Here is a 72,089-nt window from a genome sequence, read left to right as displayed (position 1 = left end):
GTACTAGCCATTCATCCTCAGGGATAAAGCCATGCAACATCACCGGCATTACCCTCTCAATCCATATGTGCCAATCATGACTCTTGAGCCAAAATATTTTCAATTTCTCAAGACTCGCTCCCCTCTTTAGATTCGCAGCATACCCATCGGGGAACATCAACCGCATTTTCACCCACAATAGCATTTCCCTCATAGCTGGCCTTTCAAGATTGAACCATGCCTTTGGCTTCGCTATGCTTCGCTTTCCTTTCCGTTGTCGCAAGTTTTGCAACGGTCTATCACATAGAGCCTCCAGGTCGATTCTAGCTTTAGGATTATCTTTTGACTTCCCCTCTATGCCGAAAAATGTACCAAAAATGGCCTCCGCAATATTCTTTTCAGTGTGCATCACGTCAATGTTGTGTGGGCAAAGGAGGTCTTTGAAGTAAGGCAGATCCCATAAGCATGACTTGTGAGTCCAGGCGTGTTCCATATTATACCCTTTGAAGTATCCTGGACGCAAAGGATCACGCTCGAGAGCGTTTAACTGATCAAGGGTCTGTTGGCCTGTCAACGCAGCTGGTGCAGTGTTTTTGACAACTCTACCTTTGATGAAATTCTTCTTGTCTTTTCTAAACTTATGGTCAGGATCCAGGAATTTTCTATGCATGTCGAAGCAAGAATACTTGCGACGAGCCTGCAGCCAACGGAACTGAAGAGCTGCCTTGCATGTGGTGCACGGGAACCTTCCATGCACACACCAGCCAACGAATAGCGCAAACGCCGGATAATCATGCGTCGAGTACATGTACCACACATGCATTTTGAAATTTGTTTTGGTAGCCGCGTCGTAGGTCTTGATCCCATTATCCCAGGCTTCTTGCAACTCATCCTTAAGTGACTGCATGTACACATTCATATTCTTCCCCGGATAGTTGGGCCCTGGAATTATCAACGTTAGGAAAATGTTCTTTCTTTTCATAATCTCTCCGGGTGGCAAATTTAGTGGAATGACAAATACAGGCCAACAATTGTATTGTGTTGTCATCATACCATACACATTGAACCCATCCGTGATGATGGCAACTCTAGGTTGCCTTGGATCTTCCGATTTAGCCTTATGTAATGCATCGAAGTGCCTCCACGCAAAACCATCTGAAGTGTGTACCAGCATCTTGTTCCCATCCGCATCTAGTTCGGTTCTTTTGCCCAATTTGTGCCATGTTGTCACATCCCTAAACCTTAAGCTAGATAGCATTGTGCTCATGTCTTCTTTGCATTTGCATCTAAGAAGTCTCAACAAAAACACCAAAGTGGCAAAGGAAAAACTCTAAACCCTAGCCACCATTTCAATTAAAGGAAAATTCAACTAGTTCAAAAATCAATGAACCCAAAATGGCCTCAAGAAATGTTGAAACTTTCTGATAAATCATGAAAGTAAATGAGCATTGGAGAAAACTATTTTCTTGACACTTTAAGCATCTTAAATAAATGCAAAAGCCACTGGTTTCAAATTTAAAAATTTGAAATCAGAAACTATAATTTTCCAAAAATGTTGAAAGTCTTGGAAATGAGTGGGGATATTATAACAAATATTTCAGGAGGTCAAAATTAGTTTTTACTTTTTGTTTTGGAGCTGAAATAATTAGCAAAGCAATAAATAGCAAAACAGAAAAACAAAAGCAGAAGAAAAGGAAAAGACTTACCTGACGCCCACGCCAGGCCCAGCCCATCTCGCCGCTCGTCCCCTTCCCCGCGCCAGTAGGCAGCAGGAGGTGGCCGCCGCCTCCTCCGGCGCGGCCACGCACCTGCGTGCCTGCCTGGCCGCCGGTTCGCGCTGGCGACGGCGGGGATAAGCTCCCCAGAGCCTCCCCTATCCATTCCCCGCATCGGTTCTTCCCCTCCGACCGGATCCCCTCCTTCTCCCTGCTGCCGCCATTAGAGCCAAGATCGAGCTCGAGCTGGCCGTGCCCCTGGCCATAGGAACCCCTCCCCGAGCACGCCATTAGATCCGCCTCGTCGCCCTGGTCGTCTCTGCAGAAGCCGAAGTCCCCTCGAGCCCTGCAACGCCCGCAACACCGTCGTCTTCCTCCTCCGGCCGCCGGACCTCTCCCGTCGATTCGTCGCCCCCAGGCCTCCCCCGAGCCGCCTGAGTCCTGCGCTACTCCCCCTGTGAGCATGCGGTGGTTTTCCCTAAGTTTTCCCCGTCGATCCCCTCCTCTAGCCCTAGTTCCACCGGAGCCCGACGAGCACCGCCGCTGCCGCTCGTCGCCGGTAGCCCTCCGATGTCCAGCTCGTCCTCCCGTGAGCACCAGAAGCTCCAGGACGACGCGTAGATGCCGTAGCAGCTAAGATCTAAGCGTGGATCCCTCTGATTCAAGCCCCCCGACGACGCCCGAGCTTCGGCCACCGCTCCGGCTCGTCGCCGACGTCTCTTCCGGCGACCCTAGCCTCCCCAGTTGGTCCTGCCAGATCGGCCGCTTCACGAGCTTGCTGTAGCTGCCATCCGCGTGCGATTTGGTGCTGTGCAGCGCCGTCTAAGTCGCCTCCGGCGAGCCCTCCGCCGCGGGTTTGGTCGCCGGCGACCACCCTCCGGTGGCCGTCGACGTGGCCGGCCATTAGGGCCTAATCGCCCTCCTCTGAGTCGCTGACAGAGGGCCCCACGCCTGGTCAAACCCCAATTAGGGGCTGGTCAGCGCGGGATTAGTCCCATAGAGGCTGACCTGTGGGGCCCCCCTGTCAGGTTTGACCTGAACAGGTCGGCTGACCTGCTGACGTCAGCCTGATGCAATAAATGGAATTTCCAGTATAAAAATAATTCAGGAAATTGCAAAAATCATAGAAATTAATCTGTAACTCCAATGAAAATAATTTATATATGAAAAAGTATCAGAAAAATTCAAGGATTCTGATTATGCTATTTTCAGCTATGTTTGAAAAGGTTACAGAACCCTAAATTGTGAAATAAGGAATAATTCAATTCTTTTAATCACTTTATAAATGGAATTTGCAAAAATATCCAAATTTCATTATAAATGCAATTATCACACACTGCCCTAGATGTAAATCAGTACCATAACATGACATTTCATGCATGTTAACATTAGGTTGATGTGAGCATCAGGTCGAATCAATTAAACCGGTATCCGGGAATACCCGTTTGAATTGCTATTCGAATGTGATTCAAATCAACTCTAAACCTAAAACATCTTGATTATAATAACTTATCGCTTTGCATTCTCATGCCATGCTCATGCATCATTTTGATTGCATATGATTGTTATTGAATGTTGCCATTCATCTCGGTAGGCTCCGCACCCCCGGATTCCACCGAATATCCGCCGGACGGATATCGTTCCTCCTCTGAGCAACAAGGCAAGCACCCCTTTTGATCATCCCGATAACACCTATGTTCTTGCTCCTGCACCTATTTAATGCATTAGGATCAAATGCTTCAACTGCTTTTGCCACGATAGTTGGACCCACTTCCTTTGCATGACTTAACCTTGTCACAGTAAATAGCCGAACCTTGCAACCTAGCATACCTGGTAGTTGCTTGAGCTATGATGTGCCTTATCCTGCTATGCATGCTATGCTTAGAGTTGTGTATGGTCTGTCATCTGGGAGATGAACAGAAATGTGGAATGTGCTCGGTGAGCAAAGGTCGTGTGTTGAACTTGATTTGGTAAAGGTACCGGTGAAAGGCTATGTAGGAGTACATGGCGGGTTGTTTCATTGGAACCGTCCTTAGGAACTGAGTTCCGTGTATGTAATCCAAGACTAGATACTACCACATGCTGGGCCCTGAAATATGACCCCGCTCGGCCTATTAATCGCGTAGTACTCGGTCCAGGAGTTGCAAGTAGTTTCTGGTGTTTATAGTAATGCTGGAGGTCGTGCATGGTGCTGACCTGAGAGGTGGACCGTGATGCGGTAGGCAGTGGCACGGTGTACCAAGTGGCACCCGGATGGTGGGCTTGGGAACCCTGCGCACATCGTTTGAGGCCGTGGCGGAAACCTCGGCCGGACTTCCGTACGGGTTACTCTCAGATAGGCGATAAACCTGGACTAGGTACTAGTGTGGTTAACGGTCGTGGCCGACTCCCTCGCTGGGCTTCCGCTTGAAGGTTGGCGAGGTGCATGACGTGCACATGGCGATAAGTGGCGGGAGCGTGTCTGTCCCCTTTGGCGAGGTGCATGAAACCCCACAATACCTTCTTGATACCTTGCATGAGTAGTTAGTCATCCTAAAGTCTTGCTGAGTACCTTCGTACTCATGTTTGCTTAATCATGTTGCAGAGGTTGCTAATGACCCTAATGGAGGGTTCTTCGTAGACATCGACGACGACGAGTAGCTGGTGTCCCAGCTACGATCTGGCCCTACGTCGGCTCTGTAGTATAGTCAGGCCATGTGCCTTCTAGTTGCTCTGTCTGTACCCAGACAGCTTAAACTCTTCCGCTGGCTTGTATTGTGTGACTGATATTATGGGTCGTGAGACCCTTAATGTGTAATAATATGTGTGTGGCTCTTCCGAGCCTCTTAAATAAAGCTTGTATGTTTATGGTTATGTTGTGGTGCCATCGATGTATCTATACATATCGGTATGCCATGCGTACGTGTGTCTTACTTGATATGTATGGGGTTCGAATACCTAGTCGTGAACTTTAGTAGCACTCCTTACAAGGAAATGCCCCTTTGTGATCCAACGAGCCTTGGTAGTTCACTACTGCTCCGGACGCATTGGTTGACCGGCATGTGTCCTTCTTAGCTGCTGTGTCTGTCCCCTTTGGGGAAATGTCACGCGACGTAATGGAGTCCTTGTAGCTTGCTACGACTCGTCTACGTTCGTTGATGACCGACACATGCTTTGTTGGGTCATGTATGCCTGTCCTTGTGCGGAACTGCCACTTTGGTTTATGACTAGACATGTCGATCCGGGTTCTTTGACATTGGAATGCTAGCGACACGATCGCATACGTGAGTCAAAAGACGCAAACGGTCCCGGCTAAGGTAAGGCTGCAGCCGTGGAGTTAACCATGCGTGAGACCACAAAGAGATGCGATGTGTTACAGGCTGGATTCCTATGGCTTAGGATCGGGGTCCCGACACATATCATCTGTGTGGCCGTCTCTTCGACCATGAAAAGACGTTGAAGTCTTGGTACGATTGGCAGATACCGAAGAACACTAATGGGGATTTTGGTGTGATTCTTCTCACCCATGCCGTTGTCTACCACAATATACCTGGAAGAATTGCAAATGGGGCAATAGTTCAAGGCCGCATACTCAAGCCTAAATAAGGCACATCCATTCTCACAGGTATGTATCTTCTCATAGGGCATCTTAAGTACACGGAGGATTTTCTCTGACTGGTACAGGTTTGCAGGCAGTACATGGCCTTTGAGTAGAAAGCGTCCAAATATCGTCATCATCGCGTCGTAGCATTCTCTGCCTAGGTTGAATTGAGCCTTCAGAGCCATTACTTGCGCGATGGCATCCAACTGACAAAGCTCAGTCTGCTCGTGGAGAGGACGTTTTGAAGACTCCAACATTTCATAGAAGGCCTTTGCAGATTCCTCCATCTCATCGTCCGAATCCCGAGCATCATCAAAGTCTTGCACCATGTCTTCAATCCCGGTACCATGCTCGTCGGTGCGATCAAGAATCACCTCAGCTCTGGCACGTTGGTCAGACTCAACATGAAAAGTCCACACCGTATAATTAGGCGTAAAACCCCACTTCTTCAGGTGTTTACCCATTTCAAACTCTGTCTGCTTTTTCCAGTTGTCGCAGTTGGGATAGGGGCACCATGTTTTTTGCTGGCCATTTGCAAATGCGGCTCTCACAAACCCCCTGGTTTTTGTTAACCATTCATGGGTCATGTCTTCCTGACTAGGGTGACCAGTGTACATCCAAGCATGATCACTCATATTGCCTAGCTACCTATGGGGGCACAAGAAATAAATATATAATTCATCATCTATATTCATACGCTAATCAAGTTTGTCAGTTTTATTACGTCCATGCAACCTACACGCTAATAGGTAAAGATAGGTCCTAATCCCACCCGAGTATGTGTAGATTGGGTTCGTTTTCCCATGCTCTACTCCAGATGCGATGCAGAATTTCGGCAGCACCTCCCCGCTGTTCTCCTGATACACGTCTCGATAATAAGCAGAGAGGATGTGTACCCGAAGAACAATAGGGGAGGCACTGACGAAATTCCGCATCGGATCCGGAGCACAGCATACGGGAAAACAAACCCAATCTACACATACTCGGGCTGTCCATGGATAATGTTGGACAATTCGAAAGGATGGCGGTTATAAATATGCAAAGAAATGCATATTTATAGATGTCGCCCTTTCGAACGGGAGACGCATATTGGTCACGCATACTCATGATTGAAGAAACCTATAGCTAGCAAGTTTCATCGGCACGAAGACTGGGACAGAGCAAATTAAGGGGGTAGGAGGAGAAGTCATTTGTGCTCACCAACAAACGCAAGGGCGGAGCTCGTCCAACGCACATGGAGGTCGTCGAACAACTGCACATTGAAATTCACACGATCAACACAAATACGATGTTTTTATAATTAACATAATCGGAAAATATGTGACCTAACTCATAATTTACATAACTATGACCTCGTGGGCCTCTGGAAGGCCGAAAAGCACCTTCTCGTTCAACAGAAGGCAGAAGAGGTGTCGGGGGTCGGGGCTTAGTGGCGTCGGGAGTCAGTGCCGTCGAGGGGCGGTCGTGTCGGGTGTCGGTGGCATCGGGGGTCGGGGGGCTAGTGGCGTCGGTTGTGGGGGGTCAGTGGCGTCGGGGGTCGAGGGTCAGTGACGTCGTGGGTCGAGGGTCAGTGATGTCGGGTGTCAGTGGCGTCGGGGGTCGGGGGTTGGTGGCATCGAGCGTCGGGGGTCGGGAGTCGTGGGCCGAGGGTCTGGGTCGGGGGTCAGTGGCGTCGGGGGTCGAGGGTTAGTGGCGTCGGGGGTCAGTGGCGTCGGGGGTCGGGGGTCGGGGGTCAGTGGGGTCGGGGGTCGATGGTCGGGGGTCAATGGCATCGGGCGTCAGGGGTCGGGGGTCAAGGGTCAGTTTCGGGGTGCTGGGGTTCCCTCTTCCTCTTCTTTCTTCTTCTCATCTCTCCTCTTTTTCTTCTTCTTCTTCTTCTTTTCTTCTTCTTCTTCTTCTTCTTCTTCTTCTTCTTCTTCTTCTTTCTCCTCCTCCTCCCCTCCTCTTTTTCTCCTCCTATTCTTCTTATTCTTATTCTTCTTGCTCTTCTTCTTCTTCTTCTTTCTCCTCCTCCTCCTCCTCCTCCTATTCTTCTTCTTCTTCTTCTTCTTCTTCTTCTTCTTCTTTTTTCTCCTTCTCCTCCTCCTCCTCCTCCTCTTCTTCTTCTTCTTCTCCTTCTTCTTTTCGTTCTTCTTCTAATTATTTTCTTCTTCTCGTTTTTTTTTCATTTTTTTTCTTCTGCTTTTCCTCTTTTTTCTTCTAACCTAACTAACTAACCTAATTAGCCTAATAATCTAACCAAATAAACTAACTAAATTACGCTATATATAATAAAAAAACTAACCTAATAAACTAACTAAAGTAATTGACTTTTTTTTAAATAAAAAGAAGAAGAACTCATCGGCGGGGTGGTGCGGGCGGGGTCGGATGACGGCAGGGGGCGGCGGCGGCGGCGGTGGACGACGGCAGGGGGGCAGGGGCGCGCGGCAGGGGGCTCGCCGCGGGGAGGGGCTCGCCGCGGGGGGGGGGGGGCTCGCCGCGGGGAGGGGCTCTCGCGGGGAGGGGTCACCGTGGGGTGAGGGGAGAGAGAGTGGCCGGGGGAGAGAGAAAAAGTGAGCGAGGAGGGGGTTAACGGCCGTTATAGGGCGGCCCCTTTGTCGTCCGCCCCCCAACGACAAAGGTCCCCATGGCAGACGGCAAAGGCCCCCGGATGTCGGACACTACAGGCATGGGACCCACCCGTCCTCTTTGGCGTCTGCCCTGGGTCTCTTTGTCGTCCGCTGGCAGACGGCAAAGGGCCGACACATGGCAAATAGTATTTTTGCCATGTGTCAGCCCTTTGTCGTCTGCCTTGTGTCAACTGATGGCAAAGAGGTTATTTGCCATCAGCCAGCAGACGGCAAAGAACTGGCTGACGGCAAAGAACTGGATTCCAGTAGTGATGGGACCAAGACCCCTGAGCTCTTAGGAATAGAACGGTGTGTTGCCCTCTCTCTTGAAGCTAAGTAGGACTACAACATGTCGATATGCCAAGGCCGGGCATAACTATAGGATCAAAAGTATGTCTAGCGGGGGGTGATTAGGCTACTTGACAAGATAATTTTTTTGCCTTTTCCCAATTTTAGTTGGGAGGCAGCTTTGGCAGTTATAGCAAGTCAAGTACACTGTACACATGCAGTTCTAAGAGTATAGCAGCGGAATGTAAAACATGCAAGTGTAAAGTAAAGGAGTAAGGTAGGAGATCAAACACATGAGGTTGACACGGCGATTTTTGGCATGGTTTCGATAGGTGGTGCTATCGTACGTCCATGTTAGTGGAGACTTCAACCCACGAAGGGTAACGGTTGTGAGAGTCCACGAAGGGCTCCACCCACAAGGGGTCCACGAAGAAGCGGCCTTGTATATTCCACCACGGCTTCCCCCATGAAGGACTAGCCTTACTCATGGTAGATCTTCACGAAGTAGGTGATCTCCTTGCCCTTACAAACATCTTGGTTCAACTCCAGAACACGAAGTAGCAGGCTCCCAAGTGACACCGAAGCAATCTAGGAGGCACCAACCTCCAAAAGGTAATAGATGTGGTAGATCAATGAACTCCTTGCTCTTGTGTTTCTAAAGATACTCTCCTCAACACAAAATCACTCTCTCATAGAATATGCATGGGTAGGAGAGATTGATTTGGTGGAAAGCACTTTGGGGAGGCTAGAGATCAAGTTTCAAATGATTGGATTGGTATATCTTGGTCTCAACACATGAGTAGGTGGCTCTCTCTCAGAAAATGAATCTCGCAATGAAGTGTGTGTTTTGGCTGCTTCTCCCACGAGTGAGAGGTGGGTGAAGGGGTATATATAGGCAACACACAAAATACAACCGTTACACCTAAAGTGGCAAACTCGGTGACAGCAAAGTTACAAACTCGGTGGTACCAATTAGCACAAAAAAGCAGAACTTTTGAATCTCGGTGGGACCGATATACACAACTCGGTGGCACCGAAAAGGTGGCTAACGGTCAGATGCCCAAACTCGGTGGCACCGATACTCAAACTCAGAAATTCTGATTTTGTGTATCTTGGCAATAGAATGTTGGTCACAGTAAACTCGGTAGCATCGACAATGATTCGGTTGCACCGATTTGGTGGGAATAGCTAGGGTTTCTGTCTCAGGTCAAACTCGGTGTGTCCGAAATGTGGAAGTTGGTGACACCGAATTTGAGTATGTGGAATCGGACAGAATGGATATGTGGGAAAATGACTGAGTATTTTGGTGGCGAACTTTGAGCACTTTGAGCAATCTGTTCATTTCACAACCTCACCCCCTTTTAATAGTATTGGATTTCCTATGGACTCAAAAGTGATTTCTCATAAATATAAAATGAAGAGTCTTCTAGCTTGAAGCTTGAGTCGATATTATTTCTTTCTTGCATCAAGGGGCATCTCCACATAAGCCTATAGCCATAGCATCTTTTGAACTTTTCTCATATATATTTGGAAAACATATTAGTCCAATGATGCATATGTTGTGATCAATTATCAAAACCACCCTAGGGAGAAATTGCGCTTTCAATCTCCCCCTTTTTGGTAGTTGATGATAACATATAGATCAAAGCTTCGACAAAAGATAAAATCAATGATTAACATTGATGCTTTGAGAAGTATGTGAAAACCAGGAGCTCCCCCTAAATTTGTGCATTATTTAAGATTTGCGTTTGAATGCAAATGCACAATCGATTAGGATCATGGGTCACTCTTCCATGTCACATACATATTGGTGGTGCACATACAAGATAAGAATGAATAGCAGTGCACATGACACAAATAAGATAAGTGTATCATCATCACATAGATAGCTAAAAGGATAATATCGTAGCATCATCCAAGTGAAATGTATGATCAAACACAGATAACGGGAAGAATTAGTCATCCAAAATACAAAAGTTTTTGAAACCAAATGAGAGCAAATAAAGTCAAAAGCTCTCTCTCTCTCTCTCTCTCGAAGTCTATGATCTATACAATTCTCCCCCTTTGGCAACAAGTTACCAAAAGTTCAAAAAGTATCGAACTACTCGTCTCTGTGGGCAGTTGATGATGGAGTCGACAGAAGAGCGTCCACGAAGGCATCTACTGAGTGTCCTGGAATCATCCTATCATCACCTGATTTAGTCATGAAGGTGTGTCTTCGAATGGTGTTATGGTGGGTATCCCTGCTTGCAAGAAGTATAATGAGCCCATCTTGTGACTAGCTAAATACTTGTGAGGAATTGGCTTGTACATATTTTTCATGGTGTCTGGCTCATCTTCGCTTCAGAATACACAACCACATCACTCTCTTTCTGCTTGCGGGCACCAATGATAGTGGCCCACTCATCAATCCTAGACTCATATTTGTGACGATCAGTTATCCAGATCAAAGATCGTCTCGCCATTCCATGGGGTCATCTCTTTTCCAACAAAGTCTTCAGTGTCCACTAGCGTGAAATTTTCATGGACATGGGGAAAGAAATTCTCATTCTCCTTAATATATTCCCAATCAACATAACTCATATCACTGACAGCAGGACTCTTATCAAATAGGACAGTCTCATAAAAATCTTGTTGTTCCTTGGTGTGAAACCTTGGATCAACAGCAGTTCTTCTTCTGACAGCATATGGGTCAACATCTCTCCACTTCCTCAAACCCGCATCCTTCCTCTTCCTCATATCCTCTGCTAATGGGTGAGCAGCAGTGTGTACTGGCAGGGTTGGTCGGAGCTTCATGAGAACAGGTGTATTCTCATCTTCTACCTCCTCTGCAACAGGGGCGTTGGAAGCAGGGCCTTTCACCTTGGCAGCTGCAGGAATGTCCTTTGTAGTCTTTCTCCTAGCTACAGCCTTCTTTGCCTTGGATGGAGGCATAGGAGAAGATTTCATGGCATCTGCCATGAGCTTCTTCTTCTACACCAGTAGCTTCTTTAGGTTCCTCATACATGGAAGTGGATCTCCCAACACATGTACTACCCTCTTCCTTGCTCTCTTTGCACCAGCCTTCTTGGGAGGATTATCAAGGGAGAGTGTTATCCCTTGCCTTTCATAATCAGGAGCTCTAAGATCTACACGATTTGCATACTTCTTCCTCACAACCTGCTTGGCAGGAGCCTTTGGAGGAGCTGAAGTTTCCTCCGGCACAAAGTCTCAGTCTTCTTCGTCGAAATTCAGTTTCTTCCTCTTCCTAGTGGCTGCCTTGGGAAAGTCATGGGAGTTGTAAGATCCAGGGTCAGAGTCATACTTCTCTGGACTAGTGCGTGAGTCCATCTCAACATTTGGTTCTGTGAAGTCATTCTGACTATCATCTGATCCATACATTTTGGCAGACAAGCAAAAACTCAGCAGCAAACAGTAAAACTTGTGAAGTAGATATAGGAAGGACAGAAGGGTTGAGCATCACGGAATTTAGATTTTTCAAAAATTTGAACAAAGAAATCCTTAGTTTTAGCTTTCTGCAGATCACATTCCGGTAGCATCGAGTTTGAATTTTCGGAATCACCGAGACAAATGAACTCCTTAACAAAAACTTGGTCATCACTTTCGGTGGCATCGAGAGTGAAAACTCGGTCTCACCGAGTCCATTCTGAGTAACCCTGGATTCAAATCGGTGGGACCGAGTTTCGCAACTCGGAGGCACCGAGATGGGTTCTGCGGACGGCTAACCCTAAAAACTTTTTGTTTGCTAATATACAGGAGCATTTGGTGGATGGAGAGGTTTGCACACTATGGCTTATGGATAAAAATTCTAATTCGCATGAGATAGATCAGGGGAGGCGTAAAAGAAAGGGGCGGATACGTTCCCTAGCCCAGCGATGCTCTGGCTACGGCAGCGATGGTGGTGAAGAATCTGTCGGCGGCGGCGATTGCCAGAGTGAAGGGCGACGACTGGGGGTCCACGGGGCAGCGTAGGGCTTGAGAAGAATTGGTTTTGACAAACTGATCATAGGTCATGATCATCGTTAAGAACAAGTGGGGTTACCACTTTTACATAAGCATTAATGTTTTCATATCCTAAGGATATGCTTATACTCAAGATTTAGAGTAAAGCTCCCCCTTAATACGACATCCCCCCTAAGAGGGATCAACTAAACTTAGGTTTTGTAGTAGAAGACTTCAAGTAGGTGAAGTAGTGGTGGATGGTCAATGTTGACGAAGATCATCTTGAGTTGGGAGCAATCCTTATTGTTTCTTACTCTTCTCACCTACATGGGTTAGTCCCATATCAAAAGGAACATATGTAAGAATATCTATGGACATGGAGTGAAACACATATGGATGATGTCCAAAGATGCATTAATTACCTTGTTCCTTGCTTACCTTTGAGGGAAGTGTGACTCCTTGAGCTAATGCATATGGTTGGTGTTAATTCCATATAGTTCTTGCCAAAATGAACAAGAGTGAATTTCATTGGCGGAGTCATCCCTCAAGAACTTTATAGTTCTTCCTCTTGGGGATCCACATCAAATTGATGGGAATCCTTGGAGTTGTGGTAGCACTAGTTGAGGTAGAGCTAGTAGTGTCCTTGGGAACCCACTTGACCTTGTCTTGGGGTTCTTCTTCAAATTGGTCCATGTCATCTTGAAGCTTTCCCTTGCCTTTGTGGTCTTGTGGTAGAAGGCCATCTTGTGAGATTATTCCTTCGGGAGGAGTAGGATCATACTTCTTCCTTTGGGGAACAAACATAGGAATGGGTGATGGATCTTCTTCCCAATCATCTCCGTTGACATTGAAGTAGCCAACACCTTGCTTCTTTTGATGTCCTCCTTGCTTGCGCACAATTTCCTCAAATTGCTTACTTCCGGCAAGACTCTTGAAGACATCGCTCTCTATAATCCCTTTCAATAAATCTTTATCTTGCTCAACTGTAACTTGGCTAAGATAATCATTAGTGGAATCAAGAGAGCTACTAGCAACAACATTATTGCATTTAGCTTTAGCATTGTTGTTACTAGATGAAGAAACTTTCTTGCCTTTTTTACTAGTGTTCCTAGGTTTAACTTGTGGAACAAAATTAGACAAGAGTAATTGTTTGGCTAGATAAGAAGAACTCTTCTTTCGAAGATCATCATTGATCGCTTTTAAGAACTCATCCTCTTGTTGCAAGTTTAGCTTCTCGAAGTGTAGCTTCTCATGGGTTCTTGAAAGCTCTCTATGATCTTCTAGAGTAGTCTCATGAGGTAACTTAAGAGTTTTTAGTTCTTGAGTTAGTCGTTCAACTTCTTTCTTATCATCATCATTCAATTTCTCTTAACTAGCATGATAATTAGCACGTTCATTTTCATTGCAATCACTAGTTTTATGAAAGAGCAAGTCATCTTCTCCTAACAAGTCATCCTCATCACTATTCAAATCAAGATACTCGGGGTGTGATACCTTGGGGACTGTCGTGGGTATAAGCCTGACAGTAGATGTGTAGGGTATGAAAAGGATGGGCAGAGCCTTAGCTACGGCGAGGTTGTATGATTTCAGGCCCCTCTGCGGTGGAGGTAATAGCCCTACGTCTCAGTGCTCAGGGATCTTGTTGTCGAGTGGAAATATAGAATACAATGAGTTGCTAACCCTTGCACCAGTGGGGAAGGGTGGCTTATATAGAGTGCGCTGCCCTTCACAACGGTCGGTGCACAGGGGTGGAGTAATGGCGAATAAATACCTACGTTACAGGTAACGTACGACCTAAATGCTAATAAAAGCGTGAGGAAACGTACGACCGTTTCCCTCCTGGGGGTTACGATGTACAGAGTGGAATCCAGTCGGTCCGATTGATACGCTCTGAATGCTCGCCTTCGACTGGATGGCCGGATGTCTGTTACCGACTGGATGATGGGAATTCCTTAGTTCAGTCGGAGCTGACAAAGGGCCTTGTCTCTTATGAAGGGTGGTCCTTGGGTAGGACCTATAAGGCAGGCTTATGACCCTATCCGAGGACTATAACCCCATCATTAGTCCCCGAATGGATTGAGGTTGAAACGACGAAGTGATGCGTGTGGTTCGGATCCGACTGGCGCGGACGTGACTTTGGCGTTGCTTGCCTCGGTCCATTTTATCTTTTCCGATCGACGATCCAAGTGGAAGTACTCACGAAACAGACTGTCGGAAGCCGAGTGCTTCTGCGGTATCTTCTGACGCGACCGGTCAACTGACAGCGGCGGATTTTCCGGGATCCTCAAATTTCGGTTTCCGCGCGCTCAGCGGGGATGACGCCATCGCGCTCGAGTAGCGCCTGACGCCTCGATTCTCGCGCCTTCAACCTCTCCACTAATATTGTCGCGGTGGGTCGGGGGGATAAGGTTTCGGGGCCACCTGCCAGCGACCCAATCGGAACCTTACTTAAATCTCGGCGGCGAGGGTTCTTCGTTATGCTCACCGAATCTCTTGCCTTCGCCTGCTCCGTCCTTCTCGCCACCTCCAGCGCCTCTACACTCCTCCCTCCTCCTTCCTCCCGCGGGTTCGCAGTTTCCGCCATGACCAAGGGTCAGACCAGCAAGATGGAGGCGAGGAAGAAGAAGGGGAAGGCGGCGGCTCCTGCTCAGCGGCGGCAGCGACCGCTGCCGGCGGGGTGGATTCAAGGCGACTTCCTCCCCTCCACGGTGACGGAGGGGGATCTGCTGCAGCTGGTGGAGCACGGGATGATCGTGCACAAGTCTTGGAGGGTGCCGGCGGAGAACGAGGTCGAGCCGGCACCCCGGGAGGGGGAGCGCGTCTTGCTGCTCAGCCATGTCTATCGAGGTTTCTCCTTGCCCCCGCATCCTTTCTTCAAGGGCATCATGAATCACTTCGGGGCACAACTTCACCACTTTCCCCCGAACGCCATTGCTCATCTCTCTGCTTTTATAGTTCTGGGCGAGTGTTTCATTGGTTGTCCTCCCCATTGGGGGCTGTTCAAGCACATATTTTCTGCTAGATCCCAAACCATCAAACGACTTAGCCAGTCGGATGATAAGACACATCTTCTCCAGCTCTGCGGGGGCTTAGGTTTCCAGAAAAAGAGTCGGAGTAGTTATCCTGCCCTCCAGCTAAGTGAGTCGGTCAGGAACTGGCAGTCGACGTGGTTCTACTGCCAGGATATCGCATGTCCGAATGCTGCGACAGGGCTGCCTCCCTTTATCTTAGACCGGCCCGCCCCGCCTAAGCAGCTCGCGCTCACGAAGGCGGAGAAGAACGACATCCAGCCTCTGGTTGAGGCACTCGTAGATGTCGTCGGGAGGGGGGTCACCGGCATAGACTTGCTGGAGGTCTTCCTCGGTCGGCGTATCCAACCTGTGCAGGCTCGCGACCACGCCATGTGGCATTATACGGGGCCCGAGGATTCCACTCGGACCAATGTTGTGGGCGTGACTGAGGAGAAGGTGACCTCGTGGGTGCTCCAGATCACAGGCCCCTGCGAGAATCCCAAAGGATCTCGGCGAGTGAAACCTTTCTGCGCGGATAATCCTCCTCCGAATCAGGTGAGTAGCACTTGTCGAGTGCGCTTAACTGTCTTAATCTTATCGTTTGCTTGAATATTTGTGTGACGTCTGATGTCGCCGACTGAATTTTATGCAGAAGTGGACCAACTGGTTTTCTCCCGTCTCGAACGGGAACCCGGCCGAGGAGGAGGAGGAAGGCAGCCAGGAAGGCAGCGTGGAGAGCGCTGAGTATGTCTCCGACAGCGGGGAGTCGGAGGAAGAGACTAGCGAGGAAGAGGAGGAAGACGAAGAGCAGGACTCGCCGCCTCCGCAATTAGAGCATCGGACCAAGCGCCGACACGAGCCTGCCGTTCCCTCGATCCCTCCGGCATCTTCGAGTGCTCCGCCCACTGCCCTAGTGGTCCCGAGTGCTCGGAGCACCAAGAGGGCCAGGGATGCTTCCGCTGAGCCTGCGGGTCAGTCTTCCAAGGCGGCCAAACCGAGTGGGCCCAAACCTCAGAAGGCTCTGCCGCGGATGAGGGTTGTTGTCCCCGTCACCTCCACGTAAGTGTATCGATCTTCTAATTTCTTCTGATATCCGAGTGAACTCCTGTTTATTGGTCGAATGGATTTCACTCGACAGAGTCGCTACCTCTGCCACCTCTCCGGCGTGCCAGGAGGATGACCCCATGGACACGGACAACGTCGTCTCGTCCCAGCCAGGTGCGTTGTAATGACTCCGAGTGTTTTATACTATCGCGTCTCAAATTCTATCATAGGTTCTGCCTCTTTCTTTTTCTGAGATCTCGCGTCGTTCGGTCTATCAGGGGCGATTTGCATGGACGAGGGTGATCAGGGAGAGCTGAACAAGCTGCGGAGCCTGTTCTTGAGGCTGCTCCGCCTGTTGCTGCTCTCGCCGCCGACGTGCTGCCGACTGAGGCGTTGCCGCCGACTGAACCGGCGCTGGTGGTTGAAGAGCCGACTGGAGCGGACCTTGGGATGCCTCAGGAACTTCCGACGATGCCAGGCTCGTCGAATGTCGAGTTCAACATCCAGCATCTCCCGGAGGAGCAGGTGGGAGCGGCCAAGGGAGCCATGGTGCAGGCGGAGCTGATGGCTGGGGAAGCCAAGAGGGCCTACGACTCCGTCGCATCCTTGTACCAGCGGAGCTTGGAGCTGCGGGATGATATCCGAGTAAGTGGGCTAGTAAGTATTTACTTTTCTCTTGTAACCCGCTGGGTGTTCTTGGATAACATCTGTTGTTTGCAATGGGTTCACTCTGAGTGAACCCAGTGGGTGTAGTCCCCGAGACTTCTGTCGAGTGCTTGCACCGACAGTTGTCTTTATACATATTGTCTTTGCTTTGGTCGGGTCTGTAAATAATATGACCGACTGCGAGCAGTTGTGGCACTCGGAGTGCACGTACTGTAAGAGTCCCCGAGAGTAATTTGTAGTCAGGTCGGGTAGTATTGTCCTCGTAGGCGTAGGTGGTAACATGCATCTCAATAGGGCGGGCCTGCTTGAGTTGCATGCCAGTGGGGTCACTCTTAGTGAACCCACTGGGTGTAGTCCCCGAGACCGCTGTCGACTGGTTGCGTCGGCAGGGGTCTGAAGAACTTAGACTTTTATTGTTGAATTTTCTGATTGTCCCTTGGTGTTTGCTGGCAGAAAACTTGTGAAATGGGAACAGCCTATGAGACTCTCAGGGCGGAGAAGAATCAGTTAGCTAGTGAACTTGATGCGGCACTGCTTGCAATGGCTAGCATGAAGGATGCTCTGGTGGGACGAGAGAAGTCATTGGAGCAGGCTCGTGAAGCGGACAAGGTGCTGACTGATGAAGTTGAGAAGATGGGGAGACAGAGGACTGCTCTGATGGTGCAGATGGACGTGCTGAACAAACGATGCATATCTCAGGAGAAATTCATGAGTGACTGGGCTCGGCAAATGATGACGCGTCTGGCTGGTAAATCCTGTTTTTTGCCGAGTGCTTGTCGTATGTACGTCACACTCGGCGCTTATTGTTTGCTTGCCCTTCTGTTGCAGATTTTTGCATTGATGCTGAAGTTGAAGCAGCTGACGTGGAGCGGTCGATTCGCGATAACGTGCCACTCGGCGAGGACGCCAATCGGGAACTGCTCCGGGCGCACATCCGCGTGGGCAAAGTTGGCCCTTTCATCGGTCGACTGAGAGAAGTCGTCGGCCGAATCGACAAGGAGCTTTAGCCAGAAGATGAGTCGTGGCAGGAGATGGAGAACCTGATGGCTCGACTGGAGGAGATTCCGACCGAGTGCAGTCGTGGAAGAAATATGCAGCTCGTTGTCGTGCAGATGTTGCTCTGTCCCTGGTCCGAGTCCATTGCAAGGAGGTGCGTGAGGAGAAGCTGAAGACATTGAAGGTGGCCAACACGAAGAAACTTCGATTCGAAGACTTCATGGAAACTTTCCTTGAGAGTGCTACCCGCATCGCCGATGGTATTGATCTGGACACGTTCGTAGAGCCCTCCTTTCCTGGCGTTAATCCAGATGATGCGTAAGAACACTTTTATCCTCGGTATGCCGAGTGTTGATCTGTAAAGAACTTTGGCCACTGTTGTTGGCCGTCACATTCTTAGATCGGTGCGGGTAAGCTTGATCCGCACCGAGTGAACTATCTTTGCTAGTACTTTTGAATCTGAATCAAAGCGTTTGCTCTTGTGTTGCAATGTTGTTTCGAGTTTTTCTGTTTGGCGTTTCTTGGTGAAGCCAAAAGCAAACATGCATAGCATGTAACTGTTAGTCATGTATTTAGGCGATTCTGTATCGCAGCTAAATCTTCGAGTGGATGCTCGGAGGAAGTTGGTACTTAGGCGATTCTTGATCGCATCTAAGTCCCCGAGTGTGGCGTGAAGTGCACAGTGGAAGAAAGTTACTAGTTAGGCGATTCTTGATCGCAGCTAAGGCTCCGAGTGCGACTTGAGTGCACACTCGGAGGAAGTTAATACTTAGGTGATTCTGAATCACAGCTAAGTCTCCGAGTGCGACGTTTAGTGCACACTCGTAGAAGGTTATTATTTAGGTGATTCTTGATCATAGCGAAGTCCCCGAGTGTGACGTTTAGTGCACATTCGGAGAAAGTTATTACTTAGGTGATTCTTGATCACAGCTAAGTCCCCGAGTGTGACGTTTAGTGCATACTCGGAGAAATTTATTACTCATGTGATTCTTGATCACAGCTAAGTCTCCGAGTGCGACGTTTAGTGCATACTCGGAGAAATTTATTACTTAGGTGATTCTTGATCACAGCTAAGTCCCCAAGTGCGACGTTTAGTGCACACTCGGAGAAATGTATTACTTAGGTGATTCTTGATCACAGCTAAGTCCCCGAGTGCGTCGTTTAGTGCACACTCGGAGAAATGTATTACTTAGGTGATTCTTGATCACAGCTAAGTCCCCGAGTGCGATGTTTAGTGCATACTCGGAGAAATTTATTACTTAGGTGATTCTTGATCACAGCTAAGTCTCCGAGTGCGACGTTTAGTGCACGCTCGGAGGAAGTTAAAACTTAGGTGATTCTGGATCGCAACTAAGTTTTTTTTTGTGTGACCGGAGTCTGTGACCGCGGAAGAATTCTGAATCTGCAAAAACTGAATCTGCTTTATATTATTTCATCAATACTTGTTCTTTACACTGCTTCAGTCGACGATCACGTGTAGAAGCGCTTCAGGAGGTCTCCGTTCCATGCACGCGGCTCGTCTGTCTCCCTCTCAATGTTGTAGAGTCTGTATGCTCCGTTGTTCAGCACCTTGGAGATGATGAAAGGTCCTTCCCAGGCCGGAGCCAACTTGTGAGGTCTTTGCTGATCCACTCGGAGCACGAGGTCGCCTTCTTGGAACGTGCGACTCCTGACGTGGCGTGCATGAAAATGCCGCAGATCTTGTTGATAAATGGTTGAGCGAGTCAGTGCCATCTCGCGCTCCTCCTCCAGAAGGTCCACTCCATCTTGCCTTGCTTGTTCTGCTTCAGCTTTGGAGAAGAGTTCGACTCGTGGCGCATTATGAAGCAAGTCACTCGGAAGGACCGCTTCTGCTCCATAAACGAGGAAGAACGGTGATCGCCCTGTAGATCTGTTCGGGGTTGTGCGGAGACCCCAAAGTACTGAAGGTAACTCGGTGACCCATGCGCCAGCGACGTGTCCCACCTCTCGCAGGAGTCGGGGCTTCAAACCTTGAAGAATAAGCCCATTCGCCCGCTCTGCTTGTCCATTGGATTGGGGATGTGCTACGGAAGCAAAATCCACTCGGATACCTTGGCTTGCACAGAAACCTTTGAATCTGTCTGAGTCAAAGTTTGTCCCGTTGTCCGTGATTATGCTGTGAGGTACACCAAATCTGGAGATGATGTCCCTGATAAACTTGACGGCTGTTGAGGCGTCGAGTTTCTTGATGGGCTTGCCTTCGATCCATTTCGTGAACTTGTCGACTGCCACCAACAGATGTGTGTATCCCCCTTGGCCTGTCTTGAATGGTCCGACTGTATCTAATCCCCAAACTACGAACGGCCACACAAGAGGGATTGTCTTCAACTCAGATGTCGGCTTGTGGGACTTGTTGGAGTAGAACTGACAGCCCTCACATCGGTCGACCATATCTTTAGCCATCTCGTTTGCCTGCAGCCAGAAAAACCAGCCCTGAATGCCTTGGTGACGATTGCTCTTGAAGAGGCGTGATGACCGCAGGTCCCCGAGTGAATATCTTCCACGATCAGCTGCCCCTCCTCTAGGGAGATGCATCGTTGGAGAATGCCTGAAACGCTCTCCTTGTACAATTGGCCATCAATGACAGTTAATGACTTCGACCTGTGGACTATCTGCTTGGCCTGGACTTCGTCTTCTGATAGTTCCTATCTCAGGATATATGCAATGATCGGCACAGTCCAATCGGGGATGACAGCAAGAATCTCCATGACCAGATCAACCACAGCAGGTACATCGACTTCAGTCGGATCTGTTGAACTCTTTGGTTGTACTGGTTCTTCTGTAAAAGGATCTTCTTTGACTGAAGGGAAGTGAAGGTGCTAGAGGCAGACGTCACTCGGGACTGGTTTCCGAGTGGATCCGAGTTTTGCCAACTCATCAGCTGCTTGGTTCTTCAGTCTCGGAACGTGATGAAGTTCTAGACCTTCGAACTTCTTCTCAAGCTTCCTCACTGCATTGCAATATGTGGCCATGGTGGGGTTCCTGACATCTCACTCTTTCATCACTTGATTGACCACCAAATCTGAATCGCCGTAGACCATCAGGCGACGGACGCCGAGTGAGATGGCCATGCGCAGTCCATAGAGGAGAGCTTCATACTCTGCCTCGTTGTTGGAGGAATCGAAGTGTATCTGCAGCACGTACTTGAGTTTGTCTCCCTTTGGCGATATGATCACAACGCCAGCGCCGGAGCCATTCAACATCTTGGACCCGTCAAAGAACATTGTCCAATGGGCCGAGTAGATGTGGGTCGGTTGCTGTTGTTCTACCCATTCTATTATGAAGTCAGCCAGAGCTTGAGACTTAATAGCTTTCTTGGCCTCGAACTTGATATCGCAGTACAGCATCTCCATTGCCCAATTCTCCACTCGGCCTGATGCATCCCGATTTTGGAGAATTTCCGACAATGGAGCATCAGAAACGACAGACACCAAGTGGTCTTGAAAATAATGAGCCACCTTCTTCGCAGTCATGTAAATCTCGTAGATAAGTTTTTCATAGTGGGGATACATCTGCTTGGAAGGAGTCAGGACCTCAGAGACGTAGTACACTGGCCGCTGAACTTTGTATGCTTTGCCTTCTTCTTCTCGTTCGACTGTAAGAACAGTACTGACGACTTGATTTGTAGCCGCGATATACAGAAGAAGGGGCTCTTTACTGAGCGGAGCAGTAAGAACCGGCTGGGTGGAAAGTAGGACTTTGAGGTCGTCGAATGCGACTTGGGCTTCGTCTGTCCACTCGAAAGTATTTGATTTCTTCATGAGTCGGTACAGAGGAAGTGCTTTCTCGCTGAGTCGACTGATGAACCTGCTCAAAGCCGCTAGGCAACCTGTGAGCCGTTGAACATCGTGTATTCTGACCGGCCTCTCCATTCGAACGATGGTCCCGATCTTTTCAGGGTTGACATCGATCCCTCGTTCGGAAACGAAGAAACCGAGTAACTTTCCGCTGGGAACGCCGAATGAACAATTGGCGGGGTTGAGCTTGATATCGTACCTACGAAGGTTGGCGAATGTTTCTGCCAAGTCAGTCAGCAGGTCGGAACCTTTGCGTGACTTGACTACGATATCATCCATATATGCCTCCACATTCCGACCGATCTGGTCGAGAAGGCATTTTTGGATCATGCGCATAAAGGTAGCTCTTGCATTCTTCAAACCAAATGGCATAGTGATGTAGCAGAAGCACCCGAATGGGGTGATAAAGGTTGTCTTTAATTCATCGGGGCCATACAGACGGATCTGATGATAGCTCGAGTAGGCATCAAGAAATGACAAACGCTCGCACCCCGCAGTCGAATCGACAATTTGATCTATGCGGGGGAGCGGAAAATGGTCCTTCGGGCAGACCTTATTGAGGTGCTTGAAGTCGATGCACATTCGGAGCGACTTGTCCTTCTTGGGCACCATGATAACATTGGCGAGCCACTCGGAGTGGTGAACCTCGCGAATGAAGTTGGCTGCTAGCAGCTTGGCCACCTCCTCCCCGATTGCTTTCCTCTTGTGCGCGGCGGACCGGCGCAAGCGCTCTCGGACGGGCCGAGCGACAGGGTCCACATGCAATCGGTGCTCAGCCAACTCCCTGGGTACACCTGGCATGTCAGAGGGTTTCCATGCGAGGATGTCCCAGTTCTCATGGAGGAATTGGGTGAGCTCGGCTTCCTATTTGGGATCGAGGGTGGTGGAGATGTTTGTCGGGGCAGCAATGTCATCCGTCGGGTGAATGCTGACCTTCTTCGTCTCTCCCGCCGACTGGAATGCGGATTCTGAAGCTGGCTTCTTTGAGCGCATCAGGTCGGTGGGGTCGACTGTTTTCTTGTATTCGTCGAGCTCGAGGACGGCCATCTGCTGGTCGGCGATTCTTGATCCCTGCTGCAGGCACTCTTTGGCTTGCTGTCGATTGCCCGTGATGGTGATCACGCCTTTTGGGCCTGGCATCTTCAGCTTCAAGTATACGTAACATGGACGGGCCATGAAACTCACATACGCTGGGCGGCCCAGAATTGCGTGGTAAGCGCTCTGGAAATCCACCACCTCAAACGTGAGCTTTTCCTTGCGAAAGTTCTTGTCGGAGCCGAAAACGACGTCCAACGCGATCTGGCCGAGTGACCTGGCCTTCCGTCCAGGGACGACTCCATGAAACTGCATGCTGCTCTTGCTGAGTTTGGACATCGGAATGCCCATCCCCTTGAGAGTGTCAGCGTACATGATGTTCAAACCGCTGCCGCCGTCCATGAGGACTTTGCGCAGTCGGACTCCTTCTACCACCGGGTCGACGACCAGAGCTTGTCTTCCTGGGGTGGGTACATGTGCTGGATGATCCGACTGGTCAAAGGTGATCGCAGTCTGAGACCATTTGAGGAACTTGGGGCTGGTAGGGGTGGCCATGTTCACCTCCCTGTTCACCAGCTTCAGTCGACTCTTGCTCTCGACGTCAGCAAAAATCATGAGTGTCGCATGGAATTGGGGGAATGGATCCTCCTTATCCTCCTAATCTTGTTCATTGACCTTCTCACTCGGTTGCCCTTCGCCGAACCCCTGGATCAGGAGGCGACACTATCGAGTGGTATGCTTTTGATATATGGGGTTGCCCTCTTCGTCCATCTTCGTATGAACCGGGCATGGCTGGTCCAGGATGGGATTATTGAACTGCTTCTTCTTGGGGGTAAACTGCGCCTTCCCTTTGCCCTTGAACTTGGCATTGGTCACGACTGCAGCTTCAGCCTGCGGAGTGGATGGAGCTTTTTGCTTTTGCTTCCGAGTGTTGCTTCCATCTCCGTCGCCGACTGTCTTGTGCTTGCCGCTTCGGATGCGGTCCTCTTCTTCGCCATTTGCGTAGCGAGCTGCTATCTCCATCATCTTGCTCATGGAGATGTCACCTGTTCGGCCGAACTTTAGGTACAGATCTCTGTACCGCACGCCTGCCTTGAAGGCGCGGACTGCTTGATGCTCGTTGACGTTCTCCACCGTGTGGTAGAGAGTTGTCCAACGCTGAATGAAGTCACGCAGGGGCTCATTCTGCTTCTGGATGCAATGCTAGAGCTCCACGAGGCCTGCAGGGCGCTTGCACGTCCCTTCGAAGGTCTTGATGAAAACTCGGGCCAGATCTGCACAACTGTAGATGCTCGAGGGGGCCAACTGATTCAGCCACGCTCGCGCCGAGCCGTCGAGCATCAGAGGGAGGTGCTTCATGGCGACATGGTCGTCCCCTCCTCCGATCTGGACCGCCACTCGGTAGTCATCTAGCCATGTTTCCGGCTTGGACTCTCCTGTAAACTTGCTGATTCCCGTCGCCAATCGGAAGTTGGGCGGGATGTCAGCCGAGCGGATGGCTCGACTAAAACACTCGGGACCAAACAAGATGGTCCTGCTTCCACTTGGACGGTCCATATCGTGACCATCGTGGTGGGCTCGGCCCCTGTCGACCCTTCGTTGGGCGATACGCCCTCTTGCGTCGGGCCTTGGGTCGTAAGTGTCGCCGACTGAACGCCGATCATCATGATGTCGGGACCCATAGGGCCCACCCCGCGGAGGGGTGCGTGAACGACGGCGATCTTCGTGATTCATGGAACGGCTGCCTCCCCTGTGCCGCTGATGGGAACCAGGGTTGTGAACCGACCGATGCGTATTCGCATGAACAGAACTATTATGGATCCTGTTGTGCGACTGGGAGACCGCCGAATTCTGCTGCTGCGCCGTGTGCAACAGGGCTCGGATCTGCTCGATCCCTCTACCAGCCTCTGAATCAGTCGGCTGGAGGGAATCGGCTATCTTGGCAGCCGCAACCAAGTTGAGGAGGGGTCTGCGAAACAACTCTACGTTGCTAAGCCGAGTGTGCCGACAGGCAGAACGGCGAGGTGGACGGCGCGCGCCGGACGTTTCGCCGACCTCGCGCTCGCTCCGGCCAGCTTAACGGGGATCTTCATGGGAGTTGGCCATGTAGACTTCTGCTGCGGGCCCGCGACCCGCATACTCGGAAGGAAACTTAGTCGGAACCGAGTCCGAGTGTTGGGACAGCGGGGCAACGACAACGGACTCTAGAACCGCCACTTGTGAAGATGCTTTCTGGCGCGCCTGGGCGTGTTGCACCCAACGCTGGAGCCGCGGACGGCAAGACCGCTTGCTGCGGCGCGTGACGGCGGCGCAGGTCAACACCGGAGCCGACTGTTGGAGAAGAAGAATGTCGCGGGCGCCGGCACGGAAGTGCGTAGCCCCACGACGGGGAAGCGCCTCGACGTCAAGAGGAGCATCCCGAAGCCACGCCGAATCGTCGATGATGAAGGAGAGAGCGTCGAAGAAAATCTGGTGACCCATGCTCGAACCTCCACCGGACGACATGACGAAAGGAAGTAGTCGCAAACTCGCCGGAAGTCGCTTAGACGCCTGCCCCACGGTGGGCGCCAACTGTCGTGGGTATAAGCCTGACAGTAGATGTGTAGGGTACGAAAAGGATGGGCAGAGCCTTAGCTACGGCGAGGTTGTATGAGTTCAGGCCCCTCTGCGGTGGAGGTAATAGCCCTACGTCTGAGTGCTCAGGGAGCTTGTTGTCTAGTGGAAACATAGAATACAATGAGTTGCTAACCCTTGCACCAGTGGGGAAGGGTGGCTTATATAGAGTGCGCTGCCCTTCACAACGGTCGGTGCACAGGGGTGGAGTAATGGCGAATAAATACCTACGTTACAGGTAACGTACGGCCTAAATGCTAATAAAAGCGTGAGGAAACGTACGACCGTTTCCCTCCTGGGGGTTACGATGTACAGAGTGGAATCCAGTCGGTCCGATTGATACGCTCCGAATGCTCGCCTTCGACTGGATGGTCGGATGTCTGTTACCGACTGGATGATGGGAATTCCTTAGTTTAGTCGGAGCTGACAAAGGGCCTTGTCTCTTATGAAGGGTGGTCCTTGGGTAGGACCTATAAGGCAGGCTTATGACCCTATACTAGGACTATAACCCGATCAGGGACTTTATCCATGAAGCAGTTTTTGAACCCCTCATTTGATGAATCAAATAGGTCACAGGAGTTGGAGGAAACAAGTGCAATGTCGGCAGCACCTTCATCTTGACTATAGTTGGAGTTTGAGTGATAGCTTCTCTCAGAGTGGTCATCAGACTCGGAGCTAGAAACCCATTCACCAACATTAGCTTGATGTCTTCTTCTTGAGCTGCTCTTGGTGTATTTGTCCTTCTTCTCCGATTCCTTGCATCTCCGAGAGTGTCTTCGTTCATAGTGATCTTCTCTACTCCTTCTCTCTTTGCGAGATGACTCATCTCTTGAGCTTCCTCTTCGAGGTGGCTCTTCCCTTCGTTTGTAGGGAGTGGAGCACTCATTGGAGTAGTGTTCGGGATTCCCACAATTGTAGCAATTTTGGTCACAACTGGACGAATGCTTCTCATCATGCCTTGAGCTTGAGCTTCACTCTTTGCCTCTACTCTTGTAGAACTTGTTGAATTTTCTGACCATGAGGCTTATTTATTCATCGGTGACAAGATTGTCCTTTGAAGTGGCGGGAGCATCACATGAATCTTTGTAAGCACCGCTTGACTTGTTGTGCATCTCATCTTTGTCCTTGAGTGACATCTCATGAGCAAAAATCCTACCAATGACTTCAGTTGGCTTGAGATCTTTGTAGTTTGGCATCATTTGGATCAATGTGCACACTTTTTCATACTTTCCATCAAGAGCTCTAAGTATCTTCTTGATGATGAATTTTTCGGTCATCTCTTTGCTTCCTAAGCCGGCAATCTCATTGGTGATGAGAGCTAGCCTAGAGTACATTTCAGCGACACCTTCACAAGCCTTCATCTTGAACTTATCAAGTTGACTTTGAAGCACATCCAACTTAGATTCTATGATAGAATCAGAGCCTTCGTGCATATCAACCAAAGTATCCCAAATTTTTTTTGCATTCTCAAGATGACTAATTTTGTTGAATTCTTCAGGGCATAGACAGTTGAAGATGATGTCGCGGGCTTCAGCATTGAGTTGCAACATCTTCAGTTCATGAGCTGTCGCATCATGATCAGGTTCATGTCCTTCTCCAAAGAAGTTACCTTGCACACCAACACGAATAACAACCCAAACATGAGTATTAAAACCAAGAATATGAATTTTCATCTTATGCTTCCAACTAGCAAAATTAGTGCCATCGAAATATGGACCTCTATGGTGATAATTTCCCTCACTAGATGCCATACTCTCCTAGGTTGTGAAACCAATGTAATGGAGACCAAAGCTCTAATACCACTTGTAGGATTGAAAGTATTCTAGAGGGGGTGATTAGACTACTTGACAAGCTAAATTTTTTGCCTTTTCCCAATTTTAGTTGGGAGGCATCTTTGGCAGTTATCGCAACTCAAGTACACCCTACACATGCGGTTCTAAGAGTATAGCAGCGGAATGTAAAACATGCAATTGTAAAGTAAAGGAGTAAGGTAGGGAGATCAAACGCATGAGGTTGACACGGCGATTTTTGGCATGGTTCCGACAGGTGGTGCTATCGTATGTCCATGTTAATGGAGACTTCAACCCACAGAGGGTAACGACTATGAGAGTCCACTGAGGGCTCCACCAACAGGGGTCCACGAAGAAGTGGCCTTGTCTATTCCACCACGGCTTCCGCCCATGAAGGACTAGCCTTAGTCAAGGTAGATCTTCACGAAGTAGGCGATCTCCTTGCCCTTACAAACATCTTGGTTCAATTCGACAACATGAAGTAGGAGGCTAGCAAGCGACACATAACCAATCTAGGAGGCACCACCCTCCAAAAGGTAATACATGTGGTAGATCAATGAACTCATTGCTCTTGTGTTTCTAAAGATAGTCTCCTCAACACAAAATCACTCTCACACACAATATGCATGGGTAGGAGAGATTGATTTGGTGGAAAGCAGTTTGGGGAGGCTACAGATCAAGTTTCAAATGATTGGATTGGAATATCTTGGTCTCAACACATGAGTAGGTGGCTCTCTCTCAGAAAATGAATTTGGCTATGAAGTATGTGTTCCGAGTGCTTCTCCCACGAGTGAGAGGTGGGTGAAGGGGTATATATAGGCAGCAAACAAAATCCAACCCTTACACCTAAAGTGGCAAACTCGATGACACCGAAGTTACAAACTCGGTGGTACCGATTAGCACAAAAGGCAGAACTTTTGAATCTCGGTGGGACCGATATACACAACTCGGTGGCCCAAAACTATGGCTAATGTTCAGATGCCCAAATTCGGTGGCATCGATACTCAAACTCGGAAATTTCGATTTTGAGTATCTTGGCAAGAAAATGTTGGTCACACTGAACTCGGTAGCATCGATAATGATTCAGTTGCACCGATTTGGTAGGAATGGCTAGGGTATCTATTTGAGGTCAAACTCGGTGGGTCCAAAATGTGGAAGTTGGTGACACCGAATTTGAGTATGTGGAATCTGACAGAATGGATATGTGGGAAAATGACTGAGTATTTTGGTGGCAAACTTTGAGCACTTTGAGCAATCAGTTCATTTTACTACCTCACCCCTTTTAATAGTATTGCCTTACTTATGGACTCAAAAGTGATTTCTCACAAATATAAAATGAAGAGTCTTCTAGCTTGAAGCTTGAGCCAATATTATTCCTTTCTTACATCAAGGGGCATCTCCACATAAGCCTATAGCCATAGCATCTTTTGAACTTTTCTCAAATATACTTGGAAAACATAATAGTCCAATGATGCATATGTTGTGATCAATTATCAAAACCACCCTAGGGAGCAATTGTGCTTTCAATAACCTTGGAAACTGTGTCACGCAGGAGTTAATCGGGCGTGTTGGCTAAGTTGGTGCTCCCATGTACGGAAGTATATCTATTCAAATTGACATCTCCATCGTAATGGACGCTCAGAGACTATCCTAATCTTCTATAACTAGAACTGGATACTTGTCATATTAAATTTAAATGTTGGCTCCGGGATTGCTTGCTCCGAGGGAATCGAGAAAGGATCTCTGGGCCTTGTTACAACATGTTTGTATATGTTATACTAATTTGAACTCTTCTAATGTTGCAAGACACTAAAGATACTAGCCTTCGATAGTACTAGGTCTTCCCTCTCTCTTCTGGTATTTATGTAGTTTATTCCAAAGATATAGCCCCATTCCTTTGAAATCAATGCATATTTATCATAGTTCTAATGAACATCTTGCGAGTACTTTGGATGAGTACTCACTACTGCTTTGATCTACTTTTCCTTTTTGATACGTTTGTCGCAAACAAATGACAGAGCCCGGGAGAAAGTTGATCCCGTTGATGACTACTACTACCCCAACAGAGCCTACTAATACGTGTAGTCCACTCACGACCAGGGGTAGTTAGGAGGCTCGCAGGCAGGAGGCCTTACCTTTTAGATCTATGTTTCTTTTGTGCTAGCCTTCTTAAGGCAAAACTTGTTTCTTATGTGTGTAATCAGATAATGTTGCTTCCGCTGACTCGTGTGTACTCAAGCTTATGTATTCGAGCCATCCTGGCCCCTGGCTTGTAATATAAAGCTTGAATTATTTTTCTTTGTGTCTAGAGTTGTGTCGTGATATCTTCCGGTGAGTACCACATCTTGATTGTATGGATTTTACGTGTATGATTAGCGTATGATTAAGACAGGGGCGTCACTACCCCCCCCCCCACACACACACCCCAAAAAAGAGGAGAAGGTGGTCATTGACGGGTCGGACAACTCTGGAGAAAAGCAGATCCGACTTGATAAGGGCAAGGGAAAACATGGTTGATCAATCTCGAGAGTAGTATGTAGGTAGAACATGCCAAATAATTGTAATCTAACACTACTAGGCAATAGCTTATAGGCAGAATCTTAGAAGTAGTGTTGCCTAAGAACCCAACGCTACTATTAAGTACTAGTAGTTGAAACTGGATATGACACTTAGTTGTTTTTTGGTTTGATGCCAATATGGTAAGAAGAACTAATATCAGTTGCTAAAGTTTACCTAAGGTGATTAGTTCCAAGAAATTATCGATGGATATGTGTGGTCCTCCCCCCAATTCAGAAACATAAAAGGCATGGTCTTTCTGGCGATTTGAAGGTTTCGTTTTGGTTCAATTTAAGTCGTAGGGAATACCGCACTATTCACAGTGGTCGTGTGGATTTGTGTTGTGTGGGAATACCTCCAAGACTTATAAAACATCCTTCCTATCTTTTTCACCTTCCACTTCTCCTTTAAGTGTCGTGTCTGGGTAGTCAATAGGTTGTAAAGATACTTTCTGGACACCTCGTGTGCACGAGGTCTTTAGACCCCCATAGGCACAAGGGTTCGTGAAACTTTCTGAATAGCCAATGTGCACGAGGTCTTTTGACCCACTTGCACATGGCGTACCCCGAAACTCTGAGTACCCCATGCGCATGGGGTATTTTGACCCCCATGTTCATGGTGTGGGATCTCTTTCTGTGAGTAGCATGTGCACACGGGGCTGACTTAGCCCGTGCGCATGGGGTCAAACAGTCAGAAATCCCCTCCCAGCCAAGAACACTAAAAAACACCCCTTCTACCTCCTCCAAACCTAAGGCAAATATATTGTTGAGCTCCACCATTTCTACATACCATTTTTCTCAATGGTCTCAATCCCTCCACCCAAACTTGTTGATACTTTGGGGATTGGCAGAGCAAGACTTGATCTAGACTTTGACCAAACCAAATTCATGTTCCCTGCAACATTTGTTCACCATTGACTTGTTATTATTCGAGCTTGAGCTCCTAGGCAGTTAGAGGTTCTTCTTGAAGCATCCTTGCTTGTGGTGTGCTCCGTAGAAGTTTGTAAAGGTGTGGTGGTCGCCTTCAAGACCAACCCCAAGTGAATCGAGGCTCATCTGTTGTGGTGACTCGAAAGAGATACGATTATAATTTTGTGGCATTCCGCAAGCTTTGGCTTCGGCACCGGTCTAAACGGAGAGTAGCTCTTCCCGAAGGAAGAGTGGACTTGGGATAAAATCCGCATCCTAATCTCAGTTTTGGTTAATCCTTTTCTGCACTTTACTTTTCTTTGTATGCTTGTTGGTTTGTCAGTTATCTTGCTGCCTGATACGTGTCCGTTGTATCTATAATTTTTGATTGTTTCATGCTAAAACTCTACAACTTTCATATAGTTTTGGCAACATTATATAATATTTTTGGGACTAATAGTGTTGGTGTATGGGAGTAAAGAGGACTTGATGTGTTAATGCTATGGTTTGGTCTACCCTAATATTCTTTAGTAGTTGCAGATGCTTGCTAGAGTTCCAACCATAAGTGCGTGTGATCCAAGAACAGAAAGTATGTTAGCGTATGCCTCTCCCCATATAGAACAACAATATTGATTGGCGGTCTAGTTATTTATTGGCTAGGGACAAATCCTTATTCTGTATTACAAAATCTTTCTACTAAACAACTAAATTAATTAATATTTATCTAAACAGCCCCTAACTTTTATTTACTTGTTCTTATTTCCTTGCAAAACTATCTATTACACCTACTAAGTACTTCTAGTTTTCTTCGTGCAAAATAGTTTCATACTTGTTCTAGGTAAAGTAAGCGTTAGCGTGCGTAGAGTTGTATCGGTGGTTGATAGAACTTGAGAGAATAATAATTATACCTTTAGTTTCTCGTTGGGTTCCACACTCTTACTTATCGAAAAAGGCTACAAAATATCTCCTACACTTTTGGGTTATCATTGCCTAGCATATTTAGTACTACTTGTGTTTGTCATATAGGTTGTGTTCACCTAGTTGCATATCTAGTGAACCCAATTTATCTACTTATCACTAAAATTAACACACAAGAATAAAATATGTACTCTCCTATTCACCCCCCCTTAGTCGGTCGTATTGATCCTTTCAATTGGCATTAGAGCCTCGTGCTTTAATATAAGGTTTTACAACCTTAGAGGATATGGAAGATGGTGAGGATGTGGGAGGTAACCTACTGCCCGCGAGACTTGGTCAAAACCAAGGTCCCCTCGCAGCCAAGGTCATCATACCTCAAGCATATGCCCCGTAGCTCCCAATCCAGTTGCCCCCTTAACCGCCGTGGGTGTCCTTTGAATGTTTTTGGATCTCAAAACTGCAATCTTGAGAGAAGTTTGTTCCTCGATTAAGGAGGAAAATGATGCATGCTTAAAGCCATCATCATCCACATCAAACTCATTTAATACAAATGAGGTCATTGATGCGGATGACTCAAGGGAAATCCTTGAATCACCGGGCCACACTCAAGTTCCTAAGTATAATGCCATGGAATCATTTTACTCACCACAAGGCTTGCAACAGCCTCGCATTAATCCTGTTGGGCCTCCGCCCCCTTTGAATGATAATGTGTTTGATAAGTGGAAGCTAGATATAGATTCTCACATCCAAACTGCATCTATGCAATTATGGTGTATTGTGGTCAACGGTTTCAAACCGAAGGACCCAACAAATCTCACTCCAAGGGAAGCTGCTGATGATCAACTCAATGCAACCGCCGACAACATCTTGCGTAATGTCATAAATGAAGACTATACTAAATCCATTGCTATTATCAAGACCTCAAAGAAAATTTGGGACTCAAAGTTCTCGGTTGGCCTTGCTCAAGAAAGAGCTAAATTCATTCGTAAGGAATGATGGTGAGACCGCAGAAGATTTATATTGAAGATTGAAGTCGCTTTTGCTAAACTTGAGAACCTTTGGATGCGCACGAGATAATGATGGTTTCATCAAGGACAAGTTCATTCATGCAATGATGCTAACAGAACACACAATGGTGATGATGATCGAACAACGCTCAGACTACGACAAGTTCACTGTGGCTCAATGTAACAGCCCGAGATCAACACTCCGTACGCCTTCTAGATATTTCGAGTTTTGTTGTGTGATTTTTGTATTTGTCGCATTCATAATCACATCATTCACATCATCTTCATAGCATGGACACTTCATTGTCGTAATTTCTCAAACTTTGCATTTCTTCATAGTCACTGGTTCTCTCTGTTCTTCTCGTTGACCGCTTTGTGACCAAGCACACACGCACATGCCCGCGACATTATTAAAAATATTGAGTCTAAAAGTGCGTATAAAAGTTTATCAGAATGGGTTTAAGTTGGTGTGTGGTCTCAATGCAGTGTAGGTAGACCAACTGCCAAATTTCGTCGCATTCGGAGGTCGTTTATTACCTCAAAGGATAAACATATAGCAACACAATAGCCAGTTAAATTGGACATGTTTTTCAATTTAAAACTTGTCGTTGGGCCACATCAATTCCCTCTCTTCTTAGCCCACGACCACTCTTAACAGCTACAACCAACCCACGTAGCCCACCTAATATCGTCGATGCCATCTGATTTCGATCGAAGAGTCCAAATCGCCTCCTAAATTCCCCCCCCCCCAAACCTAAAAGCCCTAGACCCTACCTATTAAAACCATCATCCCCTGCCTAATTGGGAAAGCCTCCCTTCCTCAGGATATGCGCCTCTAGTGCATAACCTCCACCTTGCTCCATCTCTCCCTCCAGCCGCAGGCCTGCTAGGACCTAGATCGGGTCGTGGGAAGCCTATCTAGGCCCGACCCCAAGCTCGCACGCCTATCCTCCCATGTTCGTCGAGCCCCTCACGAGCAGCTCATCCTCGAAATCACCGTGCAGCCTCGTGGATGTCATCCCTCGTCGGCTGTGTCAGTCGCAACCCCGCCAACTCATTGCTCTGGTGACATCCAACGACCAAGACTGTGCAACCGACATGGCCGTCCGAGGCCAAGGTCGTCGCCGCCTCATCCCGAGGCCTCGGATCGGCCCACTTCCCCTTCTCCCCGTTGGATCTGGCCAAACCAGCCGACCTCCGCCTCATTCCCTCCGTCGTTTGCTACACCTCCTGCTCCCCCTGCATCGACCTCCGGCGAGCTTCCTTTGTCGTGCGCTATAAGCTGCGTCGTGCAACACCTGCCCTCGAGCGCTTCGATCCAGATCGGATCGGGAGAGCCGAGCGCCTAGGTGGGCCGTCACCCTGCCTCAGCCTAGTGCCCCAGCCAACCCGTTCGCCAATGCCCAACACCAAGATCCGACCTGCCTCAGCCCCAAGGCCCGAGGTGAGTGACGCCAGCCTATTCCCCGCTCGAGCACCATATAGTTATCATGTGCCCTCTGTCTCGTTTAGGCCCATGGACACATTCGGTCCAACACGTGTTTTTCCTCCATCTATGAATTTGTATATTACTCCCTCCGTCCGAAATTACTTGTCACACAAATTTATAAAAATGGATGTATCTAGAACTAAAATACATCAAGATGCATCCACTCATGTGACAAGTATTTTCGCACGAAGGGAGTATGTACTGTATTGCAATTTTATAGAAAAAGACCCTCTAGTTCATGCATATAATAATTCATTAACCGTGCATCAGATTAAAACAAATTATATATGAAACTTGACTAGAGTTTTGTGTAGTTTCACAATATCCAATTTTCAAACATGTTTAAATGTTTAAACTTGTTGTTTGTATTAATTTTCATAAAATCATACTAAAATGACTTAATACATATCTAATTAGCCCTAACTCTGATTAAAAAATTATATATGTAACTTGCCTAGAAAAATGTGTGGAGTAGCATGGTGCACTTTATTTTGATGTTTAACAAATATTAAATATTTTTACATGAAACATGACCAAATTCATATTTTAAATATGAGGTCGTCTCGTAAATCCTATGTGTTCCATCCGGCCTCATTTAAAATGCCTGGATGATGTAGTTGTTTATGCTTCACCTCTTGCCATGTTTAACAACATTTAAACTTATTGTGTAAATAAATGAGAATGAACTAAGTAAATTGATCGTGGAGTTTCGTCAATATGCAATGGTTGCATATTGAGCTTCACTTAATTTGTAGTATTGATTGTTGCATCATGCCATGCCATGCATATTTAAACCGAACATGCATCATACTTGTTTGTAGATATTATCGTGAATATGTGGTGGTATTTACCATGTCATTTTTTGTTTCTAGATTGCTTCTTCTCAACAGAGTTCCAAAAGCGTACGGTGTGTGAGTATTCGTTCGACTATGATGTTCGTATACTTCATAGATTCATTCTTCTTCCACGCGGGATCTCCGGCAAGATGATCATTTCCCTAGATACGATAACTATCATTGTCATGCTAGTTGTCTCATTTCTATCGTTATGTCTCACTTCCTACCACTTTTTTGTCAAGCCTTCCAAAATGCCATGATAAGCCTCTAACCTTCCATATCCCAACAAACCATTGTTTGGCTAAGCTACCGCTTGCTCAGCCCTTCTTATAGTGTTGCGAGTTGCACGTGCAGGTTGTTCCATGTGTTAACATGGGTATGTTTGGGATATCACAATATTATTGCTATTTCATTTAATGCACATATATACTTGGTAAAAGGTGGAAGGCTTGACCTTTTGCTCGGTGTTTTTTTCCACCTTTGTCGCCCTAGTTACTTGTGTATTGGTGTTATGTTCCATATTGAGCACTCCTAACATGCTTGGGGTTGTTATGGGGACCCCCTTGATTTTTGTTTTGGGATAAAACTCTTATGAAAAGGCCCAACATCGGTACTACATTTGCCTAATAACCAATAAAACTTGCATAGGGACTTTCTAGACCCCGTGGATAATTAATCAACAACCCCGGTGAATGCTCCTTGTGAGTGTTGGTCCAAATAGACCATCGTGTAGTGCCAACAAGGGGCAACTCGGGAGATGTCTATCAGGCCCTTTACACTAGCTTATCTCGTACTGCCCCGGGAAAGAGGTACGCGTGGCTCCAATTGGGATCTGGCGTGTCGAGCGGTCTTGTTGGATTTGGTTTACCCTTGTGAAATGTCTTTTGCACTTGGATTCTAAGGATACTTTGGGTTATCTCAAGGTTGAGGTTTTTTATGCAGCTTGTGGCTAGTTCATGATGGATGAGTTGGAGCACCCGTGTAGGGTTAAATCTTTCTGAGAGTTGTGCTTGCGGTTATGTGGCAACTTGGAAATATGTTTAACACCCCGTTATATCAAACTTGAAATAAACTCAAATAAAATACACCAACTCTGTGTAACCATGAGCGTCTCTTCTTGTGAGGTTTGAACTAAGAAGTGAACATGGTGGGTTTATGATTGACTCGTTAGTAGGTGTTCAGGATAATTTCTTGATCATTACTAGTTCACGTTCATTTTGCATGGTTCACTCTTCTTATTCTTGTACTCGTAAGTTAGCCACATATTCAAATGATTAGTGGTTGTTGCAGCCTCACCACTTAACCATACCTCACCCATTAAGCTTTGCTAGTCTTGCTACCCTTGGAAATGAGATTGTTGAGTCCCTGTGGCTCACAGATTACTACAACAATAGGTGTAGGTACAGGTAATGCAATGCTTGTTTGATTTGGAGTTTTCTTCTTATTATTATTCATCGATCAAAGGATGGGTTCCAGGCCGACAACCTCGGATTAGCAAGGATGGATGTCGCTTTTATTGTTTGATTTCACACGTAGTCGGACCCTTCTTTTATGTATGATGATTGATATTGACGATTGTATTGAGATTATCATGATTTAGCTTGTGGCGAGTGTAAGCCAACTCGATATACTCATCTCCTATTTACATGTACTTCTAATGATATCCATTCTTGCAAAATGACGAGATGCGCTTCTATCCATATCGAGGTCCTCGAGCCAAAAATAAGGATAGGACCGCATATTGGGCCTTACACTCAAGTTGTGTCTACCTCCTCCACCCATGTGCTTTTGGAGACCAAGTCAGATAAGGCCTTTGCAATTGCTCAAGCCACCAAGAACTCAACTCTTGCTTTGAAGGCCAAGAAAGTGATTGGTCAAGCTAGAGAAGAAAAAGTGATTGAAGAAAGTGGTGAAGATGACGGTGACACTACTTGACAAACAAATGATTTTGTAGAATACTTGGCTCTTTTAGTCAAGAAATATTCAGGCAGCATGTTCAGCAAAGGGAAGAATCTTCAAGGAAGAAGCTTTGGAAGAAGAAACTGCTAAAATTGTGATAGCCCAAGACACTTTGCGCATGATTGCCCATACGAGAAACGTGAAGACAAGTCTGAGAACCTTGTGCTTAAGAAGAAGAAGTTCACCAAGAGGAAATATGACAAGGCACTTGTTCATGAAGAATACATGTACGAATATGATGATGACGGTGACGATGACAAGTGAGCACGGTTGTAATTGCCTTGCATACCGCTAACTCGTCCTCCTCCACCGGCCTCTTTGAATCTCCAAATGAGGACAACCCCTTCACTCATCGATGCCTCATGGCTAAAGAGGTAAAACTAAGTTTAAATCTTCTATCCTTGCTAACCACACTCCCAATATCTCATGTACGATAGTGGAGGATCAGTGTGAGGCTTGCACGGACAATGATGAGGAATACTTGATGTCTTTCATGACAGCTCTTCATGGTAAAGCACATGCTCATTTTAGCGATCTCCTTAAGTCACTTGCCGAACGTGATGACTTTATTGAGAATTTTGAAAACCTCCTCATAGAGGAAAAAGAGAGAGTCAAACTCCTGGAGCACGAACTACATGAAGGGAATGCCATGAGAGCCTCTCTCAAGGAAGCCATGTCTTCACATGACATTGACTTTGTTAAAACCAATGATACCTTACAAGTTTCCCTTGAGAACAAAGATGCCATTGCTCTTAAATATGAGAAGCTTTTAGTTGATCACTCTCGACTTAGTGAGTAGCATGAGATCCTTGTGAAAAGTTCCAACGTTGTCAAAGGTGACCTCATTGCCTTGTCCCATGCTCAACTTAAAGCTACTACCATGAAGGCTCTTACTACTGCCTCTCACATTGATTTAAATGATGAATATTGTATGGCTAACTTTCTTCATGATTGCACCTCTCTTCAAAAACATAACAATAAGTTGAAAGCCCAAATAGAGAAAGGCCTCGTGTCATGCATTCAAGCAGAGAAAAAACTCAATGACCTCTTGAGCAACCAAAGGGAGAGTGTTGAGCAAGAGCGAATTTGGTTTGATCGCCCTCTCACAGCAAAGAAGGCCAAGAAGAAGAACAAAAAGAAGAAGATCGGTTCCGCTCCCTCTCCTTAATAAAAGGTAGTTTTCGTGCAAGAAGGGCACAAGGAGAAGGAGAAGGAAAAAGGGGAAGATGGAAATGGCAAGGTCAATAGGTACAAGGCCATTCCTAAAGAGTTTGCAGGCAAGAACAACCCATCATGTGTCCTTATGAGAGGAACATATGGTTACACTTTTGCAAAATTTGTTGGTAGTAATTATGATGATTATGCATGGAATATCTAGGTTCCTAAGACCCTTGTTGCTAAATCTCGAGGACCCCTTGCAAAATGAGGACTTAAACTCAAAGTTTGATTCATGTAGGACTATATATTTGGTTGAACACAATGGGTGATCGATAGTGGATGCACCAATCATATGTATGGAGATAGAGAAATGCTTGTGGAGTTCATTGATTTCATCAATGCCTCCTCAACCATTTATTCTCATGAAAATATCAAGGGCAAGGTATTGGGATTGGGCAAAGTGGTGATCTCTAGTGATTCATCACTCTCAAATGTCTGCATGTTCAATCCCTTCACTTCAATTTACTCTCAATGATTCCATCCGCACGTGTCGGTTATGATTCTCATTTCGGTGAATTTCATGTGACCATCTTTAAAAGCAGAAATCGCGGCATGGTCTGTATTGGCATATTTAATACAACCTTTACGTGGTTGATTTCTCAAAACGGAAAACACATCTTGCAACATGCTTAATGGCCAAGGCTGACGTGGGGTGGCTATGGCACCAACGGCTAGCCCATGTGGGTATGAGAAAATTGCGAGCCCTCTTAAAGGGGGATCAAATCCTTGGACTAATCATTGTGTTTCCAAATATTGTCCTTGTAGTGCTTGCATTGCGGGAAAGCTACGTGAAAAATCCCATAAAGTGAAGACTATCCTTTCAATGTCAAGGCCCTTAGAGCTCCTTCACATGGATCTCTTTGGACCTCCATCTTATGATAGTTTGGGAGGAAGGAGGTATTGTCTTATAATTTTTTATGATTATACAAGATATACATGGGTATTCTTCCTTGATACAAAAGATGGGACACAAGGAACATTCATCAACTTTGCCAAAGAAGCTCAACATCAACATAATTGTGAGATCAAGGCCATTCGTAGTGGCAATGGCACCAAGTTCAAAAATTATACTATGGGTGAGTACTCGAGTGATGAGGGGATCAAGCACCAATATGCCGTAGCTTATAGTCCTCATCAAAATGATGTTGCGGAAAGGAAGAACCGAACTCTTATTGAAATGGCTAGAACCATGCTTGATGAGTATAAGTCTTCATACAAGCTTTGGACCAAAGCCGTAAACATCGCATGTCATGCATCAAAATGGATTTATCCGTGCAAGCTCAAAAACAAGACCCATATGAACTCCTCATTAGGGGAAAACCCAACGTCAAATACTTTCCGGTATAAGGTTGTAAGTGTTACATTCTCAACAAGAAAACCCATTTAGCTAAATTTGAGTCTAAAACTTATGAGGGCATATTTGTTGGATATGCTTTGAATTCCCATGCTTACCATGTTCTCAATAAATCCACCGGATGCATTGAGGAGATGGTAAATGTGGAGTTTGATGAAGATAGCGGCTCTCGTGTGGAGAAAATTGTTCCTAGTGTTGTAGGTGATGAGGATCTTCAAAAAGCTATAAGGACCATGGGGATAGGCCAAATTATTCCACAATAAAATACCCCAAGTCAAAGTGGAAGAAGGAGTAAGATCCCCTCTTATGGAATCCCCACAAGGTAAGTCATCACATCCACTAGTAGTGCAATATTCTTAGGGATATCAATAACCTATCCAAGAAAAAGATCAAGTTCCTCATGTTCCCGAGCAAGATCAAGGACAAGATTTACCAAGTGGTGCTAAACCAAACATTGAGGTCCAAGAATTTGATAAAGATCAAGATCAAGATCAACCCCAACCTCAACTGTCTTCTACCATTCCACAACCATCTGTTCAAGAAGTTTCACTAAAAAGTCAAGTGTCTTCAACAAGTGCAACGCCAAATGAGGAAGAGCTTTCACTAAAAAGAAAAAAGTGGCCGCCAAGTTAAAGCATCTTCAGCATCTCACCAAAAACATTTATGGAAGCATAAAAAGGGGGTAACTACTCATAGACATGTTGCAAACTTTTGTTAGCATCACTCGTTTGTCTCTTGTATTGAACCACTTAAAGTGGAAGATGCTATTGACGACCCGGATTGGGTAAATTCCATGCATGAAGAACTCAACAATTTCACCCACAACAAAGTATGGACTCTAATGAAGAGGTCACACGAACATCGTAATGTCATTGGGACCAAGTGGATCTTTAAGAACAAGCAAGATGAGCATGGACAAGTCACAAGGAATAAGGCAAGGTTAGTGGCACAAGGTTTCAATCAAGTTGAAGTTTTAGACTTTGGTGAAACCTTTGCCCCTGTTGCTCGTCTTGAGTCCATTCGTATTTTTCTTGCATATACCTCTCATCATAATTTCAAGTCGTATCAAATGGATGTGAAGAGTGCATTAATGGTCCTCTTAAGTACTTAGTGTATGTCATAGAACCTCGTGGTTCCAAAGATCCCGATCACCCCTCTCATGTATATGAACTTCGTAAGGCATTCTATGGTCCGAAGCAAGCACCTCGTGCTTGGTATGATCACCTTACGGCGTTCCTAGGCGAGAAGGGTTTTTGGATCGGGTTAATAAACTCCACTCACTTCACGAAGAGGGCAAACGAATAATTGTTAATGTGCCAAAATTATGTTGATGATATTATCTTTGGTTCCACTAACCATGTTATTAATGTTGAGTTTGAGAATCTTATGACTAAGGAATTTGCGATGATCATGATGGAAGAGTTGAAGTTCTTACTCGAATTTCAACTGAAGCAATTGAGAGGAGGAACCTTTATCAACCAATCCTTGTGCATCCAAGACATGCTCAAGAAATTCAAAATGATAGATGTCAAGCCCAAGAAGACACCCATGCCAACAAATGGTCAACTTAATCTTGATCCTAATGGAAAAGCCATGGATCAAAAGCTATACTGCTCCATGATCGTTTCTTTGCTTTACCTTTATGCATCTGAACCGGATATTATCTTGAGTGTGTGCATGTGTGCAAGATTTAAATCCTCTCCCAAGGAGAGCCATTATATCGTAATGAAAAGAAGACTTTGATATTTGGTTCATACTCCAAACTTGGGCCTTTGGTATCCCAAAGGATGATCATTCAAGTTGATTGGATATTCCGATTAGGATTGGGTCGGAGACAAGGTAGATTGCAAATCCACATACGGTTCTTGTGAGTTCCTTGGGATGTCCTTGGTAAGTTAGTCCTTGAAGAAGCAAAATTATGTGTCTCTATCGACCGCCGAAGCCGAGTACATTGCCGTCGGCAGTTTTTGTGCTCAAATATTATGGATGAGGCAAACTTTGATGGTTTATGGTGTCAAATGTAACAAAGCGCATCTTTTTGCGTGACAATGAAAGCGCAATCAAGATTGCGAACAATCCCGTAAAACACAATTGGACCAAACATATTAATATCCGTCATCATTTTTATTCGAGATAATATGCCTAGAAAGGCCATTGAGCTATTTAATGTTAATAGTGAGATTCAACTTGGTGATATTTTCACCAAGCCACTTGATTAAGCAAGATTCAAAAAGTTAAGGCATGAGCTTCAGCATGCACTCACATAATCAACTAGTATCTTCTTTTAGATGTAGGCACCTATGTAAGGGGGCTAGCTCGACCCATGAGCTATCTTATCCTACTAGTGCATAAATTAAACAAAATCTTTCACATTTGCCATTCTTAGATGGCACTTGTGCTTTAAAGATGATCATTGGTCTTGGGCCCAAGGACCATATCTTTGTGGTGCTATACCAAATAAACTCAGACATGGTGGCTATGACCACCGCCCTCACACTCAAGTTGCTTGCTCTTATTGTGTTTAGTTAGCTTTCCTATCAGACCACGTGTGTTTCTTTGAATTCTTTCATCTTGTGCAAGTGCTTCTCATATTTCCTTCTAGTACGATAGGATTTATCTTGCGGCGTGTTCACACGTGAGATGGGGGGATTGCTGCTTTCGGGTAAGAATTTATATTGAGCCTCGACGAGCAGTTCCATTAGTATGAAGATCCTTTGAATACCCTGGGCGCACGTGGTTCCTTTAGCCCGTGCGCACGGGGCCGACAGTTTCCTCCTCTAAGGGTTTGGGCATGGGGTAGCGTTCATTCCCACCCATTCGCCCCCTCCGTACCCCATGGCGCCCTAAGGCCGCCACCATTGCCCCAAGCTTCTCCGTTGCCTCCTTGTGCCGGGAGGGATTTCCACTCCATGGAATCCATCAAGGATTATCTCCTCCTGCGATAATGGCCGCTCTTATTTTGTTTTCCTGATCTTTTTCCTTGGTTAAGGTCCCCTATTGTCCTAGGGTTTGGTGGTTTTCCATATCCTCTCCATAGATGTTGGTTTGTAAGGATGTAGTATGAATTGCTGGCCCATAGCCATCTACCTCATCATCACCCTCAACTCCAGTTGGGAGGAAGCTGACACTAGACAGAACCCCGTGCCTGCGGTCATGGACTGTGTGCATGGGACGTCCTGTGTGCACGTGTGTGTACCGTGCGCATGGGGGCCTGTGTCCACGTAACTTCCCTCATGCGCACGTACGGGGTCTGCACGGAGTAGTCAGTCTGTCTTCTTGAGTCCTTTCATCGACATATCTTCTAGAACTTGCACTCATCCTATTGTGTTTATTTTGGTGTTTGGTGTTTGTGTTTATTTCTCAGATTCCGTTGAGAACATGGTTGCCGCTCTCGCAAACGATCAAAGATAGGATCTGCTCGGTTTACTATCGCTCGTCGACAACCTTCAGAAGGAATTGGTCGGGGCTCTCAAGGTTGTGTTCGTTGTGTTGCATCTAAGAAGCCAGTAATAGAGGCTTCTAATAACTCTAAGGAGGAGTATAGTTCTATGAAGGATGAGCACTATGTCGCAAAAGAAGAGGCAGAGAGAGGTACTGAGATTGCAGATGATGGTGATGAAGAGGAGGGTGGCTCAAGCCCAGGTGATCAGCCTATTGCAGGTGGTTGTGACCTTCGGAATGTTCCTCTTTGTTGTTGGCACAAGCGAGAGATTTCGGAAGCCACGCACGCATATCCCTATGTTGCTATAACCAGTCCAGGAGTGGATCCTAGGTTCAAGAATGAGTTTCAACACAAGGTGTACTCTGAACTTCTCATGACCAAAGGCAAGAAGTTTGCCCCACACATGCAAGTTCACGTGGAGGCCCTACGCGACAATGATTGTATCTATCCAGGGGCCTATGCTGCTCTTGGAAGGTTGAGTCTCATTCCTTTTGTGAGTTTCAACCATGCTTTCAATGAAGAGCTTGTCACACAATTCTTTGAAACTATTTTCTTCCATAATGGCACTGCTAATACTCTCACCTGGATGTCTAGGACTCGCCAGTTTTTTGCTGCTATGGCCAAGTTTTTTGAAAGTATTCCACATCCGTTCTTTGAGGAGGAACGTGATGTTTTTGGTCGGGTTCGTGATGCTGGGCAGCACCACAAGGATATTGCTTTTGCATATAAGGAAAAGAAGTCCTTTGTACGGTATCGATCAAGGATTTGCTTCCAGCATGTGATACGGTGCGCCACATTCTTAGGTACACCCTCAATACCAGGGCAGGTGACTCGCATAATGTGAGGAGCTCCGTGTTTGATGTCTTTGTGTATCTACATGCCAGGAAGAAGGTGGTTCTCCTGGATTTAATGTTCTATGAGCTCTGTTAGTGTGCACAGAATGTCAAATCTTGGATCCATTCATCCATGCCCTAATTGAGTCATTGTGCCATGCACGGTATATCTCTCAATACAAGACCTCTATTCCCAAGCGCAGTATTCTTTGGTCCCCTGAAGCTCCTACTGCACATAAGGCTCACTAGTGGGGATAGGGCCTTTAGTCCCGGCCCGTAAGGGGCTTTAGTCCCGGTTCACCAACCGGGACTAAAAGGGCGGGACTAAAGGCCTAACCTTTAGTCCCGGCCCTGTTTCAAGCCGGGACCAAAGGTGCTCCACGTGGCCGCGTCCGAGGGAGTACCTTTAGTCCCGATTCTACTTACGAACCGGGACTAAAGGATCCGTCTGTTTTTTTACCCGAAAAGGTAGATTTTTTTTTTTCAAATTTTATTTTTGAATATTTTTTATGTTTTATTCCAATTTTCTAATCTTTGAATTATTTGACAATTTAATCTCTAATCACCCATCCTCACTGCTCTAGCGTGGATCACTCATTTCAAATCGTCTAACTTCCCGGCCGATCACCCATCCTTTCACTGCTTCAGCCCGAGCACACTTAACTTTCTGGTTCTATCGCCCCTAGTTGCCAAGTGTGCACTTGTTGTTTTCCTAACAATAGTAAGCTATCAATCCTAAACAACTTAGGTCTTGATGTCATGTCACATGATTTAATTTTTTGAATTACAAACAATTATTAAAATAAACTTAATAAGTAACAACAATAGTGAATTTCAATGAAAACAACCTAATATTTTTAAATAAAATTATTTTTCTTTTTTTTTTGGAAAAAACTTCTTTTTGAAATAACTTTTTTTCCATTTGGAATTTTGAGCATGTGAGAAAACTTCACCGGGCAAGCCCGGGTGAAATCGAGTACCAATTTTTTCTAGTTTTTTTTGATATATTTTTTTTTTTAACGTCGTATGCAAAAGTTATGGCCGTTTATTTTTTTTCCTTTTTTGCAAAAACGGTCAAAATTCATATCTCAAAATTTCTATACCGACTAGACACTAAAACCTAACAACATCTCAAAGGATTTTATTTTTTAAAGATTTTATCATTTTTTTTTATTTTTTGAAGATTTTATCATTTTTGTTTATTTTCTACAAAACTCAAAGTATCAAGGTTTCAGACGAAAACCCATCTGCTACAAAGGCATTTTTTTAAAATTAATTGAACTGTAGATTTTTTGTGCATCAAATATGCACCATACTACAACATGTTAAAATCTACAGAAAGAACTAACTAAAAATAACAAAAAACAACAATTAAATGACTAAAACAACTATATAAGCAAAACAATATTTCTTTAATTAAAATACTAATTTAAATTATTCTAAAAATAACCAAAAAAATCTTAGTGTGACAACAATCTAACACATGAGTGGGAGCAAAAAGAATTAAATTAAGAACTATTTGTAAACTCAAGTTATTCAAAATTGGGTTTGAAGCAAATTTAAACAAATTCAAATTTAAACCATTCAAATTTGAAAACTAATGGCACAAACAGAAACTAGACAAAATTTTGAATCTAATGCAAAAAGAATCAATCAAAAACATCAAATATCCTAAAACATATAAGCAATTTAAAACAGAAACTACAAACAAGAATTTGAAAACAGAAAAAATAAATCTAAACACCTTTAGTCCCGGTTCGTGTCACGAACCGGGACTAATGGTCTACCCTTTAGTCCCGGTTCAAGACACCAACCGGGACTAAATCCTCCAAACCCTTTAGTCCCGGTTCGAGACACGAACCGGGACTAAAGGTCCAAGACACGAACCGGGACTAAATCCTCCAAACCCTTTAGTCCCGGTTCGAGACACGAACCGGGACTAAAGGTCCCATTTGAACCGGGACTAATGCCCGACCGGCGCCTTTGCCGCTCGAACCGGGACTAATACTAACATTAGTCCCGGTTCGTAAAGGAACCGGGACTAATGTGTTTTTCGAGTTGGGACGAAAGCCCTTATTTCTACTAGTGGCTCCTAAGAAAGGGCGCAACTCTAGGGCTGATGGGAAGGATACCTTCACTCTGGGATGTTCCTCCACTGCCCGGATTCCACATGGTCCTAGCAAGAAGAGTTTAGAGGCTAGTTTCACTCACGAAGAGAAGAGGTCCTTGTTGAAGACTTTGCTCGGCATGTTTAAGATGTGTCAGTCCACTGGGTGCCATCACGTCAAGCAGACCAACAGGGGGGTGTGAGAGACGTCAGAAGAAGATTGAGCGTGTTGTTGCTGGAGAGGAGGTTGGCCTAGGGTGTGAGGATAACGACAATGTGGCGATGGCTTGTTCCTTCTTGATGGTAGGGTGACACTTTGATGATGATGATGATGCTTCGAGCGCACCTCCTCTTGTCTAGTGTTTTATTTGCATCGCGCTTCCCTTTTTTGTTGTCTTGATGACAAATGGGGACAAGTGGTTTAGGAGTTTGAGTTTCTAAGTTCTCAAGGCCTCGTGTTCTTTGTGGCATTTATTTGGTTTGCAATACTCTTATTTGCATTTTAATGTGGGCTTGTGAGCTACCGTATGTATCTATGTGTGAGACTAAGTCGTATGGATCATCTATGCCTTTACATTGTTTATCTCTTGGTGTATGATCATAATTCTACCTGTTTCGTCTCACCACTCCTTCTCACCACACTCTGTGCATGTGATCTAGGCTCCATGTAATTTATTTTGTTTTGATCACATGCTCTTGACCCCATTGATCTAGGGGGTCTCTTATGTGTGTGATTGGTGCATACTCAAGCAATTATTTTATCCATGCACACATATAGGGGGAGATTCGATGATCAACTGTTGTCTTGTTTCATGGCTTTAAAATTGATATATTTTCTGCCATGTCCTAACCATGTTGTCAGCAATGCACCAAAAAGGGGAGATTGAAAGTGCATATGACACTTAGTTGTTTTCTGGTGTGATGGCAATATGGTTATAGGAACTAATATTAGTTGCTAAAGTTTATCTCAAGTGATTAGTTCCATGAAGTTCTCGATGGAGATGTGTGACCCCCCCCCCCCAATTCAAAAAGATCATAAATTGTGGTCTTTCCGGTGACTTGAAGGTTTTCGTTTTTAATAGATTTGAGTCGTAGGGATTTGTGTTGTGCGGAAATACCTACAAGATATATAAAACAACCTTCCTTTCTCTTCCACCATCCACTTATCCTTTAAGTGTCTTTCCCAGATACTCAGCAGGTTTAGAGAGACTTTTTGGACACCCCATGTGCATGGGGTCTTTTGACCCCCATGCGCACGGGGTATCCTGAAACTCTCTGAGTAGCCCGTGCACACGCGGTCTTTCGACCCCCTATGCACACGGGGTACCTCGAAACTCTCTGAGTACCCCGTGTGCAGGGGTTCTTTTGACCCTGTGTGCATGGTTGGGATTTTAGTCTCCTAGTACCAAATGCTCATGGGCCTAACTTAGCCTGTGAGCACGGGTCCAACGGTCAGAAATCCCCACCCAGCTAAGAACACTATAGAAGGATCCATTTTACCTCCTCCAAACCTAACGCAAATGTATTGTTGAGCTCCACCATTTCTACACTCCATTTTGCTCAATACTCACAATCCCTCCACCCAAACTTGTTGATACTTTGGGGATTAGGAGAGCAAGACTCGATCTACACTTTGACCAAACCAAATCCATGTTCCACACAACATTTATTCACCATTAAATTTTTACTCTTGGAACTTGGGATCCTAGGCGGTTAGAGGTTCCTCCGGAAGCTTCCTTGCTTGTGGTGTACTCCAGAGAAGTTTGTAAAGGTGTGGTGGTCGCCTTAAAGACTAATCCCGAGTGATTCGAGGCTCATCCGTTGGGGGTGACTCGAAAGAGATACAGTGAGCCCTCGGTTGCATTCCGCAAACATTGGCTCGGCACCTCTCTAATCGTAGAGTAGCTCTTCCCCAAGGAAGAGTGAACTCTGGGATAAAATCCCCGTCCTCATCTCACTTGTGGTTAATCCTTTCCCGCACTTTACTTTGCTTTGTATGATTGTTAGCTTGTTAGTAATCATGTTGCCTAGCATATTTAGTACTACTAGTGTTTGTCATATAAGTTATGTTCACCTAGTTGCATATCAAGTGAACCCTATTTATCCGCTTATTCCTAAAATTGACAAACAAGAGTAAAATTTGTAGTCTACTATTCACCCCCCTCTAGTCGACTGTATCGATCCTTTCAGTAGTATTGGGACAAAATATGCACTATAGTTAATTTTTATCGGTAGCGCTCGCACCTATAACAACCTATATTGATAAGTGGGACCCACGGTACACCCCGGGGCTAACCGTAGTAACAGAAAGGTATAAAACATAGCGTTGCTACTAAAATAGTGGTAGTAGTGAGTGGCTGGCAAACAAACACTGCTAGTGCATATACAAGGGCCAGCAGGTGGGCCACGCTAGCAGCAGCGCATGGCCGCTGCTCACTGCAACACGTAAATGTCTTAGCAATAGCGTCGGTATCCTGTCCCGCACTATTCTTCCCCCGGCTATCCATTTCCCTCACTCTCACTCTACTTCGCACGTACACTTGCCCTCGCTGCTGCAACCGACCTCGCGTTGTCCCCACGTCTTCCTCCTGCGCCCTGGTATCTTCGTTCCACCCTCCTCCTCTCGCTGCCCGCCGCCCTCATCCCTCCTCCTGTGTCTGCCCTCCTCCCACCTCCCTCCTTCATTATCCTCCTCTCTCCTCCCTCCTCCCTCCTCCTCCTTTCTCCTCCCCTCCTCCCTCCTCCCACTGCCCTCCTACCACGATCTACTCCTTCTCTCTCCTCCCCTCCTTTGTCCTCCCTCCTTCCACCTCTCTAACCTACTTAGGCATAGAATTTTTTAGTAAAATAAAAATAATATATTTTTTAGGAATATAAATGTATTGGAATGTTATATCAGAAATTTTTAGGTATCAAATTTGGTAATAGAAATTGTTAGTAAACAAACTTAGGTTTAGAAGAAAAAAATTGTAATAGAATTTTTTAGTAAAAAAATTATAATAGAAATTTTTAGGTATATAAATTTTTCAATATAGAAATGTATTGGAATGCTTTATGAGCAAGTTTTAGCTATAAAATTTAGTAATGGAATTTTTAGCAAAAAAATAGGTATATAAATTTTTAGTATGAGATTTGATAATCTAAATATTTCACTTGGTGGAATATGCAGGCCTTCTAGTGTCGCGTCTTCGTGGAGTGATCGTCGTGGGAGCTTCCTCTATAGTCGAGTTGGTGAGCTAAAAGTCCACCTCCTCCACAAATAAAAAATTCATTAAAAAGTATGTTGAGACCTAACAATCAATGATATTTGGACATTTATTCGTTGTCTATTTCGACATGTGTGTGATTTGCAGGGAACACCTCCGAGTGGCCTATGTTTTGTAAGAATGTTGATGGATTGGCACTCCAGAAAATTTCACGCGCTCGATATGTCCTATTTTTAGCAAAGGTGATGCCGAAATTTTGGCATGACTTGTTCTAGAAAGTAGGAAATATCGAGTGCCTATGATTTGCCGGAACAAGAACTAAACGAAATTCTGGCAAAACATAGGTCATCTTTTGTGTCATTACTCCATATATGTAATGTTTATTGACTGATGCTTATTAGGGTTGACTTTCAGTCTGCCGGAGCCCCTTGTGTGACTTTCAGTTTGTTCTTGAAGAGGAATCCCGACTGTTGTCGTGGTGGTTGCTTCCTCTTCTTCTGCTCACGATATATACCTTGGTATAATACGCGAGAGAATTAGGGGAAGCGACCATCATCGTGTTGGAGAACGTCGCATGGGAAACAAAAATTTTCCTACGCGCACGAAGACCTATCATGGTGATGTCCATCTACGAGAGGGGATGAGTAATCTACGTACCCTCGTAGACCGTACAGCAGAAGCGTTAGAGAACGTGGTTGATGTAGTGGAACGTCCTCACGTCCCTCGATCCGCCCCGCGAACAATCCCGCGATCAGTCCCACGATCTAGTACCGAACGGACGGCACCTCCGCGTTCAGCACACGTACAGCTCGACGATGATCTCGGCCTTCTTGATCCAGCAAGAGAGACGGAGAGGTAGAAGAGTTCTCCGGCAGCGTGACGGCGCTCCGGAGGTTGGTGATGACCTTGTCTCAGCAGGGCTCCGCCCGAGCTCCGCAGAAACGCGATCTAGAGGAAAAACCGTGGAGGTATGTGGTCGGGCAGCCGTGAGAAAGTCGTCTCAAATCTGCCCTAAAACCTCCGTATATATAGGTGGGAGGGAGGGGGGCCTTGCCTTGGGGTCCAAGGACCCTCAAGGGGTCGGCCGAGCCAAGGGGGAGGACTCTCCCCCCCCCCCCAAACCGAGTTGGACTAGGTTTGGTGGGAGGGAGTCCCCCTCCCTTCCCACCTCCTCCCTCTTTTTTTTTCTTTTCCTTTGATTTCTTATCCTTGGCGCATAGGCCCCTCTTGGGCTGTCCTACCAGCCCACTAAGGGCTGGTGCGCCACCCTCATAGCCTATGGGCTTCCCCGGGGTGGGTTGCCCCCCCCCCCGGTGAACTCCCGGAACCCATTCGTCATTCCCGGTACATTCCCAGTAACTCCGAAAACCTTCTGGTAATCAAATGAGGTCATCCTATATATTAATCTTCGTTTCCGGACCATTCCGGAAACCCTCGTGACGTCCGTGATCTCATCCGGGACTCCGAACAACATTCGGTAACCAACCATATAACTCAAATACGCATAAAACAACGTCGAACCTTAAGTGTGCAGACCCTGCGGGTTCGAGAACTATGTAGACATGACCCGAGAGACTCCTCGGTCAATATCCAATAACGGGACCTGGATGCCCATATTGGATCCTACATATCCTACGAAGATCTTATCGTTTGAACCTCAGTGCCAAGGATTCGTATAATCCCGTATGTCATTCCCTTTGTCCTTCGGTATGTTACTTGCCCGAGATTCGATCGTCAGTATCCGCATACCTATTTCAATCTCGTTTACCGGCAAGTCTCTTTACTTGTTCCGTAATACAAGATCCCGCAACTTACACTAAGTTACATTGCTTGCAAGGCTTGTGTGTGATGTTGCATTACCGAGTGGGCCCCGAGATACCTCTCCGTCACACGGAGTGACAAATCCCAGTCTTGATCCATACTAACTCAACTAACACCTTCGGAGATACCTGTAGAGCATCTTTATAGTCACCCAGTTACGTTGCGACGTTTGATACACACAAAGCATTCCTCCGGTGTCAGTGAGTTATATGATCTCATGGTCATAGGAATAAATACTTGACACGCAGAAAACAGTAGCAACAAAATGACATGATCAACATGCTACATCTATTAGTTTGGGTCTAGTCCATCACGTGATTCTCCCAATGACGTGATCCAGTTATCAAACAACAACACCTTGTTCATAATCAGAAGACACTGACTATCATTGATCAACTGGCTATCCAACTAGAGGCATGCTAGGGACGGTGTTTTGTCTATGTATCCACACATGTAAATGAGTCTTCATTCAATACAATTATAGCATGGATAATAAACTATTATCTTGATACAGGAATTATAATAATAACTATACATTTATTATTGCCTCTAGGGCATAATTCCAACACATCGATGGTTGAAATATCAAAGAGGAAGAATCCCATCTATTGGCGTGAGAGTCGCTTCCTCCTTCTTCCCCGTGTGCTAGACATTTTGGTAATGCACGCGGGGATGAAGGGAGGAATGACCATCACCGACGGTTGAAATTACTATAAAGAGGAAGAACATCGACTATTGTCATGGGGGTCGCTCTTCCTCCTTCTCCTCGTGATAGACCTTTTGGTAATGCACGGGGAGAAAGAGAAGAGCCACCATCACCGACGGCCATAATATTAGTGTAAGGGAATGTCCACCACATACACCACCATACCAGTGTGAGGGAGTGCTCACCATGTACACCATGAGATATGAGAGTTTTTCAAGGAAACCTCGACAGACCAAAAGTCAACCCGTGCTGAATATTGGTGTGTGTGTTGAGTTCCTGGTATACTTGTCGTTGATTCATAATCTTTGAATCATGAATGCAGGAAATGTCTAGCGACGATAGGATCCCTGAGTGTGATTACTGCACTAACGACGTGGGTATGTGCGGCCGTTTTCCTCACTTAGACAACGGTAGGTGCTTCTGTTGGAATTATGCCCTAGAGGCAATAATAAATATAGTTATTATTATAATTCCTGTATCAAGATAATCGTTTATTATCCATGCAATAATTATATTGAATGAAGACTCATTTACATGTGTGGATACATAGACAAAACACCGTCCCTAGCAAGCCTCTAGTTGGCTAGCCAGTTAATCAAAGATAGTTAGTGTCTTATGATTATGAACAAGGTGTTGTTGCTTGATAACTGGATCACGTCATTAGGAGAATCACGTGATGGACTAGACCCAAACTATTAGACGTAGCATGTTGATCGTGTCATTTTGTTGCTACTGTTTTCTGCGTGTCAAGTATTTGTTCCTATGACCATGAGATCATATAACTCACTGACACCGGAGGAATGCTTTGTGTGTATCAAACGTCGCAACGTAACTGGGTGACTATAAAGATGCTCTACAGGTATCTCCGAAGGTGTTAGTTGAGTTAGTATGGATCAAGACTGGGATTTGTCACTCCGTGTGACGGAGAGGTATCTCGGGGCCCACTCGGTAATACAACATCACACACAAGCCTTGCAAGCAATGTGACTTAGTGTAAGTTGCGGGATCTTGTATTACGAAACGAGTAAAGAGACTTGCCGGTAAACGAGATTGAAATAGGTATACGGATACTGATGATCGAATCTCGGGCAAGTAACATACCGAAGGACAAAGGGAATGACATACGGGATTATATGAATCCTTGGCACTGAGGTTCAAACGATAAGATCTTCGTAGAATATGTAGGATCCAATATGGGCATCCAGGTCCCGTTGTTGGATATTGACCGAGGAGTCTCTCGGGTCATGTCTACATAGTTCTCGAACCCGCAGGGTGTGCACACTTAAGGTTCGACGTTGTTTTATGCGTATTTGAGTTATATGGTTGGTTACTGAATGTTGTTCGGAGTCCCGGATGAGATCACGGACGTCATGAGGGTTTCCGGAATGGTCCGGAAACGAAGATTGATATATAGGATGACCTCATTTGATTACCGGAAGGTTTTCGGAGTTACCGGGAATGTACCGGGAATGACGAATGGGTTCCGGGAGTTCACCTGGGGGGGCAACCCACCCCGGGGAAGCCCATAGGCCTTGAGGGTGGCACACCAGCCCTTAGTGGGCTGGTGGGACAGCCCAAAAGGTCCCTATGCGCCTAGGAAAGAAAATCAAAGAGAAAGAAAAAAAAGGAGGAGGTGGGAAGGGAAGGAAGGACTCCCACCCACCAAACCAAGTCCAACTCGGTTTGGGGGGGGAGCCTTCCCCCCTTGGCTCGGCCGACCCCCTTGGGGCTCCTTGAGCCCCAAGGCAAGGTCCCCTCCCTCCCACCTATATATACGGAGGTTTTAGGGCTGATTTGAGACGACTTTTCCACGGCAGCCCGACCACATACCTCCACGGTTTTTCCTCTAGATCGCGTTTCTGCGGAGCTCGGGCGGAGCCCTGCTGAGACGAGATCATCACCAACCTCCGGAGCACCGTCACGCTGCCGGAGAACTCTTCTACCTCTCCGTCTCTCTTGCTGGATCAAGAAGGCCGAGATCATCGTCGAGCTGTACGTGTGCTGAACGCGGAGGTGCCGTCCGTTCGGTAGTAGATCGTGGGACTGATCGCGGGATTGTTCGCGGGGCAGATCGAGGGACGTGAGGACGTTCCACTACATCTACCGCGTTCACTAAAGCTTCTGCTGTACGGTCTACAAGGGTACGTAGATCACTCATCCCCTCTCGTAGATGGACATCACCATGATAGGTCTTCGTGCGCGTAGGAAAAATTTTGTTTCCCATGCGACGTTCACCAACAGCTTCATCATCATGCTAAAGGAGGACTTCAAAATTATTACGGAATGTAAGAACGACATGTATTTTTTTGCAATTAAGTGTGACATGTGCTTTTCTGCTTTAACCTCTAATTTTATTTTTTACAATTCGACTAGTGCATTCCCTGCTATGCAAGACTGCATGTCTTGAAGAAGTTCCATTTCAAAGATAGGGAGAGTTTGGAGACTCGAAGAGAGCTCACCTAAGGACCGAACATTTCATTTTTGATGTTAAGCTACAAAATGCAGTAGATCACTCAATTTTTTGTTGTTTCAATAGTGGAGCATTATGCAAGCCCAACGGGTTTTCAAGAGGGCATGGAAATAATCTTCGATGTATGGCCGTGAAGATGATCGTGAAAATAATATCAAAATTTGGGTGCATGTGGACATGATTCTAGTTCTACCTAGACGAGAGTTTATCAACAAATTTGTTAAGTAATTTATATTATTTATTGAGAAAATTAGTTGCTACTCATCCCTAGGAAACTTGTTTATTTTAAATTATCAACTTATTTCTTTTCTCCAAGAAATACACGGAAGATAGTAGACCAGACCTACTACAGTTATGATTCTGAGCTAACTTGGCTAAAGAAAACTCATCTGATTTCATTTATTAATGATGTTGAGAATTTTAAGGCCAATTATCGAATGGAAAAAATTTACATTGAATATGTGCCACTAGTGCACAAGTTGAACCATGTTAACATCCGTGCGGATAACATGGTAAGATTTTTACTATTATGTCACTAGTCCAACTTTTGCATCATTCTTCTTATGCAAAACTAGATTGCTAACTATGTTATTATTATGTTATTCAAGAGAAACTCCGGCCAGAGGTTGTGCCTGACCTGATATTTTTTTAAGGTCATTTGGATATTATTAGCTTACAACCGATTCTACCGGTGGGTTTTCGTTGTGCATACTCTATTTCTTGAAAGCGAAGCCTCAAAATGAAAGAATGGATCAAAGCAATGAATGCACACATGCAACCACTTGACAGAGACGAGAAAGATTTGCGCAGGCCACAAGTTTAAGATAGGTTGGTCTCTATTCTTCATAATGGAGATGGAGGAGTTTACATGTTTTATGCTATTTTACCTAAGAAAGAGTAGTATGTCCTAGCTAGTAGTCATCATGTGCTAGAATGATGATTACTTATTTAAATAGGATGATAAAAATTAGTTAGTGTTGGTTAACTTGTGATATGTTAGATGATGAGCTCGCATATGACTATGATGACCATTATGATCACGAGGTCGTGGTACCTATCATGTACTAGTATGATGATAAGTTATGATAGTGATGAGTTGTTATATCATTGAATGGGAAAAGCCATGGGTTAAATCAAATTGGATGGATCCAATTAACCAAATTAAATTAGTAGAAAGATATGATATTCAAACGACATACAAGTGTGTCTATCATTTGACGCTTGTGTGACGTCCCAACAACATATCATCCTACTAATCTAAGTTGATTAATTGGATCCATCCAATTTAATCTAATCAATGTTCCACTCACTACCTCTTCATTACTGTCGTTTATAAATTTGTATAAAGGTGTATGTTTTAGAGTGTACTTTCTCTGTTCTTAAATATAAGTCTTTTTAAAGATTAAATTAGGAAACTACATACGAAACAAAATGAATAAATCTACATTCTAAAACATGTCTATATACATCTGTATGTAATTTTTTAATAAACATTTAAAAAAAGACTTATATTTAGAAATGGAGGGAGTACAAGTCAGCTTAAAATTTCATGATTTATAGCACTCGCCTATTGTTTATTAGTGTACATGTCATTTTAAAGACTTCAATACATATTACTACATATAAATATATGTAGATGTATTTTAAGTTAGATTCATTTATTTTATTTCATATAGTTTATATTAAAATATTTAAAAATGATTATATTTAGGAACGAGTACATTTGGTGGAGTATAAAATATGTAGGCTAGACTCAAAAGATCCGTCCGCATCCCATGCTGCAAAACCTTTGCTGCTCTTGAACGACTAGTTCCCCTACTTGTCTGCTGGATTGTTTATACCTCATCGGAATACCCGCATATGCATGTGATGCACACACATTGTTAACCGTGTCGAGGCATAGAGAGCACGCACGCACCGGAGAGTTTCGAGTGGCGACAACACACGCGCGCGATGCCGGAGCAGAGCAAGAGGCAGCGGGGCCGCAGGCGGACGGCGGCGGCGACGCTGCTCCTCGCGTACGCCGCGCTGGCCATGGAGCGCGCGGATGCGGCGCTGCTCCCGGCCGTCTACAGGGAGATCGGCGCCGCGCTGCAGGCCTCGCCCACCGCGCTCGGCTCCATCGCGCTCTCCCGCTCCGTCGTGCAGGCCGCGTGCTACCCGCTCGCCGCCTACCTGGCCGCCCGGCACGACCGCCTCACCGTCATCGCCCTCGGCGCATTCCTGTGGGCCGCCGCCACATTGCTCATAGGCCTCTCCACCACCTTTGCGCAGGCTGGTGACCCTTGCACGTTTCCGTTCATGCTCACTCGCGGCCGTCCCGCCGTGTGCCCTGTTCCAGAGCTCTGATCCCTTGAAATTGAATGGTGCGATATTGCAGATGGCCGTGACGGCGGCGTTGAACGGCGTCGGGCTGGCGCTGCAGATCCCGGCGATTTTCGCCTTCGTCGCGGACTCCGTCGACGGCACGAACAGGGGCATGGCCTTCGGGTGGCTCATGGTGGCCAGCAAGGCCGGCACCGTGGGCGGCACCACCCTTGGCCTACTCATGGCGCCCACCTCCTTCTTTGGTGTTCCGGGTTGGCGGCTCGCCTTCCTCCTGCTCGCCGCTGTGGGGGCGGCGGTCGGCTTGTCTATCCGCGCGTTCGCGGCCGCCGGCAAGCCCCTAGTCCGGCCACCCAAGCCCGTGCGGCAAGAGCTGCAGGACTTCGCGAGGGAGGCGAAGGCCGTGCTACGGATCCCGTCGTTCCAGGTGATCGTCGCGCAGGGACTCACGGGCTCGTTCCCCTGGTCCGCGCTGTCCTTCACGGCCATGTGGCTCGAGCTAGTCGGTTTCTCCCACGGCGAGACGGCGGCGCTGATGACCCTGTTCAAGGTCGCCACGTCGCTGGGCGGGCTCTTCGGCGGCAAGATGGGGGACGTCCTCGCCAGGAGGCTCAGGAACTCGGGCCGCATCATCCTCTCGCAGATCAGCGCCGGCTCGGCAATCCCCCTCGCCGGCGTCCTCCTGCTCGCACTCCCGAACAAGCCCGCAACTTTCGCGCACCACGGCGCCGCGCTGTTCGTCATGGGGTTCATGGCCTCCTGGAACACCTCGGCCACCAACAGCCCGATACTGGCCGAGATCGTGCCGCCGCGGTCGAGGACGAGCGTGTACGCGCTGGACCGGACGTTCGAGGCCGTGCTCGCCTCGTTCGCTCCCCCGGTGGTCGGCATGCTCGCCGAGCGCCTCTACGGCTACAAGCTGGTACGCTCTGCTGCGAGCGGCGCGGAGCACGCGGCCTCCGTCGAGACGGACCGGCACAACGCGACCTCCCTCGCCAGGGCCCTGTACACCGCGATCGCCATCCCCATGGCGCTGTGCTGCCTCGTCTACTCGTTTCTGTACTGCACCTATCCCAGAGACAGAGACCTGGCGCGGGCTGAGACGGCGAGAGATGGAAATGGAGCCCGTCCGGGCGACGAGGGGTCCGACACCGAGGACGAAGCGGAGGACGAGAGGGAGTTGCTGCCACAGTGAGCGCTGTTTGACTTATTATTACAGTTTTTTTTAGGACTGACCGCACGGTTAGGATCCTCTGCAATTACTACAATACAGTCGGTGTCATGTGGGACCCGGCCCCACGTGTCGTCCGCACTATAACATCGCAAGGTACTGTAGAGGATCTCGCACGCTATAAATTATGTAATTGCAAGTACTGTAGTCTCTCGAAGCACCTCGCAAATCGAACGAAGGATTCTAGAAGACACCGTACAACCGCATATACGAATTTGCTTTTCTTTTTGAAGTAATCACATAAATTTTACTCCATCCATCTTAAAATAACTGTTTTAACTTTATATTAGCTATAATATAAAGTTATAATAACTTAAGACACTTATTTTAAAACGGAAGGAGTATTTCATTAGACAAACGTATTAGGACTACCCATGTGGTTATTAAAGGAGACATACATAGATGTCTTGTAATATTATACTCCATCTGTTACAAAATAACTGTCTCAACTTTATACTAACTCTATTATAAAATTGTTCTAAGCTTAATACACTTATTTTGGGACGGAGGGAGTATTAAAAACTTCGCAAATAGTAAACTAGAATTTTACTACGGCACAATCTTGTGCCGCGTCTAAACGTCGCCCACCATCATCCTCCTCCATCGCTGAGGCAACGTAAAAAAACTGCTTTGATATCAAGATCTAGAGGAGCACCGTTGTTGCATACAAGGATGTTTTTTACCCGATGAAATGGATGTCACACGCGGCGAGACCGAGACTTTGTGACACGTCAACCGGGGTTCTTTCCCATGTCCGCTAGATCCTAGTGACATTAACTCTATAGGATCAAAGAAGGGGATCGTCGCTGCATTCTGCCATCCTTGCACCCCACTCCGAGGCACCAAACCAAACCTCAACAACATACACAAAACGCCACCCGAGAAAGTGTTGAGCGTAGACCATGAGACACAAAATTTTACTGTATTTGAAGACCGGGAAGAAGACCGAGCTACCTGCTCCCCGGCGCCACCCATTAGAGCGCCACGAAGATGCAGAAAGAGCATAAGCAAATTATTTCGGCACGGCGGTGTCACCATTATTGATGAAGCACCTCTAAAAACAATCATATACCTCTACCCGACATACACTGCCAGGGTCCCCGCCCGCTCCCGCCGCTGAAGTGGCGACCGGGGACGGACAAGGACTCAAACATTGCGGGCGGTGTTGAGGAAAGAAAGACAGTCGCTTCCTGTACCGCCTCTCTAGAGCCGTTCCATGAGCGAATGAGGCGAACAGATTGAATTTGTTCGAACATGAGAGATCCCCAAGCGCAAACACTCTCCTCCCAACAAAAATGGGCCTCACCACCCCCCCCCCCCCCCCCCCGCAAAATTGATTAATTTGACCTAAAAACCAAACTAATTCATAAACTAAACTATGTTTGGAAAAAAATCACCCAGCTGACCCTTTTATGTGACGTCTTTGTCTTAGGCGTCACACTACACTGTGTGACGCCCGACGCTACGTTGTGTGACGCCTAAGACAAAGGTGTCACACGGTGTAGTGTGACGCCTGACTGACGGGCGCCACACAAAAGGGTCAGCTGAGTGAATTTTTTTCAAACATAGTTCAGTTTGTGAAATGTTTTGGCTCCTAGGTCAAATTTATCAATTTTGCCCCCCCCCCCGCCCCGTGCATGCCATTCCCAGCCCGACATGCCTTATTAAATGCCTCGCTGCACCGATCCAATGCCCCGACAGCATCTCCAGCACCATTGGCACGATGCTTGCATGCCTTGTCACGGCATTCCCGATCGAGTACCTTGGCCTTCCACTCTCCATTCGCAAGGTGCCAACGTCTCATCTGATGCCGCTCATTGAGAAGCTCGCGCGCAAAGCTCGCCTCTTGGAAGGCCTTCCTTCTCAACCGTGGAGAGTCCCTCGCCCTGGTCCGTCAGGTCTTGTCCGCCATGCTAGTGCACATACTTCTCACCATGGCTCTTTGGCCCCCCATCCTCAAGAAGGCGAACAGAATTCTACGTGGCTTCCTCTGGCATGGGCACAAGGATGCGCGTGTGGGCTCCTGTCTGATCAGGTGGGCGTGGGTGTGCCGCCCCCTCGAGCTCGACGGACTCGGAGTTTGCGATCTACACCGCACCAGCATCTCCCTCCACACGAGGTGGTTTGGCTCCAAGCCACTGACCCCTCTCGACCTTGGGCACATCTCCAACTCCCTCATAACCCCGAGGTACATGAGTTCTTCCACGCATCCACACCTTGCATCATTGGCAATGGTGTTGGAAATATGTCCTAGAGGCAATGGTAAAATAGTTATTATTTTATTTCCTGTTTCAAGATAATCGTTTATTATCCATGCTATAATTGTATTGAATGAAAGCATAGATACATGTGTGGATATATAGACAAAAAACAATGTCCCTAGTAAGCCTCTAGTTGGCTAGGAGTTGATCAAGGATGGTTAAGATTTTCTGACCATATGCAAGTGTTGTCACATTGTCCGTCGTTTGACCTATTATTACATTTTAAAAAAGGATTGATTTACTATAGATTAGACACACATTATAAATCTTGTAATTAATGGAACCAACCTATGATTAGATGATTAGATGGACAGTCATACTCCCTCCGTCACAGTTTATAAGGCATGTACTGTACCTAGGTCGTTACTTTAACTAATATAAAATATATTATTTAACATAAAAATTATATCATTAGAAAATAGAACATCTAAAGTTTCTAATGATATATTTTTTATAATATATGTCTCTCATTAAGTTGGTCAAATTAACGACATAGGTATACGTGCATGCCTTATAAACTGTGACGGAGGGAGTATCTTTAACCCATCAGAAATCAAGTCATGTCGCTAATATTTATTCCTGAATTTATTTCAGAATTTTTGACGATATGCGTTTAATGAGATGAGACGTTTCCGTCGACTACGAGACGTCTTTGCTGACTTCGTCAATCTTAAGATGATATGTCGATTCAGTGTTTTAAAGATGCACATAAAGATAATGTGCGTTTGTGTATTCATAGGGATAACTATATGTGTGTATATATGAGAGTCTAGTAAAATTCGTGCAGGTAAAATACAATCACTAGAATTCGTGAAGTTCAAAAGCAAAAATCACTAGGAATTCTTGGAAACATGGTTATGGAATATGGAGAGACATTCAAATATTTTGCCTTGCGACTCAAATTCACTTTGGAACCTAGGGTGTGTTTGGTTCACATATTTGTTTGAGGGAATTTTGCATACTTGTCTTAGTTAGGCCTGGTTGGGCAAATACACGTTAAAAAATCAACATTGGCATGTGTTGGAATTATGCCCTAGAGGCAATAATAAATGTATAGTTATTATTATAATTCTTGTATCAAGATAATAGTTTATTATCCATGCTATAATTGTATTGAATGAAGACTCATTTACATGTGTGGATACATAGACAAAACACCGTCCCTAGCATGCCTCTAGTTGGCTAGCCAGTTGATCGATGATAGTCAGTGTCTTCTGATTATGAACAAGGTGTTGTTGCTTGATAACTGGATCACGTCATTGGGAGAATCACGTGATGGACTAGACCCAAACTAATAGACGTAGCATGTTGATCGTGTCATTTTGTTGCTACTGTTTTCTGCGTGTCAAGTATTTATTCCTATGACCATGAGATCATATAACTCACTGACACCGAAGGAATGCTTTGTGTGTATCAAACGTCGCAACGTAACTGGGTGACTATAAAGATGCTCTACAGGTATCTCCGAAGGTGTTAGTTGAGTTAGTATGGATCAAGACTGGGATTTGTCACTCCGTGTGACGGAGAGGTATCTCGGGGCCCACTCGGTAATACAACATCACACACAAGCCTTGCAAGCAATGTAACTTAGTGTAAGTTGCGGGATCTTGTATTACGGAACGAGTAAAGAGACTTGCCGGTAAACGAGATTGAAATAGGTATGCGGATACTGACGATCGAATCTCGGGCAAGTAACATACCGAAGGACAAAGGGAATGACATACGGGATTATATGAATCCTTGGCACTGAGGTTCAAACGATAAGATCTTCGTAGAATATGTAGGATCCAATATGGGCATCCAGGTCCCGCTATTGGATATTGACCGAGGAGTCTCTCGGGTCATGTCTACATAGTTCTCGAACCCGCAGGGTTTGCACACTTAAGGTTCGACGTTGTTTTATGCGTATTTGAGTTATATGGTTGGTTACCGAATGTTGTTCGGAGTCCCGGATGAGATCACGGACGTCACGAGGGTTTCCGGAATGGTCCGGAAACGAAGATTGATATATAGGATGACCTCATTTGATTACCGGAAGGTTTTCGGAGTTACCGGGAATGTACCGGGAATGACGAATGGGTTCCGGGAGTTCACCGGGGGGGCAACCCACCCCGGGGAAGCCCATAGGCTTTGGGGAGACACACCAGCCCTTAGTGGGCTGGTGGGACAGCCCCAGGGAGGCCTATGCGCCAAGAAAAAGAAATCAAAGGAAAAGAAAAAAAAAGAGGGAGGAAGTGGGAAGGGAGGGGGACTCCTCCCACCAAACAAAGTCCAACTCGGTTTGGGGGGGGGGGGTCCTCCCCCCTTGGCTCGGCCGACCTCTTGAGGGTCCCTTGGACCCCAAGGCAAGGTCCCCCTCCCTCCTCCTATATATATGGAGCAATTAGGGCTGATTTGAGACGACTTTCTCACGGCTGCCCGACCACATACCTCCATAGTTTTTCCTCTAGATCGCGTTTCTGCGGAGCTCGGGCGGAGCCCTGCTGAGACAAGGTCATCACCAACCTCCGGAGCGCCGTCACGCTGCCGGAGAACTCTTCTACCTCTCCGTCTCTCTTGCTGGATCAAGAAGGCCGAGATCATCGTCGAGCTGTACGTGTGCTGAACGCGGAGGTGCCGTCCGTTCGGTACTAGATCGTGGGACTGATCGCGGGATTGTTCGCGGGGCGGATCGAGGGACGTGAGGACGTTCCACTACATCAACCGCGTTCTCTAACGCTTCTGCTGTACGATCTACAAGGGTACGTAGATCACTCATCCCCTCTCGTAGATGGACATCACCATGATAGGTCTTCGTGCGCGTAGGAAAATTTTTGTTTCCCATGGGACGTTCCCCAACAGTGGCATCATGAGCTAGGTTCATGCGTAGATGTCTTCTCGAGTAGAACACAAAAGGTTTTGTGGGCGGTGATGTGCGTTTTGCTGCCCTCCTTAGTCTTTTCTTGATTCCGCGGTATTGTTGGATTGAAGCGGCTTGGACCGACATTACTCGTACGCTTACGAGAGACTGGTTTCATCGTTACGAGTAACCCCCCTTTGCTCAAAGATGACTGGCAAGTGACGGTTTCTCCAACTTTAGTTGAATCGGATTTGACCGAGGAGGTCCTTGGATGAGGTTAAATAGCAACTCATATATCTCCGTTGTGGTGTTTGCGTAAGTAAGATGCGATCCTACTAGATACCCTTGGTCACCACGTAAAACATGCAACAACAAAATTAGAGGACGTCTGACTTGTTTTTGCAGGGTATGATTGTGATGTGATATGGCCAACGATGTGATGTGATATATTGGATGTATGAGATGATCATGTTGTAATAGAAATATCGACTTGCACGTCGATGGTACGGCAACCGGCAGGAGCCATAGGGTTGTCTTTATACTAACATATGTGCTTGCAGATGCGCTTACTATTTTGCTAGGATGTAGCTTTAGTAGTAATAGCATAAGTAGACGACAACCCCGATGGCAACACGTTGATGGATGATCATGGTGTGGCGCCGGTGACAAGAAGATCGTGCCGGTGCTTTGGTGATGGAGATCAAGAAGCACGTGATGATGGCCATATCATGTCACTTATGAATTGCATGTGATGTTAATCCTTTTATGCACCTTATTTTGCTTAGAACGACGGTAGCATTATGAGGTGATCTCTCACTAAAATTTCAAGACGAAATTGTGTTCTCCCCGACTGTGCACCGTTGCTACAGTTCGTCGTTTCGAGACACCACGTGATGATCGGGTGTGATAGACTCAACGTTCACATACAACGGGTGCAAAACAGTTGCGCACGCGGAACACTCGGGTTAAGCTTGACGAGCCTAGCATGTGCAGACATGGCCTCGGAACACATGAGACCGAAAGGTCGATCATGAATCATATAGTTGATATGATTAGCATAGGGATGCTTACCACTGAAACTATACTCAACTCACGTGATGATTGGACTTGGGATAGTGTAAGTGGATCATGAACCACTCAAATGACTAGAGAGATGTACTTTTTGAGTGGGAGTTTAGCATATAATTTTATTAAGTTGAACTCTAATTATCTTGAACATAGTCTAAGTCCACTTTGAATATATTTGTGTTGTAGATCATGGCTCACGCAAGTGTCATCCTGAATTTTAATACGTTCCTAGAGAAAGCTAAGTTGAAAGATGATGGAAGCAACTTTGTAGACTGGGCTCGTAATCTTAAGCTAATCTTACAAGCTGGAAAGAAGGATTATGTCCTTAATTCTGCGCTAGGAGATGAACCACCCGCTACGGCTGATCAGGATGTTAAGAACGCTTGGTTAGCGCGTAAGGAGGACTACTCAATAGTTCAATGTGCAGTCTTGTATGGCTTAGAACCGGGACTTCAACGTCGCTTTGAGCGTCATGGAGCATTTGAGATGTTCCAGGAGTTGAAGTTTATCTTTCAGAAGAACGCCCGGATCGAGAGGTATGAGACCTCCGATAAATTCTATGCTTGCAAGATGGAGGAAAACTCATCTGTCAGTGAACATGTGCTCAAAATGTCTGGGTACTCAAACCGTCTAGCTGAACTGGGGATTGAACTCCCGCAAGAATCTATCACTGACAGAATCCTTCAATCACTGCCGCCAAGCTATAAAGGCTTTGTGTTGAACTACAACATGCAAGGGATGAACAAGTCTCCCGGCGAGTTGTTTGCGATGCTGAAAGTCGCAGAGTCTGAACTCCGTAAAGAGCATCAAGTGTTGATGGTGAGCAAGACCACTAGTTTCAAGAGAAACGGCAAAGGCAAGAAGGGCAATTCGAAGAAGAGCGGCAAGCCTGTTGCCAATCCGCCGAAGAAACCCAAGGCTGGACCTAAGCCTGAAACAGAGTGCTTCTATTATAAGGGTATGGGTCACTGGAAGCGCAATTGCCCCAAGTATCTGGCAGATAAGAAGGCGGGCAAAGAAAAATCAGGTATATTTGATATACATGTTATTGATGTGTACTTAACCGGCTCTCGTAGTAGTGCCTGGGTATTCGATACCGGTTCTGTTGCTCACATTTGCAACTCGAAACAGGAACTGCGGAATAGACGAAGGCTGGCGAAAGACGAAGTGACGATGCGCGTAGGAAATGGTTCCAAGGTTGATGCAATCGCCGTCGGCACAGTGTCACTTCAGCTACCATCGGGATTAGTGATGAACTTAAATCATTGTTATTTAGTGCCTGCGTTGAGCATGAACATTATATCTGGATCTTGTTTATTGCGAGACGGTTACTCTTTTAAGTCTGAGAATAATGGTTGTTCTATTTCTATGAGAAACATCTTTTATGGTCATGAACCGAATGTGAGAGGATTGTTCATATTGAATCTTGATAGCAATACGCATATACATAACATTGAGACCAAAAGAGTTAGAGTAAACAATGATAGCGCCATATTTTTGTGGCACTGCCGCTTGGGTCATATTGGTGTAAAGCGCATGAAGAAACTCCATGCTGATGGACTTTTGGAGTCACTTGACTTTGATTCACTTGACACGTGCGAACCATGCCTCATGGGCAAGATGACTAAGACTCCGTTCTCCGGAACAATGGAGCGTGCAAGTGACTTGTTGGAAATCATACATACCGATGTGTGTGGTCCAATGAGCGTAGAGGCACGCGGCGGATATCGTTATTTCCTCACCTTCACTGACGATTTAAGTAGATATGGTTATGTCTACTTGATGAAACACAAGTCTGAAACATTTGAAAAGTTCAAGCAGTTTCAGAGTGAAGTGGAAAATCATCGTAACAAGAAGATCAAGTTCCTACGGTCTGATCGTGGGGGTGAATATCTGAGTTTCGAGTTTGGTGCTCACTTAAGACAATGTGGAATTGTTTCACAGTTAACACCGCCTGGAACACCACAGCGTAATGGTGTGTCCGAACGTCGTAATCGTACTTTGTTAGAGATGGTGCGATCTATGATGTCTCTTACTGATTTGCCGTTATCGTTTTGGGGTTAAGCATTAGAAACAGCTGCATTCACTTTAAATAGGGCACCATCAAAATCCGTTGAGACGACACCATACGAACTGTGGTATGGCAAAAGGCCAAAGTTGTCGTTTCTTAAAGTTTGGGGATGTGATGCTTATGTCAAAAAGCTTCAGCCTGAAAAGCTGGAACCCAAAGCGGAAAAATGCGTCTTCATAGGTTACCCAAAAGAGACAGTTGGGTACACCTTCTATCTCAAATCCGAGGGCAAAGTGTTTGTTGCTAAGAATGGAACTTTTCTCGAGAAGGAGTTTCTCTCGAGAGAATTGAGTGGGAGGAAGATAGAACTTGACGAGGTTGTCGAACCTCTCATCCCTCTGGATGGTGGCGCAGGGCAAGGGGAAACCTCTGTCGTTGCGACGCTCGTTGAGGAGGAAGTTAATGATGATGATCATGAAACTCCAGTTCAAGTTTCTGTTGAACCACGCAGGTCGACGAGATCACGCGCTGCTCCAGAGTGGTACGGTAATCCCGTCTTATCAATCATGTTGTTAGACAACAATGAACCTGCAAATTATGAAGAAGCAATGGTGGGCCCAGATTCCAACAAATGGCTAGAAGCCATGAAATCCGAGATAGGATCCATGTATGAGAACAAAGTGTGGACTTTGGAGATACTACCTGAGGGCCGCAAGGCTATTCAGAACAAATGGATCTTTAAGAAGAAGACGGACGCTGACGGTAATGTGACCGTTTATAAAGCTCGACTTGTGGCAAAGGGTTTTTCACAAGTTCCAGGAGTTGACTACGATGAGACCTTCTCACCCGTAGCGATGCTTAAGTCCGTCAGAATCATGTTAGCAATAGCTGCATTTTTCGATTATGAAATCTGGCAGATGGATATCAAAACGGCGTTCCTTAACGGTTTCCTTAAGGAAGAGTTGTATATGATGCAACCCGAAGGTTTTGTCGATCCTAAAAATGCTGACAAGGTGTGCAAGCTCCAGCGATCCATTTATGGACTGGTGCAAGCATCTCGGAGTTGGAACAAGCGCTTTGATGAGGTGATCAAAGCATTTGGGTTTATACAAGTGGTTGGAGAATCTTGTATTTACAAGAAAGTGAGTGGGAGCTCTGTGGCGTTTCTAATATTATATGTGGATGACATATTACTGATTGGAAACAACGTAGAGCTTTTGGAGAGCATAAAAGGTTACTTGAATAAATGTTTCTCTATGAAGGACCTAGGAGAAGCTGCTTACATTCTAGGCATTAAGATCTATAGGGATAGATCAAAACGCCTAATAGGACTTTCACAAAGCACATACCTTGATAAAGTTTTGAAAAGGTTCAAAATGGAACAGTCCAAGAAAGGGTTCTTGCCAGTGTTACAAGGTACGAGATTGAGTAAGACTCAGTGCCCAGCAACTGATGAAGATAGAGAGCATATGCGCTCCGTCCCCTATGCTTCAGCCATAGGTTCTATCATGTATGCGATGCTGTGCACTAGACCGGATGTTAGCCTGGCCATAAGTATGGCAGGTAGGTTCCAGAGTAATCCAGGAGTGGATCACTGGACAGCGGTCAAGAATATCCTGAAGTACCTGAAAAGGACTAAGGAGATGTTTCTCGTGTATGGAGGTGACGAAGAGCTCGCCGTAAAAGGTTACGTCGATGCAAGCTTTGACACAGATCCGGACGACTCTAAGTCGCAAACCGGATACGTATTTATTCTTAATGGGGGTGCAGTAAGCTGGTGCAGTTCCAAGCAAAGCGTCGTAGCAGATTCTACATGTGAAGCAGAGTACATGGCTGCCTCGGAGGCGGCTAAGGAGGGTGTCTGGATGAAGCAGTTCATGACGGATCTTGGAGTGGTGCCAAGTGCACTGGATCCAATAACCTTGTTCTGTGACAACACTGGTGCCATTGCCTTAGCAAAGGAACCACGGTTTCACAAGAAGACCAGACACATCAAACGACACTTCAACCTCATCCGCGACTACGTCGAGGAAGAGGACGTAAATATATGCAAGGTGCACACGGATCTGAATGTAGCAGACCCGCTGACTAAACCTCTTCCACGGCCAAAACATGATCGACACCAGAACTGTATGGGTGTTAGATTTATTACAATGTAATTCACATGGTGATGTGAGGGCTAGATTATTGACTCTAGTGCAAGTGGGAGACTGTTGGAATTATGCCCTAGAGGCAATAATAAATGTATAGTTATTATTATAATTCCTGTATCAAGATAATAGTTTATTATCCATGCTATAATTGTATTGAATGAAGACTCATTTACATGTGTGGATACATAGACAAAACACCGTCCCTAGCATGCCTCTAGTTGGCTAGCCAGTTGATCGATGATAGTCAGTGTCTTCTGATTATGAACAAGGTGTTGTTGCTTGATAACTGGATCACGTCATTGGGAGAATCACGTGATGGACTAGACCCAAACTAATAGACGTAGCATGTTGATCGTGTCATTTTGTTGCTACTGTTTTCTGCGTGTCAAGTATTTATTCCTATGACCATGAGATCATATAACTCACTGACACCGGAGGAATGCTTTGTGTGTATCAAACGTCGCAACGTAACTGGGTGACTATAAAGATGCTCTACAGGTATCTCCGAAGGTGTTAGTTGAGTTAGTATGGATCAAGACTGGGATTTGTCACTCCGTGTGACGGAGAGGTATCTCGGGGCCCACTCGGTAATACAACATCACACACAAGCCTTGCAAGCAATGTAACTTAATGTAAGTTGCGGGATCTTGTATTACGGAATGAGTAAAGAGACTTGCCGGTAAACGAGATTGAAATAGGTATGCGGATACTGACGATCGAATCTCGGGCAAGTAACATACCGAAGGACAAAGGGAATGACATACGGGATTATATGAATCCTTGGCACTGAGGTTCAAACGATAAGATCTTCGTAGAATATGTAGGATCCAATATGGGCATCCAGGTCCCGCTATTGGATATTGACCGAGGAGTCTCTCGGGTCATGTCTACATAGTTCTCGAACCCGCAGGGTCTGCACACTTAAGGTTCGACGTTGTTTTATGCGTATTTGAGTTATATGGTTGGTTACCGAATGTTGTTCGGAGTCCCGGATGAGATCACGGACGTCACGAGGGTTTCCGGAATGGTCCGGAAACGAAGATTGATATATAGGATGACCTCATTTGATTGCCGGAAGGTTTTCGGAGTTACCGGGAATGTACCGGGAATGACGAATGGGTTCCGGGAGTTCACCGGGGGGGGGGGGCAACCCACCCCGGGGAAGCCCATAGGCTTTGGGGAGACACACCAGCCCTTAGTGGGCTGGTGGGACAGCCCCAAGGAGGCCTATGCGCCAAGAAAAAGAAATCAAAGGAAAAGAAAAAAAAAAGAGGGAGGAAGTGGGAAGGGAGGGGGACTCCTCCCACCAAACCAAGTCCAACTCGGTTTGGGGGGGGGGGGGAATCCTCCCCCCTTGGCTCGGCCGACCCCTTGAGGGTCCCTTGGACCCCAAGGCAAGGTCCCCCTCCCTCCTCCTATATATATGGAGCAATTAGGGCTGATTTGAGACGACTTTCTCACGGCTGCCCGACCACATACCTCCATAGTTTTTCCTCTAGATCGCGTTTCTGCGGAGCTCGGGCGGAGCCCTGCTGAGACAAGGTCATCACCAACCTCCGGAGCGCCGTCACGCTGCCGGAGAACTTTTCTACCTCTCCGTCTCTCTTGCTGGATCAAGAAGGCCGAGATCATCGTCGAGCTGTACGTATGCTGAACGCGGAGGTGCCGTCCGTTCGGTACTAGATCATGGGACTGATCGCGGGATTGTTCGTGGGGCGGATCGAGGGACGTGAGGACGTTCCACTACATCAACCGCGTTCTCTAACGCTTCTGCTGTACGATCTACAAGGGTACGTAGATCACTCATCCCCTCTCGTAGATGGACATCACCATGATAGGTCTTCGTGCGCGTAGGAAAATTTTTGTTTCCCATGCGACGTTCCCCAACAGCATGTAGTTTGGTTGTCTGCAATAGGCTTTCTGCATGAGGGAATCAACTAGTCAACATACTCTTTGGTTGCCCGCGTCGCTGTTGTTAAACAAGCAACACGTTGTTTGGTGGAAACGGCTAAAGATGTGATCACCAGTTCTCATAAGTGATGATCTTACCATACACACTGAACATTGTTTTGTCCTAGCTAGGAAACAAATGGCAGTTTATCCTAGCTACTAGCAAATGAGAGTACTAAGTTATTAAGATCCAACATGGCTGAATAAGGATAGTTCAATGATGCTAACTAAGGTGCTTCCTCTTCCTCACTTCTGTTGCTGCCTCTTTCTTCTTCTTCCTCTTGTTCTTCTGCTTCACATCCTTGTCTCACATATGTTATCCCACATTGCCTGAGCCCAATCCATCCTTTTGTTCTTCCACGCTTCGTTATCGAATGCCTCCACACCATGGCCGGAGCTGATTACCTCATTAGGAGTCACATCTTCCTTCTCCGGCACAAAATCATCAACTCCCATTGCAGGATCCAGTTGTGAATGATGCAACATGCAAGAACAAGCTTCACCTGGGTAGGGTAAGGGTGGAATGGCTTCTGATCCAAGATCTTAAACCTGTTCTTCAGAGCTCCAAAGGCCCTCTCACCAGTCACTCTAAGGCTGGAGTGTCTGAGCTTGAACATTTCCTAAGGAGTCCTATGATAGTTCCTACCAGCAAACTCGTTCAAGTGGTACCTGGTTTTCCTGAAGGGTGGAAGAACACCTTGTCGACATGCATAGGCAGCATCTCCAAGGTGGAACTTGCCATCAGGGATGTTGATGCCATCATGACGACTTATGCTGCCACTGAGAATGTTAGCATAATGTGTTGAACCTTCCTAGCCAGCCAGCACATATGTGAACTTCGGATCAAAGTCGACAACAACTAGACCATTCTCATTTGTGTAGTGCTTCCTCCCTCTATATGCTGCAGCTTGTGACCTTGAAGTATGAGTACCATCTTGGGCTAGTGCGAATCTTGATAGGAATCCGGACGGTTAGTGACCTGATCATCTCTCCTGTGAGCTCCTCAACAGCACACAACACTTGCTTGAAGTACCTGGAGATGGTCTCCATTGATCTCCTGAAGGTGTTGTGTACAACCCTGAACCTGTGGTTATGACCAACAACATGAAGGAACATGACCACTTGCTCATCCACAGTGGTGTTGATGCTATCTTGTAGCACCCCCTGCTCCTAAACGTCTACACAAGTCTGTTAAAAGGAGCTCTTTTCATTCTAAGCATCCATAGAGCCTCTGTGTCAATGTAGTTGTAGATGTAGTTAAGATTGACCATCCTCTCCTAATCCCGAATTAACAACGGACCATACCAGATGTGAGGTTTCTCATTCCGACGAACAACTCTCTTATGGACCAGCATGATCCAGGCCTCAAACACAACTATCAGTGATGCTGCCTGAACTAGAAGCTTCGTCCGTTCATCCACCACCTAAGTCACATCCATGGTGAGGTCGGGGCAGGCGCTATCGACCCTAAACGCTCCTATCGAACGACCTATCACATAACAATGGAGGGGAGGGGTAGCTTACCGGCTTCGGTGTCGGTGGAGACATGGCGGAGACGAGGATGGCCGGACGGAGTTGGGGAAGAAGGGGAGAAGCAGCTGACGCTGTCGGGGAGTGGTGTTGCCGCTGCAGGTCAGATTTCAGTCACCGCCGCCATCGCAGCCGCACATTTGAGTCGTCGCCGCCGCCGATATCAACAACAACAGAGGTGGGTTTGTCCTAAAGCTAGAGGTTAGCGAGTAAATGGGGGTGGTCAGGGTATATTTGGCGCCACCCCGCCTCGGCTGATTTTTCCTCCCGCCATCTCCGCCCGCTCCCCCTGCACCGCGCCCTTCATCGTTTCTTCATTTTTCGTCCGACTCAGCCTGGCTCGCTGGAAACGGTCAATTCAGCCGTTCCCAGCGAGCCAGGCTCTGAGGTACTTTACGTTTCTTGCAGATGCGAGCCAGGCCGGCTTGCACGCAACCAAGCGGTCCATTTTCATTCCGCTCGGATTTGGTTGGGCTGTATGCAACCAACCAAACACGCCCCTAATGGATACGTTAGCCGTCAAAATGCAAAAAAATTAACCCAAAAGCGAAACTAATTCACAAAATGAACTGTCCGCGAATTTTTTCACCCAACTGACCCTTTTTTCTAACACATTTGTCTTAGACTCCACACTACACTGTGTGGCGTCCGATACTACGTTGTGTGACGTCTGAGACCTAATGTGACGTCTAAGATATAACCGTCATACTACAATGTGATTGTCGGACGCCACACAAAAGGGCCAACTACGTGTTTTTTTTAAACATAATTCAGTTTGTTTTTTTTAAACATAATTCAGTTTGTG

The 72,089-nt window shown here is 46.3% G+C and overlaps 3 protein-coding genes across 3 annotated transcripts in view; 2 read left to right on the top strand and 1 right to left on the bottom strand.

The window, feature by feature from the left end:
- Nucleotides 1-19,432: 19,432 nt before the first annotated feature.
- Nucleotides 19,433-20,194, bottom strand: LOC123399788 (uncharacterized protein K02A2.6-like; the record flags this gene model as incomplete). Its single annotated transcript, XM_045094171.1, has 1 exon — nt 19,433-20,194. A coding segment is annotated over one exon (762 nt), but the record flags the coding sequence as incomplete, so codon positions are not given.
- A 35,675-nt stretch (nt 20,195-55,869) lies between these two features.
- Nucleotides 55,870-57,661, top strand: LOC123396781. The gene is made up of 2 exons (XM_045091608.1): nt 55,870-56,190; nt 56,297-57,661. The coding sequence occupies exons 1-2, from the start codon at nt 55,870-55,872 to the stop codon at nt 57,434-57,436; spliced, it is 1,461 nt and encodes a 486-aa protein (XP_044947543.1). The 3' UTR covers nt 57,437-57,661.
- A 14,263-nt stretch (nt 57,662-71,924) lies between these two features.
- The window catches only part of LOC123395839 (glutathione S-transferase U18-like), a 1,428-nt gene continuing 1,263 nt past the window's right edge, over nt 71,925-72,089 (top strand). Inside the window, exon 1 of the mRNA XM_045090874.1 lies at nt 71,925-72,089. This exon is cut by the window's right edge and continues 631 nt beyond it. The gene's annotated coding sequence lies outside the window, so the exon portion shown is untranslated.

This window comes from Hordeum vulgare, chromosome 5H (assembly GCF_904849725.1).
Source record: "Hordeum vulgare subsp. vulgare chromosome 5H, MorexV3_pseudomolecules_assembly, whole genome shotgun sequence".
In the NCBI taxonomy this organism is placed as follows: Eukaryota; Viridiplantae; Streptophyta; class Magnoliopsida; order Poales; family Poaceae; genus Hordeum; species Hordeum vulgare.
This window is presented reverse-complemented; position numbering and strand designations above follow the sequence as displayed.

Excerpts from the sequence above, each read along its gene's own strand:
- LOC123396781 (XM_045091608.1), top strand. The coding sequence starts at position 55,870 with ATGCCGGAGCAGAGCAAGAGGCAGCGGGGCCGCAGGCGGACGGCGGCG. Across the intron at positions 56,191-56,296 it reads TCTCCACCACCTTTGCGCAG|ATGGCCGTGACGGCGGCGTT; the intron begins GCTGGTGACCCT and ends GCGATATTGCAG.